Source organism: Cervus canadensis, chromosome 13 (genome assembly GCF_019320065.1).
Source record: "Cervus canadensis isolate Bull #8, Minnesota chromosome 13, ASM1932006v1, whole genome shotgun sequence".
NCBI lineage: Eukaryota > Metazoa > Chordata > Mammalia > Artiodactyla > Cervidae > Cervus > Cervus canadensis.
In genome coordinates this window covers 40,302,182-40,374,270 of record NC_057398.1, presented here as the reverse complement: position 1 = coordinate 40,374,270, position 72,089 = coordinate 40,302,182, and the positions used below count along the sequence as shown (strand labels likewise).

Genomic DNA, 72,089 nt, shown 5'->3' with positions numbered 1-72,089 from the left:
GCACTTCGAATCAGGTGAAGCATTGGAGCTTCAGCTTCAGCATCTGTCCTTTCAGTGAATATTCAGGACTGATTCTCTTTAGGACTAACTGGTTTGATCTTGCAGGCCAAGGGACTCTCAAGAATCTTCTCTAGCACCACAGTGTGAAAGCATCAATTCTTTGGAGCTCAGCTTTCTTTACAGTCCATCTTTTACATCTGTTCGTAACTACTGGAAAAACCATAGCTTTGACTAGATGGACCTCTGTTGGCAAAATGACATCTCTGATTTTAATACATTGTCTAGGTTTGTCATAGCTTTTCTTCCAAGGAGCAAGAATATTTTAATTTCATGGCTGCAGTCATCATCCGCAGTGATTTTGGAGCCCAAGAAAATAAAATCTGTCACTGCTTCCACTTTTTCCCCATCTGTTCACCATGAAGTGATGGGACCAGATGCCAAGATCTTTGTCTTCTGAATGTTGCATTTTAAGCCACCTTTTTCACTCACCTCTTTCACACTCATCAAGAGGCTCTTTAGTCCTCTTCACTTTCTGCCATAAGGGTGGCATCAAGTGCTCAATAAAATTTCAATGAATTCGTGGATGGGTACATCATTCAAGCAGAAATAGAAAACAAGAAAGCCCTCAGAGCAAACCCTCAGGTGATGCCGTCTTCTGGGCTGCTCCGGACCCTCTGGGCGCCACCCTGGAGTCTGCGTGCAAGTCTCTCCCAGCTGGAGAGGAAGTGTTTGCTGGGGGCACACTCCTCTCCCCTAAACGGACACACATAGCCTTAATTGGGATTATTTTTTGCGCCTTTATTTCACTACAGTTAAGGAGGCTTACTACAAAACACAGTGAACTAAAATTGTAACTTACTAGCATGAGACGGAGGCCCAGGGAAGTGACTGATGAGAAGCAGTCTTGACTGGCCAGCTCAAGGCACCTTTCTCCACCCAACAGTTTTCATCTGTTTCCCCAGGGGTTCATCATTCAAATGACTCATTATTAAGCACCTACTATGTATTAAAGGCTGTGTCGCACACAGAACTGTGTGAGAAACAGCCCCCACCCTCCAGGATCTCTTAGGCTGTGACACTGTAAGGCTAGTGGAGTAACCTAAATGCTGGAGAAGCCTAGGGCCGCCCATGTCCCTCTGAATGGAAGGGCTTCACAGGGGAGATGCATTTGTAATGGGACTTAATGAGATGGCATGTAAACAATGGCTCAGGCACTCCGGTTTGGCTTGGTTACAGATCAGCCTTGAGTTCTTCACGTGTACGTTGTGTCTAATGATGAGGCAGGCAGAATCACTTTCAGATTAAGCATGTCTATTTTCTTTGGTGCTGCCTCCCACCATCCTTTGGCCCAAAGTACAAAAGAAGGGGAGGTCTTAAGCCAGTGAACCTTGCACATTCTCTTTCATCCAGTGCTTGTCCAGGGGGGTCTAGTGCTGTCCAGGTGGGCTGGTCCTGGGCACTGGGGATGCTCATCCTATTGGGAAAGAGAGAGACTTCCAAAGGCAGCCACAAAGTATAGCCCAGGAGCTTGCCCCTCCCTGCAGAGGAAGGCTGTTATGAGGGCTGAATGTGTGTGGGGACAGTCCTTTGGCAGTTCTGAGAGCTTCAGATGTCATGCTAGCGTCTTATAGTGTCAAATCACAGTTAAATGATTGCAGTAACACTGTTGGCAATTTTCAGCCTATAGATTCTAAACCACTAGTGCCATGAACATCCCATTAAGCCTTATTATATGGGCTGTTATGCTGATTTTCTTCCAGCAATTAATGCATAGGATTTCTACAGGGTATTGGGTATTGAAGTGGGGGTGGAATATGGATATATGAAAGCAAACACAGAAAGAAAAAAAATGAGACTCTTTCAAAAGACCAAACAATAGCCCAGTTTAAAAAAAGCATCAGGCTTGTGTTACAAAGACCATGATAGATCAGGGTGGGAGGACTAGGCTTGGGAGGACAGTGATTTCTAACCAATCAGAAGCTGGGATATGCCATTCATGTATGCCTGACTTTACAAAACTGTTAGCCTTGTCCTAATTGATTGTGTATCACATGTTTGTAATAAAACTACTAAAATTATTAAAATTACTAAAATTAGCTCTCTTTCAAGAGTTTCTTGAGATTCCTTAAGAAAACTGGACTTTTAAAAGGATTTAGGGTCCCTGCCAGCAGACCCTCGCTGATTTGAATACATCCAGCGTTGTCAGTACTTTTGAACAGTCTATGTTTTACTCTCTTCTCTTTCATCTTTCCTTTAAAACCCGGTCAATTGTTTGTGTCTCCTGATACAAGGAGATATTATGAACAAATTTAACCACCTTCTGTTATTAAAATCTCCCCATCCCTATTTGCTTTCTGCATTTGGAGAATGTTGGTGTTACTGTTATGTTTATGTCCTTCACTTGCCTTACATTCCTGAGCATGCCTCCGCACTGGAACACTGTCTGTTTTTGTTTTGTTTTTTAAATAAGGATCCACTGCATGAGACAAGTGCTCAGGGCTGGTGCACTGGGAAGACCCAGAGGGGTGGGATGGAGAGGGAGGCGGGAGGGGGGATCGGGATGGGGAACACATGTAAATCTATGGCTGATTCATGTCAATGTATGGCAAAAACCACTACAATATTGTAAAGTAATTAGCCTCCAACTAATAAAAATAAATGGAAAAAAAAATAGGCTTTGAAAAAAATAATAAAATTAAATTTTAAAAATAAGCTGAAAAAAATAAATAAGGATCCACTTTGGGATCTGATCAGATCATGTTTTTTATGTTTTTCTCATTTTCCTTTAAGTTTCCATGGAAGTCCCTTCCTAAGGAACAGGTACTTAATTATCAGTTTGGAAATGTCTTTTTCTGAGCTGTTTTCCTTATTCACCAACCTTCGGTTCTCATCATTTTTTCCTGAAATTAAAAACAAGGGAAAAGTTTATTTTCCATTATTATTTGCTCTCTTGGAATTTTCACATGGACAAGTGCCTTAAGGCAGTTGTGTTTGGTTTCTTAGCTCTCCCCTGATGGGCTTACCTTATGGGCCCTCACGCTTCCTGAAGGTCAGCTTCTATCAGGAGGAGCATCAGACACTAAAAAACAAGAGCAGACACAGCCCAAGCACTTCCCTGGAGCGGACACTCCTTGTTCAGTTCTTTATTGTTCAGCCAAAGACGTATATCTGAATAAGGGCCAAAGAGTTCATGGGACACTTTCACATCCTCATCTTATCTAACTTGTTACAATAACCCTGAAGTAAGTTGGACAAAAGCCATTATTCCTCTTTTACAAATGAAGAAACTGTGGATCAGAGTTAAACTGTGTATTAACTGATTCATTCAAGATCGTAGAGTTGGCAGATGAGACTAGGACCTGGATACCAGCCTTCCTATTCCATCCAATTTTTTAAATTTAATGGTGTTGCAGGGAAGCCCTCAAAAATGAACTTGGCAAATGTGCTTCAGATATTGCCCCTCCACACTTTCTATCGACTGGCAACTTGAAGACTAGATTTGCCCAAACGTATATGGGATAGCTGCTCTGGGCTCACTCCGTAGAGTGGGCCTATGTGTCCTCCACCACGTGGGCCGAAGCAGAAACATGAGCAGCTGTTCTGTGGCCTGTGATGTTCCTGGGGGGGGTCCTGGACTAACCCTGAGGGCAATCCAAGTTTCCTCCTGAGCCTATGTGAAAGCTGCAGATGTAAGTCATCCTTTGGTTGAGCACAGAAATTCTCCTATTTCAGTTTCAAGGTGCAGATTCCCATTCAAGTTTCCTCAGGGTCGGGGCTGGGGGGCTGAAAGAAGGAAAAGGATGTGTGCACAACCAAATTCTGTATAGCAATTATCCTTCAATTAAAAAATAAAAGTTAAAAGGAAGAATCCAAGAAAAAGAAAGGATGTGTGCAATGGGAGTAGTGGGTAGAGAAGCAAAATAGAGTGTGTTCTCCTAAACTGAAACTGACCCTGATCTTTTTTTTTTTTTTTGACCCTGATCTTTTGAAACATGATCAGGTGCACTGTTCTCCCTGCTTCTCAGGACCTGCATGATCTCATTCATGGCAGCTCTGCTTCTCTTTCTGTCAGCTCTGTTCTCTGCTTCACCAGCATCTTCCTGCTGACTTCAGCTTTCATCCGGGCCCCCAGGGTCAGCCCAGGCCTGAGCCCACCTCCTACATAGTGCCTTTCAGCTCTGCTTTCTGACTCAGCCTCTGTTTCCTAGACCACGTTCTTGAGAGATTTGACTGGTTGATCTGTTTCTCTCAAGCCAACCATACCAGTCAGAGTTTGTCCAGTAGCCTATTGAAGTTCTGCCCTTGAGACAGAAACTCAAATTTAATCCATTTAATTATGTTTTGTAGAGGGGAATGAGGGGACTATTTAGAATAGAAAAGCCTACTGGCCAAAAAGATTTCCTTAGAAGGAGACGTGTGTTATCAAGAGATAGCTAGCAGTTCTTGTTCGTTAATACCTTTCTCACTGTGTTTAGATGATATTTATTACCATGGAAGTAATCTTGGAGAGATGGGGGCTATGTCCCCACTTAGCATGGAGGTCTTGACCCCTAAGGAGCCTCGCTGCACATGCGCAGACAGGGAAGTTTTTCTTGACCTCAGGAGTGGTTATCTTATCTCTACTTCAGCAGAGCTTGGCTTCTGCCTCTAGCTTTGTCCTTAGAGCGTCTGGATGAGAACAGAGCTTCGATTTTACTCAGCTTGACAAACACCAGCTGGGGCCCATCTCCCTCCTACTTCAGAAGGAAAAATGGTGGGACATTCATCTAATAAATATTCTAGGGCCTTCTGTGTGCCCAGCACTGTATTAGACATGGTACAGATATTTCAAATTTAGGGGTTAAGGAGAAGACAGAGACAATTTCCTGATGACTTTGACTTTCCTTCTCACTCACAAAGAGGGGGAAAAAATCGGGTACCCAATAGCCAATAGAAAGAGCATTGGTAAAACAGACTTTTATGAGTTTGGGGGGACTCTACTTATTATTTACATTTTTCTGTAGGAAAATGCTGAATTCTCCTGGCTCACATCAAAGACAAAAACATGCTTCTTTTTTGTTTTACGTTTATTTTTTTATTTTATTGAAGTATAGTTGATTTACAATGTTGTCTTAATTTTAGGTGTGTAACACAGTGATTCAGTTATATATGCTAAAAGTTTATAAACTACTAATGGTGCATAATCCACTTGTGATCTTTGGGGTAGAGTCAAGGTGGTTCTTGGGTCTATTATTAATGAAATAAACAGTCAGTACTCAGTGGAGGGGGGATGAGAGTCTCAGAGAGCCCCATGCTGCAAGAGCAACACATCAGACTGAGCTTCGTGTGTAAAAACACATGAACAAAATCTGTGGGCTTTTGAGAACATTTACAAATAGATAAAATGTTGCCATTTCTCTCTAAACAGTACCTTTGTACATAAATATATTTTTACATGTACCAGCTCATTTTTGTCTTGAACCTTATGATCATCCTGGTAAGTGCCATTAACCTCATCTTACAAAGGAGGAAACTAGTCAATCCATGAATGGGTTACAAAGTCTAGCACCAGCTTTGCGCAGTGGCAGTATCATAGCCAATGAGGTTTATCTGAGGCGCGATTATTGCTAATTGAAAACTTTTCTCAATACCCCGCCGTGACGACTTGAAATATAGTCGGCATTGGCAATTTTTGACAGTCTCTACGGAGACTGGAAAAAAAAAAAAAAAAGTCTAGCACCACTGCCCACCCCCCCACACCCCACTAGGGCATCTTCCGTGCTCTCCTATGTTACTGCTCACCCCCTGTTCCACTTCATCAAAATCATATTAAAATTAAACAATTTTAGCCCTGATCTATATTAAGTTTATACTGATTTTTCCTGACAGGTAATTAATACATATAAACTTTGTTTTCACAGAAAAGCGGAACATTTTCAATAGACAATGATAAAATGTTATTAAAATATTCCTATTGTATTACTTTTAGTCTAAGAGTGGAAGACTAATCATCAGCCTGAACTGGTTTTAAGTGATTACTAAGTAACTTAAAATTTTATTTAACGTCTTCTAATCTTTTTATTATTCCTTATATTTCTGCTCTTCAGGAGTCAGTGCATACATGCTCAGTTGTGTCTGATTCTTTGTGACCCATGGATTGTACTCCCCCAGGCTCTTCTATTAATGGAATTTCCTATGCAGTAATACTGGAGTGGGTTGCCATTTCCTTTTCCAAGGAATCTTCTTGACCCAGAGGTCAAATCTGCATCTCCTGCATCTCTGGCAATGGCAGGGAGATTCTTTACCACTGCACTACCAGGGAAGCCTTAGGAGTCAGTATATTACAGCAAAAGGAGGATGAGACCTAGATATCTCCACACTGCCTGTTCACTCCTGTGTCCCTGGGACACTGGTGAATTGACGGTGCCTCAGTTTCTCCAGACTTAAAATGCTTCAGAAAGTCTTTTTGAAGATCATATGCCAAATTAGACTGAAAGCCTTTAGAGCATATTATTAGGATCTTTAATGCTGGTTATTATTCATTTGTACCTCTAGTGGAGCAAGGAGACCCCATAAGGATGGAAGTTTCTCTTGAATTCTTTTCATGAGACATTGCTGGATGATACAGGAGAAAAGAATCATTTCCTACTAAAATGGCCCTGGTCACATACTAGGTACAATCATCTTTCAACCACCTTATTAGATGCTTAGTAATTTCCCCACATGACTTTTGAATAAATTCAGTTTCTGAGTCTCAAATGAAAACACATTTGGAGCAAAAGGGAGTTGGTATGTGCACCCAACTCTTCCCCAGGGTCTGGGCTCCCTGAGTGACTGGTTTACTCCTCATTTGAGTGAAGTTAAGTAAATCTACCAGTCAATAATTCATCAGTGTACTAAATGTACTAAAGAGGGGGATTTCATTACTGGAATATTTTCAGCCATTTGTTTCCTTTCTGAATTCTTTTAGTCCACAGAGAACAGAAAATCTCTTTCCTGCCCATCAGTTAAATCCATGGAACAGATTTCAGTAATGATTCAAAGGGTTTTTAATTAAGAAATTATTGCAATCTATTTTGTTTTTAAAGAGGGAACTATGATCTCCCACCAGCAAAACTGAGAGATGAGAGAATGCCACCATTCAGGCAGGCACCACATTCAGTTACAGTAGGCAGTCTGGGTTTAAGTGAGGACAGTTTGTCCTCTAAAAGCTCAGTGCTGGTAGGGTATATCCAAAGTTTGGGTGGAGGGGGAGGGAGCTCAAAAGAAAGAGCTATCTTCTTTGTGGCTTTTTGTCCTTTATGAAAGTGAACAAGCGTCCAGTATGGAAAATTAGGAAATGATAGTATGTCAGTGACCCCTAAGCATCCTTCTGGGAATGCTGTGCCTTGCAGATTATCTGTGGATGTATTTCATATCCAGCGAGCTTCCTAAACAAGCTCCCAATCTCTCAGGAGTCTTTTCCACAAAATCGAGCTAGCCTATGGTCAGGGAACTCAGAATGATTTTGCTATTAGTACCAGCAAGACTGAATAAAAAGGTAAATCTGCTAAAACAAAACTAAACATGAAAACCAAGAACATAGTGCCATCCAAGTTAAATGTAACTTTGCTTTCTTTCTTTTTAAGAGCTTATAATCTTTTCTATCATTGCAGCATTTGATATTGATTCTGCAGTCTTTCTGAAATATTGCTTCTCTCTTGTTGCACTAATACTGACCTTCCCTGGGTCTCCGATGACCCTCTGATTGCTCCTCCTCTGCCTTAGCTGGGTTCTTGCCTTCCTTTGTTCCATATCTGTGGGTATAGACTGCAAGTTATCACGCACTTTACATTTTAAGTAGTAACTATATCTCACCTGCATTGAGTTTCTGCAATGTTTCAGACATTGTGCTGTGTACCTTACACGCATTGTCCATTTTAACCTCACTGATGCTATCCAGCAAGGCAGCTCTTCTCACTCCCAGCTTATTGGTGAGGAAGCTGAGGTTCAGAGATGACAAGAAATTTGCCCAAGGTAAACAAAGGATTTGAAGCTGTGGAGCCAGGATTTGAAAAGATGACCTTCTGGCTCTTAACCTCCTGCTCATCCTCTGCGTCGTGTGCTTGCCCTGCCCCTGGGCTGTGGTCAGGCGGTGGGATTGACTCCACAGGCCATTGACCTAGGCGCTGTGTATGCAGCTATGGGCTCCCCAGGTGGTGCAGTGGTACAGAATCTGCCTGCCAATGCAGGAGACACAGGAGACATGGGTTCAATCCCTGAGAGGGGAGGAGCCCCTGGAAGAGGAAATGGCAACCCATTCCAGTATTCTTGCCTGGAGAATCCCAGGGACAGAGGAACCTGGTGGGCTACAGTCTGTGGGGTTGCAAAGAGACTACAGAGCTACTGAGCACCGCACCGTGTGTGTGGCTAGGGGCAAGGGAGAGGGTGTGAGCATGGACTTAACTGAACAGACGAAAAAATTAAGAGGCAGTATCTAAGGTCTATTATCTTTTTTAAGATGGAAAAACACTTGATGTGTTTATATGCTAATGGGAAAGCGCCAACAGGGCAGAAGGGCAAGTACTGACGATAATAACAGCTGGCCCTTATTAAAAACAGCCGTGTTCCAGGGGCCAGGTTAAGTGCTTTAGCAGGATTACATCACTAATCTTTCATAACATACTTATAAAGTAGGTACTGTTATTATGATATTTTACAGATGAGAAGAGTGAGATTTTGTCCTAGATCACCCAAAGAGGGTGATTTAAACAGAGGGGGATCTGATCCACGAGGCTCAGGAATGCAGAGGTAGATACCTTCCCTGGTACCGGAGGCAAGCTTCTGTTTAAGAAGCACTCAGTAAATGCCAAGACATTATTTACATTACTTTGACACTTAATGATACCCCTCAGGGTAGGCAGATAAATACCTCCATCCCAATCCTCATATTAAAGTGAGAAAATTGAACCTCTGCGGCTAGTGACTTGTTCCAAGTCTTCATCTCTTCTCTTTAAACACACTGTCATGAGTGATGATAAATGTAGGGCTCTGCATCCTCACTTCATTATCAGTATTTGTTTCCAACACTTCTCATCCGGGGAAGGGGAATGAGAATTCCTAGCTCAGGAACTGATGTTCTTGGAGCAATAGTTTAGGATAGTTTGGCTGCACTACCCTCTTAAGAAGGTTTGACTCAACTGTTGGAATTGAGATGCTCCTGGCAATTGTATCTTCGCTTTTGACAGTGGAATTCTTTATTTGAAACTTATTTTATTGAGATAGCAATGTTGTGTTAATTTTCAAAGTGATTCTGTTATATATAGATATATATGCTTTAATATTCTTTCTATGTGGTTTATCACAGGGTATTGAATATAGTTTGCTGTGCTAATCAGAAGGACCTTGTCGTTTATCCATTCTATATATAATAGTTTGCTTCTGCTAATCCCAAACTCCCACTCCACCCCTCCTCCTCTCACCTCTGGCAATCACAGTCTGTTCTCTATGCCTGTAAGTCTGTTTCTGTTTCATAGATAAGTTCATTTGTGTCATATTTTAGATTCCACATATAAGTGATTCTAAGATATTTGTCTTTCTCTTTCTGACTTACTTCACTTAGTATGATAATCTGTACATCCCTCCATCTAGGTTGCTGCAAATGACATTATTTCATTCTCTTCTATGGCTGAGCAATATTCCATTGTTTATATATACCACATCTTCTTTATCTATTCATCTGTAGATGGAATTCATAATCTACTTTTAATGATATAGGTATGGTGCTGTTTATAGCACTCATTTCACTCGATAAGGCAACTGATTTTATTTTTTTCTAAAAATTGCAATGCACAGTATATTTCAGTTTAATCATAAGAAGTTTCTGGGAATAATCAAGAGGTACTAAATAACCGAAAAAATGTTGAAAGAGTATAAGAAATGTAACATAAACTTTTGATGAATGAGAAGCTTAGAGAAAGAAAAAGGATCCAGAGTAAAATAGCCTGCATGCTCTTAATTTTATATTTAGTTGACCAGCAACTAATATCTGAAATGTTTATATTGGTTCCCATTTTCCAAAGCACAATCCCATATATACCTCATTTGCCCTTCACAACAACTGACCTATCAGTTAGGAATACTTTCATCTACAAATAACAGGGAACTTGGCTTGAATAGATGGAGCTTGTTTTTCTCATTTAACAAGAATCTGGGAAGTGGCATTCTGGAACTGGTGTGGAGCCCAACAAGGATCCATGTTTCTTCTACCTCCCACTTTACCAGCCTGAGAAAAATGTTCGCCTCTCACCCTTACAATGTGACAGTTGTTCCAGGCGTCACATTGTAGTTCAAGGCTGGAAGAAGGAGGGAGGGAAGGAGCAGGTACCAAGTGCATCTTTGCTTTCATTAGAAAAGCATAAACTTTCCCACTGGCCTTTCATTGGCCAGAACTGTGTCACTCAGCTGTCCTAGCTGCAAAGTGAAAGTGAAAGTCGCTTAGTCATGTCCAACTCTCTGCTACCCCATGGACATGTATAGTTCATGGAATTCTCCAGGCCAGAATACTGGAGTGGGTAGCCTTTCCCTTCTCCAGGGGATCTTCCCAAACCAGGATTGAACCCACGTCACCCACATTGCAGGCGGATTCTCTACCAGCTGAGCCTCAGGGGAAGCCCAAGAATACTGAAGTGGGTAACCTATCCCTTCTCCAGGGGATCTTCCCGACCCAGGAATCAAACCGGTGTGTCCAGCATTGCAGGCGGATTCTTTACCAATTGAGCTACTAGTGAAGCCCTAGCTGCAAAAGAGAGTGGGAAATCAATTATTTAGCTTTTCCAGCTCATTTCTAGTGAAGGTGAGCAAGAGTGAAGCATTTTGACAAGAAAGTCTGGGTAACCAACCATAGTGTGGGCCACATAGTATTCTGTACAGATGGGAAAGCTAGCATCCATGCTTATCACTCAAGCTGGGGCACAAATTAGGTGGCCTGGTCTCAGCACCTAATTTCCACTCTACTCCTCAGTCTCTCTAAATTCCTCTTAGGAAGAAGACAATACTTAAAAGTGCAGAGCAGCGGGAATATATTCTAAACCGATCAAATTCAAACCAGTAGCTTTATATCAATGTAGTAAATGATACATTTATCATTGTTACTTAATAGACATCATTATTATTCTCTTTTCATAAATGTGTGTAACAACTAAGGTTTAAGGATATTGATTGAAGCATTGATTAAAATGGCAAAACACTGGGGGGGGAATCCTTAATTTTCTTTTTAAAAATTTGTATTTAATTACTTTTTTAAATGTTTAATTGAAGGATAATTACAATATCGTGTTGGTTTCTGCCGTACAACAACGCAAATAAGCCGTAAGTAGATACATCCCCTCCTTCTTGAGGCTCCTTCCCACCTCCCCCAGCTCCCCTCTAGGTCATCAGAGAGTGCCAGCCTGAGCTCCCTATGTTATATAGCAGCTTCCCACTAGTTATCTACTTTACACATGGTAGTGTATATACTGTCAATGCTATTCTCTCAATTTGTCCCACCTTCTCCTTCCCTCACAGTGATCACAAGTCCATTTTCTATGTCTGCATCTTAATTTTCAATGAGGGCATTGATTGAAAAAAGCATATACCATAAAGTAGAACAGTCAGGAATAAAGTTTCAGAAGAATATTAATATTTACAATATTTTATCATATGAAAATTGAATTATAACATTGTATATTTAATGTGATGCTAAGTTTATAAACCTATGTTTTATATATAAAAGCTAGACATATAGCAAAATGTTCATAGTGATTATATTTAGGTGATGAGATTATATGATACTTTGGTTTTTATTTTTAATTCTTTTGTAATATAATTTAATTTTTAAAAGCCAGGCTATTGAATGTGAATCACTATGTTGTACACCTGAAACTTATATAATATTGTAAATCAAGTATTCCTCAATTTTTTTTTCATTATCCTCAATTTTAAAAATATTCTAGACTTAAAAAAATAAAAGCCAGCCTATTGAAGTATAATTGACACACAGAAAAATTTACCCTTTTTATGTGCGTGAGTTTTAACAAGTCAATTGGCATGTGTGCTTTTGAGATCACCCATGTTGCTTCATGTATCAGAAGTTCATTCCTTTTTATTATTGAGTAATATTCCACAGTACAGATGCACCATTATATGTTTATCCTTTTACCACCTGGTAGACACTTGAGTTGTTTTCAATCTTGAACTAATAGTAATGTATTAATTTACAAATACTGCCATAACAAAAGTACCATGGACTGTGTGGCTTGAACAACAAAAGTATATTGTTTAGCACTGAAAGAATGACAAGAGAAAAAGAAATTCGCCAACTCAAGGAAATGAAAGGAAGCTTGTTTCCTGAGAAGACTTCTGAGGAATTGAAACTGTCTTTCACCTTGTACAGATTTGAGGGTTGAATTGATACTACCTGAGTGGTCCAGACGGAGAAGGCAATGGCACCCCACTCCAGTACTCTTGCCTGGAAAATCCCATGGACCGAGGAGCCTGGTAGGCTGCAGTCCATGGGGTTGCTAAGAGTGGACACGACTAAGCGACTTCACTTTCACTTCTCACTTTCATGCATGGGAGAAGGAAATGGCAACCCACTCCAGTGCTCTTGCCTGGAGAATCCCAGGGATGGGGGAGCCTGGTGGGCTGCCGTTTACGGGGTCGCAGAGAGTCGGACACGACTAAAGTGACTTAGCAGCAGCAGCAGGGTGGTCCAGAAACCCCACAAGGGGAGAAATAGTGTAAAAATGGATTCCTCATAATATTCTTAGAATGCTTGGCAGAAATGTTGTAAAACCAGAAAGCAGTTTCTATGGGGTTCCCGCAAGAAAAAATATCCCTCCTAAAGATAATTTACCAGTCAGTTCTCAGTTCAGTCGCTCAGTTGCGTCCAACTCTTGGCGACCCCATGGACCGCAGCACGCCAGGCTCCCCCGTCCATCACCAACTCCCAGAGCCTGCTCAAACTCACGTAGGCAGAACCCTAGGTCCACTGCAGATGCCCAGGTTGTGTGCTGCACACAGCAGGGGCACATGCACATTGATGAGAACGAAGCTCCTGGGGCTGTGTGTTGTGGTGGCCCGAGAAATCATCTATCATCAGCAAGAACCAGCAGGCACTGCAACAGGGGGAAGAAAGCCCAAGAACTTCATACTATTGTTTTAATAAATTATGACTTAACTAAAAATATGTCTTAAAAAAACAAGTATTGTAAAAATAATTGAAAACTCAAAAGACTGGAGATCTTAAGAAAATACCAAGTTATTACTTTTTCAAAAAAGGAGAGGCAGATTTGAAAAATAAACATAACCTCTAAAAAATGACAAATATGGTCAAACTAAAACCTGAAATATATAGGTTAAATAGCAATCAGATATAGATGAAGAGAAAGCTGATGAGCTGGAAAGCAAATTGGAAGATATTCCAAGGTGGGCACCACAGAGAAATAAAGAGATAGAAAATAAAAGTGAAAGTCTGTCAGATGTCTGACTCTTTGCGACCCCACGGACTATATAGCCCATGAAATTCTCCAGGCCAGAATATTGGAGTGGGTAGTCTTTCCTTTCTCCAGGAGATCTTCCCAACCCAGGGATCAAACCCAGGTCTCCTGCATTGCAGGCAGATTCTTTACCAGGAGCCACAAGGGAAGCCCAAAAATACTGGAGTGGACAGCCTGTCCCTTCTCTAGTGGATCTTCCCAACCCAGAAATCAAACTGGGATCTCCAGATGTGGCTTCTTAGCAGTTTTTTCACGATAGAATAGAGACTATTATAAGGCAATAATTTCCTTAGTTTTCTTTATTTGGGGAACTAAAAAAAGAAAATAAGCTAGAAAAAATGTCTCCCAAAGAAATATGGACTAAGAATATCAGATTGCAACCCCATGAAATGGCCTTTTATTAGAGAATTAGAATTAATAGCACTACAATATTGGAAAGTAATTAGCCTCCAACTAATAAAAATAAATGGGAAAAAAAAAGAGTTAATAGCATGGTGGTTTTTCTTTACATGTAGTCCCTGCATCTTAATTTTTTATTTATTAAACTTTTTATTTTGTATTGGAGTATAGCTGATGAATGGGCTTCCCAGGTAGCTGAGCTATAAAAAATCTGCCTGAAATGCAGGAGACCTGGGTTGGGAAGATCCCCTGGAGGAGGGCATGGCAACCTACTCCAGTATTCTTGACTAGAGAATCCCCATGGACAGAGGAGCCTGGTGGGCTTCAGTCCGTGAGGTCGCAAAGGGTTGGACATGACTGAACGACTAAGCACAGCACATAGCTGGTGAACAATGTTGTGATGGTTTCAGGTAGACAGCAAAGAAACCCAGCCATACATACACAGGTGATTAAGTGAAGAACATAGTTGCTGTGAATATAGTTGCTATAATTAGGACAGACAGAATTTATATTTAGGCATTTGATATCCAAACTCTAAATGGAAAAAGTTAAAAAAATTTTATGGGAGAATGGGAGAAATGGTAGTTAAGTGATGATCTTTAATGCTTGGGTTTAATGTGAGAAGAGAGCCTAAGTTGTACCTTGGTGAATAAACTTCATCTTACTCCAAATATTTATTTATATTAAGCAAAATAGTTACAGGGAAATGGGAAAGTTATGCTCATATTTGTACTTTTTGTTATTAAATCACCCTGATTATTACAGTCACATCTGGAGCAAGTTTACGATCAGGGACTCCTGCCAAACACTGGGATCCAATGTTTACTTGGCAATATCAACTATAATCACAAGCAGAATGCCAAGAAGGAAGTCATCAATCTTTTCAGAACTGACTTGTATTTTCAGTTATTACAGTACAACAAGTATCTGATCACAATTTCCTTCATACATAATATAAACTATTGATGGTTGGACCAAGGCAGGAGATACTTAGGATGAAGGCTTTTTGTAAGAAACAACATATTTACAGACATAGGACTGGGCTGCTTTTGGAAGTCATCAAGCAAAAATGGCCTTCAACCAAGCTTTCTTGGAAACTAAGGAAGGAAGAAATCATTCCAAATCTTAAAAGTAGATTGGTAAAAATGTTAGCAACGTGCTTCTGGAAAAGCTATTTTCTCTCCCCATCACCTCCCCTCTTAAAGTAGGGCATACTGTTCAGAATTCGAATCTGCTGGCCAAGTTTCTAGGATAAACAAGACTTTGTGGTGCTAGAATGAGCCCTGTCTCGAAAGCTGACTTAGTTTGAAAACAGGGGTAAAGGAGAGGAAGAGGAGCTCTTAAATGAAAAGGGATATGGAATTTAAAATTAATAATACCTGGATTTCATTCCTGGCACCAGTATTTCTCCAGGCGCTTTTGGACATGTGTTATAAAATCTGAGTCAAGTTGGCTAAGCCCAGACCTGGCTGTAGATCTGAAGAAATCTCAAGTTGAAAGCCATCAAGAAGTGGGATTAGGGCTGAGGGTATAGAGATGAGTTTTAGACAAGAACATAATCTTTTGGGGCAAGTAGGATAATATATACTTTGGGGAAAGCAGGATAATATATTCTTTTGGGGAAATGTAATCTCTTTAGGAAAGGCATAGGAAAACTTATACTACTTAAGATACAGAATAAGAAAAATGTTCCATTGAATAAATCAGATAGAAGAGTAGGATATTAAGTACCAGCAATGAAAGAGAAGAAAGAAAACAACTGGCATTTTTCGGTGTTGTTGTTGTTGGCTAATATTTGCTTGAAATAGAGGATTTTAAAACTTTTCTTTTAGTTCTGCCTTTACAATGATGAAAAGGCCCCTTGATTCCATGGAAGATAAGCAAAAAGCATTTCATCTTAAAAAAAGTTGACAGGTTCAGTTTAGCACTTGTCAGTAAAATTGAAGGTTAAAAGGAAAAAGTTACAAAACCATATTTCCCCTAGCTTTTTAAAATAAGCCATTGTTCATTGAGCTACTGTTTTTTAATTAACAAAATTCTATTTTTTATAATGCAGAAAAATATACTTTTTGTCAGCCTCAGGTCCATCCATGATGCTGCAAATGGCATTATTTCTTTCTTTTTAATGGCTGAATAATGTTCCATTGTATATATGAACCACAACTTCTTTATCTATTCCTCTGTGGATGAACATTTAGTTTGCTTCCATATTTTGGTTGTTGTAAACAGTACTGCAAAGAACATTGGGGTGCATGTATCCTTTTGTATCATGTTTTTCTCGGGATATATGCCAGGAATGGGATTACAAGATCATATGGTAGCTCTGTTTTTAGTTTCTTAAGGAACCTCCATACTGTTCTCCATAGTGACTACCAATTTAAATTCCCATCAACAGTGTAGGAAGGTTCCAGAAGGTGAAGTCTTAACCACTGGACCGTCAAGAAGGTCCTTAAGATTTGCCTTCTAATTACAGTAGAAATACAGGTAAGCTTATTTTCTTAGCTGACATTCTCAAGAATAGAATGTTTGTGACAAAGTGACGGGTATTGAAATGTTGCATATAAAGCACCTGGACTGTGCCTGGCATGGCTTGAGTACTTAAAAAATATTAGTGATGATAACGATGGCCCTGAAGATGACAGAAAGAGAGAAGGGATGGGAAGAGGGTGAGAGGGAAGGAGGGAGAAAAGAGTGAGAGGATGATGAAGACAGAGCATGTGCTGTATTTCTCATGCTCAGAAATGTGTGACACTTGAGTAACCCTGGGTCAGAGCCCGTGACCAGGAAGAAGACAGTGGAAAATAGGGCAGTCAGGTGGGCATAAAAGAGTTTGATGGGTATTTCTTCAAAATATTGGTGTTCTTCGTTACAATGATCTCTAAGGTTTAATTCCTTTACACACAGGGCATTTTCTAGTCCCAATTAATATTGACTTGGCTTTGTAGGGGGAAAGAAAAACAGCTATCAGACATGTTGGATTTATTTCCCGGGCAGATTGAAAGTAGATCTAATTATTCACTGACTCAGTTAATGCTTTACACTTCCTCTTAGTGTATTTAGATTCTCTTGATGTCCACACTCATTTTGCATATAGATTCAAAAAATATTTATTGGATGTAAGGCACTCACTTAAAAGTAGTGCCATTTTTAAGAATTCCATTTTATTGGTGAGGACACTGAGGCACAGAGCAGTTAAATAATTTGTAAAGATCAGAAAGTTATTAAGTATTGAGTTGAGATTTAACCCTAAGTCAGATCTGTCTGCCTACAGAGCCAGTATATTGAACCACTATATTACAGTTTCTGCATAGGCTATCTTTCCATGTTATTATAATATTTTAGTATTCTTTGAAAATGCCAGTGATCATATAAAGTTTTTGATGACTGCAAAGTAAAACCAAATTAATATGACACACATATGTCATGAATCAAATGCAAAATACATTCAGAAAATAAACTAGACTCTGCACTGAATAGTGTGTATGCAGTTTAGTGGACTAAAGAATGAGATTAAAAATGACAACATTAAAAAAAAAAAAATGACAACATTTTGATAGCCTTATAGATAAAGCTATTTTTTTACTTTGTTGCAAAATAATAGACTTAACTGGTAACCCAGTTGGTTTCATAAATATATGGAAGACACAGGGTTTGGGCGGAGAAAATGAATAACTCGTAACAAATCTGTTGTTTTGACTAAAAAGGAAAGCAAAGTTTATGTACCACTGAGGAGGTGACAGTAGTTGCACGCAGTTTATGAACTTTACTGCAATGAAGAGTCTTCTGATGCGAATGTTGTCCTGTGCATTTAAAGAAGAGGTAGGAGACTCAGAAAATGTAACCAACTGATTAAGCTAGTTGGGCTTCCCTGGCGGCTCAGACAGTAAAGAATCTGCCTGGAATGCAGGATACCCGGGTTCAATCCCTAGGTTGGGAAGCTCCCCTGGAGAAGGAAATGGAAACCCATTCCAGTATTCTTGTCTGGGAAATCCCATACACAGAGGAGCCTGGCTGGCTACAATCCAGGGGGTTGCCAAGAATCGGACGCGACTAAGCGACTGAGACGCACGCACAAGTTCAGCTAGTTAAATGAGTAGGTGAGTCTGGGATTATCCGCACATGTGAGCACAGGTCTTCCTGCCATCCCGCAGCTGCTCCTCATGAACTGTGTGCTTAAAACTCAGCACAGGCGAACCACAGCTCCTGAGAGACGGCAGACAGCAAAATTTCTCCTCACACCTCTCTGGTCTCTTTTCCTCTATCCCTCCTTTTCAGTCCCTGAAGCCTCTCAGCAGCATCCTGCTGCTGGCTTATCAGAGGTCAAGAGTTCTCGTGGACTTCCACTTGAGTCACCGAGGTTCTGAGGTACAACCCTTCAGAGAGGTCTCAGCAAGGTGACGCCATCTTGGTTTTGCATCATCCGAAGAGAAGAAAAGGGGCTCACAGCGTGGCAGCAGGACCTTGCCATCTCGTCAGGCTGTAGATGTGGGTACCGCTCTATTGATTTGAAATTGTTGACGTATTTTCTTCTCTTTGGTGAATAGCTGTTGCCCTGAACCTTTGAGGGTCCCGCCCTGATCCTGGGCCCAGTCCTCTCAATTATTTTTCAACATTTTGAATTTTTTGAATATATTGTTCAGGCTAGTATGTTTAATTCTTTTAGCTAATGACCAAATTCTAATAAAATAAATATAATGAGCTTTGCAGGTCACACCAAGGTGAGTGGAATATTAAGACAAACTTGCCAGTCCCATAGGATAAATGGCTCGTAACTAATGGGTATTGATTTCAGAGGAGTGGGGTAGAAATAGGGCAGTAAATTCTCTGCACTTTGACATTGATGATGATCATTCCCACTCCTTATCCGTGCTCCAAAGGGCAAGGTGAGTGGAAAAATGAGAAAGAGAGTGCCTGGCTACACAGGGTAGTGTTCAATACATATCTGTGACTGAATACTGAACTGCATGACAAGTAGAAGAACCACCTCAGGATATTTGTTTTTATGAGGGTTAAACAAGATAATTAATCAATTATCATACAACAAATGTGAAGCAATTGCTCTATGCCAGAACTAAAATCAAACTGTAATTTTGGTGATTCTGCACACAAGAGAAAAGCTCTTATAATTTGCATTTAAAACTGGCAATGCACATAGAGAATAGACTTGCGGAGATAGTGGGGGAAAGAGAGGGAGGGACGAATTGAAAGATTAACATTGAAACATAGACATTACTATATGTAAAATGGATAGCCAGTGGTTTATGAGTACCACTCAATTGATTTGAAATTGTTGATATATTTTCTTGGCTGCACCAATTTACATTCCAACCAGCATTGTACAATGATTCTTTTTCTCCACATCCTTGCCAATACTTCTTACTTGTGGTCATTTTAATAGCCATTCTGACAGATGCAAGGTAATGTATCATTTGGTTTTGATTTACATATCTCTGATTAGAGATATTGAGCATCTGTTTATGTGCCTGTTGGTCATCTGTATGTCTTCTTTGGAAAAATGTCTCTTCAGGTCTTCTGCTCATTGTTTAGTCAGGTTGTTTGGTCTGCTATGCAAAATCTTTTAAATTTAATTAGGTCCTACTTGCTTGTCTTGCTTCTGTTTCCTTTGCCTTAGCAGACAAATCTAAAAAAATGTTGCTATGATTTATCCAAGGAGTGTTCTACTTATATTTTCTCCTAGAAGTTTTATGGTTTCTGGTATTACATTTAGGTCTTTAATTCATATTAAGTTTAGCTTTGTATATGGTGTGAGAAAATGTTCTAATTTCACTCTTTTACATGTAGCTGTCCAGTTTTCCCAGCACCACTTATTGAAGAAACGGTCTTTTCTCCATTGTATACTCTTGCCTCCTTTGTCATAGATTGATTGACCATAAGTGCATGGATTTATTTCTGGACTTTCTATTCTGTTCCATTGTTCTGTATCTGTTTTGATTACTGTAACTTTGTACTATAATCCGAAGTCAGGGAACATGATATCTCCCTCCAGCTCTGTTCTTCTTTCTCAGAATTGCTTTGGCTATCAAGAGTCTTTTGTGTTTCTGTACAAATTAAAAACTTTTGTTCTTGTTTTGTGAAAATGCCACTGGTATTTTGATAGGGATTTCATTGAATCTGTAGATTGACTTGGGAAGTATGGTTATTTTAACAATATTAATTCTTCCAATATAAGAACAGTGCATCTTTCCATCTATTTGTGTCATCTTCAATTTCTTTCATCAGTATTTTATTGTTTTCCAAGAAGGTCTTTCACCTCCTCAGACTTATTCCTAGATATTTTACTCTTTTTGATGTGATGGTAAATGCCATTGTTTCCTTACTTTCTTCTTTCTGATAGTCTGTTGTTAGTGTATGGAAATGTGACAGATTTCTGTGCATTAATTTTGTATCCTGCAACTCTATCAAATTCATTGAACTCTAGTAGGTTATTGGTGGCATCTTTAGGATTATATATGTATACAAACAGTGACAGTTTTCCTTCTTCCATTTTAATTTGGATTCCTTTTCTTCTCTGCTGTGACTAGAATTTCCAGGACTATGTTGAATAAAAGTGGTAAGAGTGGGCATCCTTGTCTTGTTCCTGACCTTAGAGGAAGTCCTTTCAGCTTTTTACCACTGAGTATAATGTTAGCTCTAGGATTAACATATATGGCTTCTTATTATGTTGAGGTACATTCCCCTGTGCCCACTTGTTGAGAGTTTTTTTTTTTATCACAAATGGATGTTGAATTTTGTCAAAAGTCTTTCTGCATCTACTGAGATGACCATATGGTTTTGATTCAATTTGTCAATGTGGTTTATCACATTGCTTGATTTGTGAATATTAAAAAAAATCTTTACATCCTTGGGATAAATCCCACTTGATTACGATTATGATCCTTTTAATGTATTGTTGAATTTGACTTGCTGATATTTTGTTCAGGATTCTTATGTCTATGTTCATCAGAGATACTGGCCTGTGAGAGAGAGAGAGAGAGAGAGAGAGAGAGAGAGTGTGTGTGTGACCTTTGTCTCCTTTCAGTATCAGGGTGATTCTGGCCTTATAGAGTGAGTATGGAAATGTTCCTTCCTCTGCAACTTTTTGAAATGGTTTGAGAAGAACTGATATTGATGCCTCGCTAAACATTTCATAGAATTCAGCTGTGAAGCTCTCTGGCCCTGTACTTTGCTTGTTGGGAGAGTTTAAATTACTAATTTAGTTTTATTAATGGTAATTGTTTTGTTCACATTACCTATTTCTTCCTGGCTCAGTCTTGGGAGATTGTACCTTTCTAAGAATTTGCCCATTTCTTTCAGGTTGCTCATTTTACTGGCATATAATTGTTCATAGTAATCTTATGATCCCTTGTATTTCTGAAGTATCTGTAACTTTTTAATTTCTGATTTCATTTATTTTTTAAAATTTTTATTTCTATTTTTTGGCAGCACTGGATAGTTCTTCATTACTGCACACGGGCTTTCTCTAATTGTGGTGAGTGGGCACCTACTCTTTGTTGGGGTGTGCAGTCTCCTCATTGTGGCGGCTTCTCTCATTTAAGAGCATGGGCCCTAGGCACATGGGCTCAGTAGTTGTGACTCACAGGCTTAGTTGTTCCACAGCATGTGAGATCTTTCTGGATCAGGGATCAAACCTGGGTTTCCTACATTGGCAGGCAGATTCTTAATCACTGGACCACCAGGGAAGTCCCTAGTTTCTAGTTTTATTGATTTGGGTCCTCTCACCTTTTTTCTTAATGAGTATGGCTAAAGGTTTATCAACTTTATCTTTTCAAAGGACCAGCTCTTAGTTTCATTGATCTTTCCTATTGCTTTTAAAAATTTCTAATTTTTTTCTGCTCTGCTCTTTATGATTTTTTTTTCCTTCTACTAATTTTGGGTTTCATTTATCCTATTCCTAGTTCATTTAGGTATAAGATTAGGTTGTTGTCTTCAGAATTTTGTTTCCTGAAGTAGGAGTATATTCTTACAAAATTCCCTCTTAAAACTGCTTTTGCTGAGTCCCATAGGTTTTGGACCTTTGTGTTAATTCTTTTTGTCTCTGGTATTTTTTGATTTGGTTTCTTCAGTGATCCATTGGTTGTTTAGTTGAATATTGTTTAGCCTACGTGTGTTTATGCTTTTGGCATTCCTTTCCTTGTAGTTGATTTCTAGTCTCATTGTGTTGTGGTTGGTAAAGATGAATGATATGATTTCTATTTTCAGAAAGTTACTGAAACTTGTTTTGTGGCCTAACATAAGATTCATCCTGCAAAATGTTCCATGTGCTTTGCAAAGAATGTGTATTCTGCAGCTTTTGGATGCAATATTATATATATATATTAAGTCCATTTGGTGTAATGTCTCATTTAAGACTACTGTTTCCTTATTCTTTTATTTTTGTCTGGGTGATCCAGTCATTGATGTGCACTCTGCTCTGCTGTGGTCACCAGAGCTATATGCTCTAAAGGTGCCCGCTATGTGGGCTGCATGGATCCTTCTCTTGGGGCAAGCTGACTACTGTGGGTGATCTGGTAGGCATGGTTGGCTCCCAGACCAGTTGGTCGCAGGCCCTGTCTTGTGCAGAGGGTGCAGCTACTGACTGGCAGGGCCAGGTCACAAGGTGGCTGGCTGTGGAATCTTGCGTGGGTGCAGGGCTAGTGCTGCCCTACTGGTGGAGAGAACTGGGTTCTGAAGTATGTAGGTGCGGGGCCAGTGTTCCTGGATCTAGTGTCATCCTGCTAATGGTTGAGGCTGGTTCCTGACATGGCTAGCTGTGGGGTTTGGGGGGTCTCAAAGCTGGTGCTGGCCCACAAATGAGTAGGGTGGGATCCTGCGGCAGCTGGCTGAGGGATCCAAGTTGTCTTACAGCTGGGTTGACCTGATAGTGGGTGGGCCTGCAGCCTGGGGAGCCCTCAGGTGGGTGCTGACCCACTGGTGTGAGCTGGGCCCTGCCATGCCAGGCTGCAGGGCTATGGTGGTCTTGGGGCTGGTGTTCACTGGTTGGTGGGTGGGCTAGGGCCCAGGGTGTCTGGTTCCTGCCCACTGGTGTGTGACGTTCCTGAGGCTAATGCTGGCTCGCTGGTGGGCAGAGCCATGTCTTGTGGTCCTGCCAGTATATTTTGGGTGGGGGACTAGGTCCTGGGCCCTGTGCCCTCTGGTGGCCAGCACTGTGTCCTAGACAGGCTGTGGGCTCAGGGAGTCTTAAGGTACTTTCCTGCTGGTAGGTGGAGGTGTGTCCCCACCTGGCTGATTGCTTGGCCTGAGGTCTCCCAGTACTGGCGCCAGCAGGCTGGTGGGCAAGGCCAGGTCCCAGTGCCAATAGGCTAGAGGGAAGACTCCAAAATGGTGCTTGCCAGCACTAGTGTCCTGTTAGAGCCAGCTGCCAAAAATGGATATTTCCAGTGTCTGTGTCCCCAAGGAGAGCTCCGGTAGTGTCTCCCACCTCTCCAGAAGGCTCTCCCAGATAAGCAGGGAGGTCTGACCCAGGTTCCTTTCAAACAACTTCTGCCCCAGATCCCAAAGCATGTGAGATTTCTGTGTGTGCTCTTTAAGGCTTGTTTCCCACAGCCTTCTGGTTCTCCCAAATGTCAACCCTACTGGCCTTCAAAGCCAAGCATCTGGAGGCTCATCTTCTTGGTGCAGAACTCATGGACTGAGGAGCACAGTATGGGGCTCAGACCCATCACTCCTTGGGGGGAACCTCTGCGGCTGTAATTATCCTCTTATTTGTGGGTCGCCTACACAGGGCTGTGGGTCTCAACTTACTGAAATTCTTCCCTTCCTACCCATCTTGTTGTGGTTCCTTCTTTATAACTTTTCTTGGAGATGGTCTTTTCTGCTAGATCAATAGTTCCTCTGTAAATACTTGTGGTTTTGGTGTGCCTATGAGTGGAGGTGAGCTCGGGATTTTCCTACTCTGCCATCTCAGCCGAGGTCCTCTAGAATATTGGATAAAGTCTGTATTCAGAAGTCAAGCAGGAGACATAAACTTGGGATTCATCAGCACATAAATGTTATCCAAATTATGAGATTAGATAAGATTACCAAAGGGCATATGTGTGGTTCAGACCAAGAGTGAATCCTGGAGCAGTCCAATGTTAAAAGTCCAATGTTAAAAGCAATCAGTGAGATAAGAACAAACCAAGCCTAGGTAGCAAGCATAAATGAGAAAAGAGCAATCAGCTGCATCAAACGCTGTTGACATGCAGGGAAGGGGCTGAGAGTGGACCTTCAACTTTAGCAATGCAGAGGTCAGTGGTGACTCTGACAAGAGCTTAAGTTAGGAGGCAAAAACTCTACTGAAGTATTTAAGAGAGTGAGTGAAAAAGAACTAGAAATCATAAGCACAGGTATTTTTTCAAGGACTATTGCTATAAAGAGGAGCAAAGACAGGCGGTGGAGGCTACCTGGGGAGGAGAGGCGTATGTTACAGGGGATTCCAGGAGGATGTGCTCATAGGCTCCATGTGCATCTTTTTACACATCCTTAGACAAGACCCAGTCTTTTTACTCAATACACATGGTGAGTGCACTGCGCCTGGCCCTGCTCAATTATGCATCTGGTTACTAGTCAAACCTCTTCTTACACCTGCAGCTGAAAAGCAAAGTGCTGTTCACTGCCTCACAGAAGTTTCCAGCATTGGATAGGTATTCATAAAGTGTGACTGTTGGATTCAGGGAGGATCTGACCTCCCTGCCTGGTTCTCTCATACAATGACTGGTTGGATTACATTAAATACCATCATTCTCAGAATGCACAAACCCAAGTCCTTCCCATCTCCATTCCTGACCACAGTCCTCTATTTGTAGAGACTATACATTTCTGGGTACAACGTGCCCCCAATATCACCCCCTCCCACACCTTTCTGGAGTATGAAAGAAACAAACTTTAGTTTCTGGGTGGAGGGAGGTTGAAGAGAATAAACACTGCTCTGCTGCTGCTAAGTTGCTTCAGTCGTGTCTGACTCTGTGCGACCCCACAGACGGCAGCCCACCAGGCTCCCCCATTCCTGGGATTCTCCAGGCAAGAACACTGGAGTGGGTTCCATTTCCTTCTCCAATGCATGAAAGTGAAAAATGAAAGTGAAGTCGCTCAGTCATGTCCGACTCTTAGCGACCCCATGGACTGCAGCCTACCAGGCTCCGCCATCCATGGGATTTTCCAGGCAAGAGTACTGGAGGAACACTGCTCTAGTTGCCTCTAAAAGCAGCTCATGCAGCTGAGGGGTGGGTGCCAGGTTTTCTGATTGGAACACCTAAGTGTAAGTGCAAGAGAAATTTGTCCCCCCTTACTCTCTTTCAAAAGCATGAGTATTCCAATTGTTTTTTTCTGCAGTTGAGACTCAGTAATTTTACACTGAGACATTCTTAGCAGATTCTGTCAATAGGTTGAGCACTGCACATGGTTTTTGGTGACAGGACATCTTCTATTTATTTTTCCTCCATGTACCTTATTGGAAAACTGGGATGGACTAAACCAGGGTGAAAGTGAAAGTCACTCAGTCGTGTCTGACTCTTTGCGACCCCATGGACTATACAGTCCATGGAGCTCTCCAGACCAGGATACTGGGGTGGGTAGCCATTCCCTTCTCCAGGGGATCTTCCCAACCCAGGGGTTGAACCCAAGCCTCCTGCATTGTAGGTAGATTATTTACCAGCTGAGCCACCAGGGAAGCCCGAATCAGGTTAGCCAGATGGTATTTCAAGTAAGTTACACTATGAAGTTAAGGCAACAGGTAACACATACTGAATAAGCCAAAAAGTGCTTAATTTTGTTTTCTATGAAATAGTTTATTTTACTGTTTACTATGGAGGGGCTACAAATACGTATCTGACAGGAACACCGAGGACTAACATTTGCAACACTGGTGAAAATGGATATGAAGACTTGAGAGTCTACAGCAAAGGGTGCACGCCATTTACATTGCTCATCTCCCACCATACATCTGAAAACATCAAAGGCACTTATCAAAATGATTAAATAAAGGAGTGTGGAATTTAAAACAATGACATACCCCAGGCATAAGATCAAGTGCTTGAGTTTTCTTAAGAGTTTGAGTTCTGACATTTGACTGATTTATGCAATTTACTTTGTAGCCCTAAAATATTTAATAGACGGTCTGATTTCAAGACCTTTTCAAATGAAAAGAACCTAATAATGTAAAAATAAAAATTTTTCTTTACCCATTATAAAACAGCACTACAATCTCCTGGTAAAGGCAAAAGACCCACAGTTATGGCAGTCATGTCACCTCTGCAGGGAGGACCATGGGCGTTGACGCTTTATCAACGGGCACACCGGTGTGTCTGTGATTTCCTAGGCACACTCATCTAGCCAGGTGCACGGCACTGGGCTGGGTGCTGTGGGGACACAAGCACGATGTGATCTGTGTTTTCCCAAGCTTGTGTTTATCCCCTTCAATTGGGTTGGTCATGCTTTCCCTTCAATTCCTACTGACCTGTTCCAAGCAGCTTCTTAAAACAGAGGAGCCAGAATAAAAAGATTGTGTCCCCTATGGCTCCATTTGTCTACAGTATGGGAAGAACAGTGGATGAATTGAGAAGAAGGGCACCTTCCAGCTCCTTCTGACTCAGTATCTTCACACAGCCTTGTGGCAACTTCCTACACAAATATGAGTACTCTACTGCATTCTAAAACAAAAGTGTATAAATGCATTTGGACTGATTTATGTTCTAACTCCTCTCTCACAGAAAAATAAAACTGACTTCAATGAGTCCAATCACATTTCCACATGAAAACACACAATCAGACTGAGAGTTGGTTTTCCTAGACTTAGGAATACTGACTCAATAGTTAGCTTCTAATGGCACTCATTCTCAACATGAGAAAACAATTTCTAGCATATTTTTTAATCTTAGTATGCATACACGTAAGTGTAGAGAGTGTGGATAAAAAGGCTGACAGGCCATCTAGCATGTTTAAGAGTGTACTGATAATGAGAAATTTCAATTTTTTTCCTTCTCAGTTTGTACATGTATAATCATTTCCAGGATACCCACGTGTCATACAAAATTGAAAGATGCCCAATTCTGCTATAAAAAAAATGCTAAAGCTATAATTTTTTAATGCAGAGTGACTGCACATAAAGACTATATAGAAGCCACCCACAGGAGTGCTAACAGAAGGTATTTCTGAATTTGACGTGTACTATTACCCATCCTCCATTTTATAATGTTCCATTCTCACTACTGAACTTCTCTTTAGTCAAGAAATCCCCAAGTTGATAAAAACCTGAGGGTGATTTCCAGTGAGATTTATCAGGATAGAGGAGCAAAAAGACCACAGGTATTACTGGATCATATCTGTAGGAAAAACTAATTAATTAGCATTATCACAAAACTACTGTAGGGCAACAGGTTTCAGTAGTCAAACATAAATCACAAGGGTTTGTTTCCAGCATTATAAAAGGGGTGACCTGATTTCACTGGGTTATCAACTAGTATTTACAAAGCTACTTGGAATTTTTCTCTTGCTCTTCATTGTTGTTAAGTAATGAGAATTTTGATGATGGGGAAACTTCATTTTTCAAGTGTAGGATGATCTGAGCTGAATGAGAAAAAGAATGATTAAAGGAGGGAAGGAAGGCAAGCCTGGCATCAATTTGAACACATTTTTCTTTTTCCTAAGGCGTGTGTCTCCAAGGTTATGATAATAATGTCATAAACATGTCAGTCACTTTAAGGGTCTTAGTACTAATGAAGACTGAGAAGGATGAAATGATAAACTGAGCTACCACTAAACAGGCTACCACTAGTACAAATCCCTAAGAGTAACATATCCACCACCAGTATTCTCAGCAGCAATATATTTAAATACAAAGAGAACTACATATATATGATATTATCATATAAATATTTCCTTTTATTTTTTCATTGTTAAAATTTTTAAAAATTTTGTTTTTATTTCTTTAAAAGCATACTTTATTAAAGAAACACTGGAAATGTGGATTCTTTTTGAGAAATAATCATCTTCACTGATAGATGATATGAAGAAACCAGATTTCTATACTAACCAATAGAAAATTAACCACTGGTGAGTTTAGTTCCAATTCCAAATGAAGGACACACAAAATAAACATGTTAGGACTGATTCTGTACACTCAGTTAAAACAGTTCCACTCCTGAACTATATTAGCTACTGAAATTCTAAAAATGCTCATTTTCCTGGGTATCCTCTTTTGTCAAAGGGTTTAGTATTTACTATGTTATTTACAGTAACTGACATTTACAAAGGATGGAGAAACCAGAGCACACACTCCATAGTATGTAAGACCTTTACCTCTTTTTAAATGTTCTTAGTGGACTATAATGCTAAGCAAATATATTTAGACCTTCTAACTTGCAGGTGTATTGAATATCTCTTAATCTGCTTTCTCCCTTCAAATGTCTTTTCATTCTAAAGAGAACATTTTTGTATCTTAGTACTAATCCTGTAGAATTAAAAAAAAAAAGATCCTATGTTTCATACATTTTGAATGAAAACAACCAAAGAAATAAACCCTGTATGGACTATTTTTTTTCCTATTTAAATACTGCTACTTTCTATTAACACTATTTCAAATTTAGAGTTACATATACATTGTGAAGACGTCCATGTACACAAGTCTCTATAGAACCTCCAATTTTATTATAAAACTTCCTCACACACACTAGAGAACTATATTTTCACTTTCACATGTTTAAACAACCCAAGAAGGTTGGCATATTTTAAAGTTAACACTTTTTATCATTATAAAAACAGACTGAGATTAATGGTGACCCTAGCATTTGGTTACTGACTGACTGATTAACTAGGCTCCTGACTTCTTCTTATTACTGGCTAATTTCACATTTGATTTTATGTATAACCTGTATTTCCCAGGAGATAATCAGGGAATGCAAAAATCAAAAATCCTAAGCAGGTAATTTTGCTACTTTAAGCATTTCTGGTAAAATAGCTAGTTGAAGTTAAAGAGGAAAGCTACTAATAAACAGAAAATTAAGGGGACAAGTTACCTGTGGATTTCATTCCTCACATTAGGACTGGTCCTCCTTATTGGAGGCTAACTGAAAACAGACTGGACCATGACTTTTAGCTGTATGTTTGGCATTTTCAAATACTCCAATGATGCTCTTCAATAATTTTATTACCTCCAATTTATGACGCCATACTACGCTTTTCACACTTTAAATTTCCCATTTCCATAATCCAAATGTCAAAAAATTACTACACATTCCCTTATACAATCAAAAATAGGTTTACTGGAATGTTTTCAGTTATAGCTGAAGGCAGCAACATTTATAACATTTAGCTTTTGTTACATCTATAAACATGTGAACATTGCTTGCAAAGCAATTATTAATATGAAAAGAATCTTGCAAATATCGATGGAATGGTTACACACATCTTTCAGCATAATGATCTGGTACTCTGCAGAGGCTCCCTGACCACCAGCCTGATCCCTACCTCAGTGCAATAAATTCAGTCCTTATGCCATTAAAATAACAGTATGGAATACCCTTATCAGTGTTTAACTATATATATACAACAGTGAATTGGCAAGTATCTAGTTTCAAATTAGACCCTTGGAATATGGCAAAATCAAGGCTGGTTATCTTTGCCTCAAACATAATTATTAAAAGCAACATTTTGTTGGAAGGGAGGGAGATAATTGGACATTCTCAATGCTCCAATTTGAAGTGATACTTGCCTCTTAATTTCTTGAAAAAGAAGCTTTGAAAGTTATATACATGGGTTTCATTTAAATTATGCAGCAACCTTTTATTATTATTGTCCCAGATTTTGTTTAATGAAGATCTGTCGTCAAATCAAGTACGGTATTTCACAACTATAAGAACTGCAAGAGAAAAAAATGGAAAAGAAACATCAAAATCGGATTCATACGCTACTGTGAGAAACAATATTCCTAAATGTAGTTTCCATTGTGAAAAGAAGTAAGTAACAGGGACAATTTTTATCTGAAATGATAGATAACACATGGGAATGGAGAAGCAAAAATGAGACAACCTAAATGTCTAATATTAGCATTTTGATCAAATAGATTAATACAAAATCATAGTATAAAGAGGCTAAAACATTTACTAACATGGGAAAATATTTTGAAAGTATTTACTAGAAAGTATACATATGATTTTAGTTTTTGAAAACATGTTTATATATTATTAATAGGAAAAGACTTGAAGTATATACAATAGTTATATTAATAGTAGCTATCTCTGTGTGCTAAGAGAATGGCTGGATTGTATTTTCTTCTTTATGCCAGTCAACATACCACTGGTTGTTGGTACTGGCAGTAGTTATGTTCTATAAAGTCACCACAAACACTGAAAGAGTGGATACTGAACCACTGTTCTGACGGCAAATAGAGGCTTAAATTCCTGCCAGCCTCTGTCTACAATGTTTCTGACAACCAGTGAGTACATAACCTTGTTTTATACGTTTCTGGGTAGAGACACCTTATTTACTATACAGTGCTGACTCATTAGCCCTGAACTCATGGCCAACAGGACTGTCATGTATGCCTGAACGAAGCTTATCTAATACACATATTTCCTCCACAAGGCACAGTACAGCCTTGTACTCAGCAACACTAGACGGCACCAGAGCACCAGTACCCCTGGGGGCCACTTGAAACAGCAAAACCATTAACAAGATTGACAGAAATGTGAGCAGCGTGGCACTGAACAGACTCTGAAGGGCACCTGTTTACTTCATGAGGTGGGACTGAGGCAGAGCATGACATCAGACATCAGCTGGGAATATGCACATCAAGAGATCCAAAGTTTTCACCTTTCTGACTGCAACTGCCAATGACTCCAAAAGCACTGGGGTAAATGATCAATGCTAACTAGTAGATGAATTCACAAACACAGAATCCACAAATTATGAGGACTGACTGTCTTTCAAACAAAAAATTTTTTTTTTCTGTTTAAAAGTAGTATCACCATGGAATTTTTCAAATGGTTATTCTGAGATACTTTCCGGATCTTTATAAAATCCCTGTAAACACAGAGCAAGAATCTTGGGGGAAAAGGAGATATTAAAAATGATCTGACCAGAAAAGGACAAATATATGATGTAACTTATATGTGGAATCTAAAAAGTAATACAAATGAATCTACATCCAAGACAGAACCAGACTTACAGTCATAGAAAACAAACTTCTGGTTACCAGAGGGGGAAGAGAGGGGGAAAGGACAGATTAGGAAGTGAGAGTAACAGATACAAACTACTAAAAACAGATAAGCAACAAGGACCTACTATACAGCATGGGGAACTATGTTTAATATCTTTTAATAACCTACAGTGGAAAATAATCTGAAAAAATATATAACTGAATCACTTTGTCATACACCCGAAATTAACACAACCAACTATACGAAAAAATTTTTTTAATGATCTGACTTTAAAAAGGATATTAAGGGGGTAAAAAGGAAGGGCAAGAGTTATGCTTCAATGATGGAAATGAAGCTCAAATCCAAAACAAAAATTATCATCTAGAGAATTTATCTGTATTTTCTTCAAACACAGTATTATGAAATGAAGCTGCCATACCTAAAAGTTAATAATAAATAGACAATGAGTGTTATGGTCTTGAGTGTAACAGTAGCCATATATGGCCTCAAACAAATCATGCAGCCCTGTCATTTTTGTTGAGAATCTGATGAAAGATAAAGACTCTCACTATAAAAACGTACATATGCATACTCATGTAAAATTTTATATACAATTTATATGCATTTTCAGAGTTACAGATTCTAGGTTAAGAGCTCCTGTCTGGGGCCATAAATCATTACTCAACCCTGACATCAATAATACTAGTCAACTGAAAATACATTAAAAAGAAAATTTTTTAAAACTTCAAATCAAATAATACTCCTCCAAATTAATAATCCAGTAAATACTTACTGATAATCACTAACAAAAGGATAACAGCAACCAAAGCCATGATAGCTTTTATCTACAACACACAAAAAACAGAAAAGATTAATGTTTCACTTCTTAATAAAGAGTATCTGTCATTCTATTTACCACATTACACTAACTCGTCAACAATCTCCTTCTAAGAAAGGTTTCCAAATTTTTTTTCATATAAACTTGATTATTTGCATCTTTCTGAAATAATCAGAGTTCCCCAAATTTGAGGAGTTATGCTTGTGTAGATTTTACTGTTCAAGGCTACAGAGTAAACAGTAATAATCAAAGCCTTCATGGGCCTGGTCTTTTTGTCTCTGATTTCACACATATCTCTAATGTAAGGCTAGGAAAAGAACAATCTTTTAGCAACTCTGTCCAAAAATGTCAGGATATTATGAATACCATTGGCATCCAATAGAGATGGTTCAATATACATAGTATAAAGCATTTCTTACAGAAATTATTCTCAAAGTATTAATATATTGGAATTCTGTTAGTTTGTGCTCCCCTTATTTTCTTAGCATTTTTATCTCCATTTTGAGGAATATAATTTAAACTTTTCATGAATAAACCTCATTTAATAAATAACTTGCCTAAGAGCATTCTGTGCATCAGTTTCACAGATAGGAGAAATCTTAAGATTAGTCCTTAGGTACTTAATATTTTAGGTCCACATTATCTCTCTCTATAAAATTGTCACATTCCTCATCTAATCCTACAATGCATAAATTATAAATTGACTAGATTTGAATTCAAACAAAAGTGTTGTTATCATCAACAATTTTCACAGATAATAGATTAAAGATGGTTCATTCAGAAAAAAGGTACCCAGTTGTTATAAACACATGAAACATTCCAGTGGATATTACAACTAGCAACTAGAAGTACCTAATGAAATGTTTCTAAGATAAAAATACTGCTGACATTTTAGTGGCATTATATTCATGACAAGAACAAAGTGACCAAGACAATACATGGAAGATTTGCAATTTGAATAGCAGGGACCTATCACATGATAACCAAAAAATGTATACACAGACTCAGATCAAATGAATACGGGTACATTTTCAATAGGTGTCTGGGTCCACATTACACTATAAAGTACTTTAGTGACAAAAGTGATCCAGAGAATATATGGAAGCTTTGCATTTTTTTTAAACCTGAAAATATTTCTAAAATAATTTCGAATTTTACAGTAGCTTTTCAAATTTACTAAAAATACATATTAATTTGCCCTATTAATTTGTGCTAGGCTTAACATTTAGAAGGTTTAAATGGAAATATTAATAACAATTTAAAAACACCTAAATAAACAGTTTCTAACACTGGCCAGGAAATGTTTACAACCAAAAATGGCAGTATTCACACATGTTCAAAGTGCACTTCTTCCAAGCGACATGGACAAAAATCTGTTTCTCATTAAACATGTTTACTTATTTATGTTAAAAGTCAGGTTTATTGAGAGATACTTTACATACAATAAAACTCACCCTTTTAAAGTTCATTTTGATGCATTTTGACATCTAGTTGTCAGCCATCACCATCGCAGTTGAACGTAAGACACTTTCATCACTCAGAAAGTGCCCTCATACCCTGCTGTAGTCAATCTCTACTCCTCGACCCTTAGCCAGTGGCAACCTCTTATCTCTTTTCCATTTCTATAGCCCTTTACTTAGTCCTTCCTAAATAATAAGTTAAACCAGAAAATGGCAATGATGTAGAGACTATTAAAAAATATAAATTAAAAATATACTCTAATTTTCCCACTTAAAAGCATGCTATTTATTTGATCTGGACCCCATAAAGTACAAAATGAAAATCTTTAGCCATGGTTAAAAAAAGCTACACAAAATGTACATTATCATTTTATTAATGGCCACGTGAATGAGTCATGTGTATGTATGGGGAGAGGAGGTTAATGGCTTGTCAACCTTTTGTTCCACCAAACTAATTTCCAGAACAGAACATTTGTATAGAAATAAAAAATTTACTCTTTAAAAAAACCTAGAAAATTTAAATTCTGGACAAGAGGAGCAATGAAACTTGTATCTTCCCCTAAGTTCTATTTCTGAAAATAAGAGGATTCAACAGGTACACAGACAAAAAGAAGTAAATCTACCGAAACTCTTGGAAGAAATCCTTAGCATATGTCAACATCATGTTTTGAAAGTTATTCCTAAACTGGAAAATGAGAGACTTTAAAATGATACGAAGTATCAGGAGGAAGAAGATGAGATATGCTCATGACATGAAATTTTCTAAAAAATCTTAAGAGAAACATTTTTCTGCTTGATAAGCAGTAGCCATACTTGATTTAAGAAGTAAATTCATTTCCATAAAATGTTTTGCAGGAATATATCAGCATATAATGATTCCTAATTTTCTTCTTGTTAAAATGTTTTACTTCTTATTCCTCTTATCCCAGTACTAACCATGCCTGACCTTGCCAAGCTTCTGAGATCAGGCAGATTGGTTCAGGGTCGTATGGCAGAAGACTCTCTAGAATAATGAGGGACAGTGGGACTTTTTTAAGCCCCCCCATTTGCCATATGAATTCTGACACATTCAACTGCTTTTATTTTTTTCCTCCTTTCCAAAAGAAAATTATATTTTTCTCTAGCTTGCATTCTATCTTTTAAACATCTGTATGTAATGGTATAGGTTGCTCCAAAAAGGTACTAATAATAAATTATAAGTTAATATTTCTTATAAGTCTAGAGGAAGCTAAATTATTAATAAAATGTGGGTTACTCTCTACGAAGAAACCCATGAAAACAACCTTTCAGGCACTGCTTGATTCCTTGAGTTATTTCTAACCCAAAAGATATTAATTCGACAAATATTCAGAGTTCCACCGTGTCTCAGGCTCAGAATATATAATAATGAGCAACAGAGTTGTAGCCCCTGTCCTTACAGAGCTTATAATCTAGAGTCCCTTTTTCCTTCATGTCTTTGACCACCACTGGATATGCTGATCAACCTATCCAACATCTTCTGATTTACTTACTTTGCATCCACGCCACCACATTTGCCTTCGAAGTTGTTTGGATCTGTTGCTGAAAGCAGTTGCATTATCCGATAAGCTTTCTATATCACATAGAGGATGGAGAGAAGGATTAAACGACATAACAGGATTCTTTTATCTAGTCACACAAAGACAAGAAAATATTAATTTCTACTTCTGCAAATTTATTCCCCTTTAAGCATGAAAACAACATCTTTCCTTTCCTCCACCCACAAACTCTGGCATTCTGTATTCTTTAAAAAAAAAAAAAAAAAGGAAAAAGTGGCTGCACATCAGTTTGCTCAATCCACTTTTATGATAAGAGTAAGATAAGACTTCTAGGCCCTCAGTGCTTTCAATAAACATGAATTCTGTTAGAAAATGCTCCTTAAAAACTCAAATACTTGGCAGAACTATAGAAAAACTCTACAAGTGGAGAAGGCTAAATTCTTAGATTATATCAAAAGTGATTCTGAAGCAAAATAGTACAAATTTTAAAAGTGGTTAAATAATTTTTTTTGTTAAGTAAGTCTGTCAAGGATTAATCAGACAGTCATTCAGCCATTCATCATTTAAACAATACGTGAGTACCTAATAAGTGTCAGGAACTGTTATAAGAACAGAGACTAACATCTGTCAGTAAAGAAAGGTTACTAAGTCACCAGACAAAGCATAAGATAAAAACACTGGATAGAAAAAAAAAAAAAAAACCACTGGATAGGGGGGTGGGAGCTAAGAAAAAGAAAAAAAACCACACTGGATAAGTTTGAAAAGTTTGAATACAAGTGATTAGATCTATTTTCCATGAGATCAGGAGAGATACAAAGTACATCAACATAACAGGACAAAAGAAAAAAATACTCTAATTCTTTTCAATAATGAATTTTAATTTTTTCATTCTCAACCGATCAATTAAAGCAATAATACGACAATAAGATGTTTCAAAGTAAAGGGAGCTAATATATACAACTTAACAATGAAGTTTCAAACAACCCAACTGAAAAATGGAGGAAGACCTAAGTAGAAATCTGACTTGTGGTTGCCTAGGGTGGGCAGTGGGTGGGAGGCAGTGGGAAAGGATGGATTGGGAGTTTGGGATTAGCAGATGCAAAAACATTATATATAAGATGAATAAACAATAAGGTCCTAGTGTGGAGCACAGGGAACTATAATCAATATCCTGGAATAAACCATAATGGAAAAGAATATGAAAAAGTATATATATGTGTATATATATAAATGCTGTACAGTAGAAATTAACACACAAATCAACTATACTTGAATAAAATAATTTTTTTTTAAAGTAAAGGAAGCTGAAGTTAAAACATTAAAACCATAAATACCATTGTTCCTAAGACAAGATTTCTAAACTTTGGCTAGAAAAATGGGAGAAGTACACTATCAAAATACAGATTAAGAATTTCAAGAAATATATGAGGTATCTGTACCTGATTTGTCCTGTAGTTCATCTAGTCTCTCCCCTCTTTCTATTACCTTTGTAATATTTTCTTGCATGACATCAATGACTTCATCCACCTGATTCTGAACACTAGTTTAAAAAAAAAGATAAAAAAATAATGTATTCTTGAGAATTTTACAATTTTTGAAAATTTCATTAGACACTATAGAAAATAACAAGTTCTCAGAATCATTCAAGTCTAAAGTTTTTAAGTTTAAGGCTTATAGCAACATTCCTTCCATTTGTGGGCTTGAGTACTCAGGAAATTAAAAGACAACATAATATAAATAAAAGTAATATTTAACTTAAAGGTAGTTTATTCTTAGTCCTGTTTCTACAAATTAAATGCATTGTCAGAAAGCTCAGTAACTGCCTATTTGGTTCATTTTTGTAGCCCCAGTACCTGTTACACTGCTTGGGACAGAGTATGCACTTAAGACTTATCAGTTCAATAAGTGAACAATTTGGGTTTAAGTCCTGCCAAGCACATCCAGCTACTTGAGAAAGAGATATAAGGCAGTGAATGTAGAGATCTGCATTTAACTATAATGGAAGCAGAGCTATTCTTCACCAAGGACCAATCTTGAAATTTCTAGGTAGTTATCTTCCATCAGGTGCAAGAGACAATAGCCTAAATAAGGCGCAGCAGGGTGGAAATGGACAAAATGTATGGCAGCTCCTATAGCTATTCTTTATATCAATATACCTACACTACATGTGATTTTAAAACAAAACCAATGTAACTGAAGGAATCATTATGATCCCAGAATCCCTATAAGCAAAAGACTCCATGGATATAGACAGATTAATTGGTTGACAGATACCAATTAATTAATTAATTGGTATCTGTCATGCAGCCTAGATCAATCCAGCCTGGACCAGAGATGCCATCAACATCCTGGTGCTAAGTTTTAAGGGGTTAAGAGTGAATTGGCCATAGTTAAAAAAAGAAAAACGTCATGAATGGTGGGAAATTTCTAGGCTAAAGGAATAAGAGGAGGGGATATTTCAGGAACCAATGATTAACTGGATATGGGTGAAGGAGTTAGGGCAAGAAAAGGGTAGAGAACTTCTAGATTTATAAACTGAGCAATTGAGTAAATATAGATGATGGTCACTAACTGGAAAAGAAAATTAAGGACTCAAAGGAAAAGCAAGTTTTTGAAGGAAGGGGTGGAGATTTATCTTATTTCCAGTTAAAGAGTCATGCGGTAGAAGAAAGGACACAAGAGAGAACCTACCCTCGAAAATATAAAGGAACGCAGAGAGAAGACATTTTAACGTGTCAGACTCAAGAGTCTGACAGCACTTGAGCTCCCGAAATGTCTAATTATCACCACTATAGGGAAGCTGCATGGTGTAGTATAGAGAGCCCAGGCTCTGGATGCAGACAGATCTGGGTTTGCAATTCAGTGTCATCACTTACTATGTATGTGGCTTTGCAAGCCATTTTGCAAGCCTCTTTGAACCTCGTATTTTCTCACCTTTAAATACAATACAATATTGTAAAGTAAAATTTAAAAAAATAAATAAAATGATGATAATCTTTCCCTTATGAGAATTATATGTGACAGTGTTTTTTAAATACTTAGCATGGTTCCTATTGTTTAGTGTGTGTTTAATGTCAGTGTTCTTCCATTAAGAAAACAAAAAAGTTCATGCTCTGCTACACACACTCATCCCTTATTTTATTTTATTTATTTATTTATTTTTTAATTTATTTATTTGGCTGTGTAGGGTCTTGCTTGCAGCACATGGGCTCTTTTTTTGTTGCTCCTCATAGTACATGGACTTCCTTGCCCTGGGGCATGTAGGATCTTACTTCCCCAACCAGGGATTGAACCCACATCCTCTGCATTGCAAGGCAGATTCTTAACCACTGGGCCACCAGGGAAGTCCCATCCCTTATTTTATAAAGCAAATATTTATTTGCATAGGTAACACCCCATCTTGTGGCCTCTTAAGGTACTGCTGACAAAAGAAGTTTAAAAGGTATGTTGTCTTTTTGCAGTTTTATACATTTGCTGTTCATCATGGAACATTCCTTGGGGACCTTATAAAATTAAAACTGTTTAGACCAAGGCTATATATAGTTAGGAGACTTTCTACCCATGGAAGAGAATGTCTACAATTCACTAGAGTGACATTTATAATGCTATTATTTAATTTAAAAGCAAAGGAAACATTCTAAAGAGAATCATAAATTTTTATATAGGCATGTGAATATTTAAGATCTTTCCCAAAAATATTCACTAAAAAGTGACACTGGAATACTAGCAAATCCATTAAAAGGACCTACTGTATAGCATAAAGAACTCTATGCAATATCTTATAATAATTTATAGTGGAAAAGAATATGATAAAGAATATATATACTTTTTCAGATCATTTACATATATATATATAACTGAATCACTCTGCTGTACACTGTAAAACAACTATACTTCAATAAAGGAAGAAAAGGGACACTGGGCATTTTTTGTGGAATTAATGTTATCAGTATGTCAGTCAAATTTGAACAAAGCAACAATGCTGCTGATCCACACCTTGTATGGAAATGTTACATATTAAGTGGTAATAACACACCTTAAACTCACCAGTGCTAGCAATTTTACTTACTATTCATAAACAAATGCCAGGTACTTGTCCTTGGGCAAGTGATGTGGCATGTTATGCTCCATGATTTTGGGCCATTTCGGACACACGTTTGAGTCATGCCCTGGTTAGATAAGTACTCATGGGGTTGTGCCAATAAGGTTTCAATTGTGTGTTTTGATGACTGATCACCTTCTAAGTAAATCTGATAAGCCTTCAGCTCTAGAGAAAGAACTCAACCGTCCCTTACTGTTCTAAAATTCTGTGATCAAAGTTATTGTGATAATTTACTATGCACATATCCATATTCACATGTATGTGTGCTTGGCACTTACTAATACAGACACAGTCTGCAATACCCACTATTTACAACCAACACTGGCTTAGGAGTTCAGCCAGAAAGTCATACTGAGAAGATTCACTGGGCCATGCTCAGTACCAGGCTCAGTCTGGGGAAAGATGGCAGACAGGAAATGAAGCATATTGGCAGGGAAAAAACAGATGTGTCACCAGTGGAGCCCTCTTCTCCAAGGGCAGGTGAGGTATACATGTGGGTGGACAGAGAAGTCGCCCCGGCTCAAAGAAGGAAAACCTCTCTGCCATGGCATCCTCGCAACCTTGAATGTGTTGTGGTACTTCCAGAACATGAGAGGGTGAGTGACTTGTGAGGCCATCTCTTACTCACCTCTCCATCTCCCTCTGGAGACTGTCATGAGACAGTCTGATGACACATGAAGCTTTCTGCAGGATATATCTGCAGACTATAAACCCCTATAAACCTGGGCTAGAACTGGCTCCTTTGTAACAGGGTATCTCACATCTCAGACTGCAGCCTCCTATAATCATTTTTGGTGTATAGGACAAGAACCCAGGGAACTGACACCTTCAGCTTCTCTTCCTTTGACAATCTATGTGAGTAATGAACTGTCTGGATCTAAGTGGCTCACTGTATCTTGACTGTCGAAACATCCCTTGAAGCAGCAGAGACTCTCTTCTGCTGGCCTCAAAGAAGCGAGCACTGTGGGTTCTACAGCTGCAAGGAAGTGAACCCTAACAACAACTACCTGAATTTGGTCAGGAGCTTCAGATGAGATCAAAGCCCGGGCGACACCCTGACTTCAGCCTTGTGAGACCCTGCACAGAGGGCCCAGCTAAGCAGTGACTGAACCCCTGACCCATGGAAAATGTGGGTTGATAACTGTGTGTTGTTTCAGGCTGCTAGGTTCAGGGTAACTTGTTATGCAGCAAGAAAAAATGAAGACATCCCATTTAGTATACCAATTTGTTGCTACCGTGATTCTGTATTTCAGAATCCATTAACTAGGATTTGGCTAAGTGTGGGCCTATTTCTTCATTCCAACGGCTCTGTGACTAAAACCCAAGTATCTCATCAATAACTTGACACCATATTATAGCACCCTTCTCACTATGTGCCATCTACATCCAGACTTAGGGGAGCAACTACCCTTCCTCAGATCTTGAGCCTGGGCCATTCGGTTTATCTTCCAGTTTATCTTTTATAGGTGGGTAATTTTCCAGGGCTGTTTCACTTCTCCAGTTGCTCCTGCTCCCTTCTTGTCTGGACTCATATACTTCTTACATCAAATACATTCACTATAGCATTACCCACCATCTACCACCAATAATATATACAGAAAAGCTTTAAACTGAAAATTAAGGAGCCATAAAACTTAGATCAGGGCTTCCCTGGTGTCTTAGTGGTAAAGAATTCACCTGCCAATGCAGGAGACATGGGTTCTATCCCTGATCTGGGAAGATCCCACATGCCTCAGAGCAACTAAGCCCATGCACCTCGAGAGAAGCCACATGATGAGAAACCTGCACATCAAACTAGAGTGGCCCCTGCTCACCACAACTAGAGAAAAGGCCACAGAGCAACAGAGACCCAGCACAGACAAAAATAATAAAATTATTTAAAAAAAACTTAGGTCAATAAATGGGTTAGGATAAGTAATAGAAACGAATAAATTCTGGAAGTATATAAAAAAGATACTGTACTTCAGAAAACTAAATCTATTATGTTGCTTTTATTATCATGCTGAAAATGGGAATCATGTTATAGATTTAAAACCAAAATAGACCTTGAGATTATGCTAAATAAATGAATTTGATATACAGAAATAAAAATCAACAACCAGGAACTGCATTTCCTTAGCTATAATTAAGAGGTAGCTCTGTGAAAATAAAAAGAATGACTGGGTTTTTACAACCCAGAATATCAGTTTACATCAAGGCTCAGCAAATTTTTTCTGTAAAAGATAAGATAGAATAGTTTTTAGATTTTGTGGATCATAAAGTCTCTTGTCACTACTACTGAAATCTGTCATTATAGTCTGAAAGCAACTAAGATAACAGGAATGGCTGTTTCAATAAAACTTTATAAAAACTAGCTTTGGCCCATAGGCTGTAGTCTGCCAACCCCTGGTCCAGGTACAAATATGATAATCTTTTAAACAAATAAGTATCTCACAAACTTACTGCTTAATTTTATCATTTCTGGGTCCAAATCTTGGTCCAGATGGTCCTCTTCTGAAAAAAACCAAAAAACACCAAATACAATTAATAAGGAGAGCATTAAAACAAACAGCAAAGCAGAAAATACACACACACACACGTTGAATTCTAAACATGGATCATTCATCGTAAGGAACCAGATTTTACTAGTATTGATAGGACTTATCAATATATAATCATGCCTGTACTTCACTGATACTTAGTACCGGCTGTCACAACCCAATTCTTCTGAATGTTATCAGTTTCAATATAATTCTTGGTTACCACAGATATTCTAATCATTAAACTCTGAAATACCACAACAACCAAAGTGCTAGGGATTATGAATAACTTTATGATCAATTATAAAATCTGCCTGCAATGCAGGAGACCCCGGTTCCATTCTTGGATCAGGAAGAGCCCCTGGAGAAGGGATAGGCTACCCACTCCAGTATTCTTGGGCTTCCCTGGTGACTCAGATAGTAAAGAATCCACCTGGAATGCAGAGACTTGGGTTCGATTCCTGGGTGGGGAGGATCCCCTGGAGGAGGGCATGGCAACCCACTCCAGTATTCTTGCCTGGAGAATTCCAATGGACAGAGGAGCCTGGCGGGCTACAGTCCATAAGGTTGCACAGAGTTGGACACGACTGAGCGACTAAGCACACAGAACACTCTTAAGTCCAGTTACCTTGAATTTAGGCTCTAGTGAAATGCTAATTTTCAGGGATGAATATAGAGAAAAATCCATTCAAAGCAAAGTTGTTTTTTTTTTTTTTTTCAAAACAAAGTTTTTTAAAGTATGTTTTTTGATTACTCATCTTAAACTTAGCAACATAACTAAAGGGAAATGTAGGAGTCTATGAAAATATTAACATTTCTCAAATTATCTCTCCATTAGAGTCAAGTGTTGTATCATTTAAACCAATCCATTTTAACACACTGGAAATAAAAATTGGGGGATATTTTAAGTACTTTTCCTTCTTCTGATGATAGAAAATAAGGTATAAACCACAAAACTCAAAGAATAGGTTCTGACCAATTAAACATTAATTTACCATTTTCCTCTATGCCCAGTCCTTGGCAACCTCCATCCTACTTTGTATCTCTATGAATCTGACCACTGTAGGTATCTCAGATAAGAAGAATCATGTGAAATGTATCCTTTATGAACCGCTTCTTTCATTTAGCATAACGTCTTCAAGGTTCATTCATTTGCAGTATGTTTCAGAATTTCCTTTTTAAGACTGAGTGCTATTCCATTGTATGTGCATACCATATTTTATACATCTATCCATTGACAGACACTTGGGTTACTTACACCTTTTTGCAATTATGAATAATCCTGCTATGAAAGTAGTGTTGACTAATCTTTAAAAATTATTTCGGAATGTTACTTGCTTTGTTCCCCTTTCAGTGCACAGACAGAAGCACCGTGTGTGGGAGCTGACTTTGAACAAGTGTGCCAGCTTTGTCAGCAGGCCCTTTGGACGTTGTACACCATTGTTTGGGAGTAAACCTCCAGTGTACACAGCTGGCCTGAAAAGTTTGTTTCTTGCTTACATTCAGGTAACCACTTATTTGGCCAAAGCATCCGACCTTCTTTTCAATGAGTCCTTTGTTCACAGGTAGCTATTGCTGCAGTCTAAGGATTCTCACTGAAATTGGCACTGTTAGCAATTATCTTTGTGACTCTGGAAGTTTTGTTACCTACAGGAAATATTCTTCCCACTTCATCTGACCTTCCTGCCAAAAATGATACTATCTCCTCTTAATGGACTTGCTTTCCCTCCTGTAGGCTCTGTTTGTCCATTGCCTCATGGCTGACAACTACTTTTATAAAGTGTTTTTTATTTGGGGAGGGGGAAGTCTTTACAAAAACAACATTATAGCAGAGGGAGGTAAATGCTTCCTCCCAGGCCTACCCTGCTACATCAACCTTCAGAGAAAACTCCTGCAACAATATGTCATCCTTCCTGCCTTTGCAATTAAAACTGAGGCCCTTTCTAATTGTAACTGCAAAGGATGGATCAAGTAAATTAATTCTGACAGAGCATCAGGGCAATTCAATGGGGACAAGATAATCTTTTCATCAAATGGTGGTGGCACAAATAGCCATATGCCCCCTGGCCCCCCCTAAAATTATCCTTCACTTTACCTCAATTCCATATATAAAAAATTAATGTACAACAGATTATAGACCTAAATGTAAAAGCCAAAATGTTAAAACTTCTGGAAGAAATCAGAGAAGAAAATCTTAGAATCTTTGGGTTTGGCAAAGATTTCTTAAATAAGCAAAAACAATAAAAGAAAAAATTTAATAAACTGATTAAAACTCTGCTCTTCAAAAGATAGTTATGAAAATGAAAAGATTAAATTACAGACTAGGGGTAAATGTTTGTAAAAACATTTCTCTGATAAAGAATTTGTAAAACATATTAAAAAAAAACCTCCTACAACTTCATAAGACAAACTCAGAATTGGGCAAAGGATTTTAACATATACATCATGAAAGAAAACATGAAAACCGTAAATACGCACAAAAGAAGTTGTTTAGCATAATCTGTAGTTAGGAAAATGCAAATAAAAACCATAATGGCATACCACTATACACCAACAAGAGTGGCTAAAATTAAAAGACTGACTATACACAGTGGCGATGAGGATTTGGAACAACCAGAACTCCCATACAATGCTGGTGGGAACATAAAGTGGTACACACCACTTTGGGAAACAGCTGTAAACATATACCAGCCATTTAAACATAAATTTTATGTTATGTATGTTAAGTAAACATACTTACCATCCTAAGTATTTACCCAAGAGAAATGAAAGCATAAGTCCACACAAAACCTGTACACAAATGTTTACAGCAGTTTTATTTATAATAGCTAAAAACTAGAAACATCCCAAATATCCATCAATAAGTGAATGGGTAAGTGTTCATATAATGGACAACTACCCAAAAATAAACAGAGACAAACTACTGATACATGGGACAGCATGGGTGAAACTACTAATACATGTGACCGCAAGGGTGAATCTCAAAATAATTATACAGAGTGAATGAAGCCAGTAAAAAAAAAAAGGCATACTGTATGATTCTACTTATCAAAAAAATCTAGATGATACAAACTACAGTGATAGAAAGCAGACCAGTGGCTGCCCGCTGACTGGAAAAGTGACAGATTACCAAGAGGTTTGAGGAAACTTTTGAGGTGATGGCAATGTTCATTATTTGATTTTTCTGATGATTTCACAGGCATACAGTGGATATGTCAAAATGCATATTGTACCATTTATATGTATTTTACTGTATGTCAGTTACACCTCAATAAAGCTGTAAATCAAACAAAAATAACTTACAGAAAAAAGTCCTCTTCTTCGTCTGAATCATCTTCTAAAAGATTTCTCTGCCAAAAAAAGAAAAAGACTTGAGTTTTCAGATTCCCAGGGGCTTACAAATTGTCAGGGACAGCGCAGTGAAACAATTTCTATCCTGGTGAAATTTCTTAACTCCACGCTTCCAGACAGAGGGAAGGGTAATCACATGTGCTTCACCAGAAGCTAAAAGATAGGAAACTTCAGTGCAGGCTTTCTAAGAAAATGCTTGTAACACAGAATCCTCTGACTGACTGACCCCAAGGTAGAGAGAGGTCACTGAAGCTGATGTGGGAGTAAGGAACGCAGGCAATCAGGAAGGAGCAAGTCCTTTCTCCTCCCTCTGCCTTCCAGTATCTATCTATTTACAGAACCTAAGGAGTCAGGAGGCAAAGGAGAAATGTACTGCAGTTGCAGAGTCCAACTCCAGCATCAGAGAGAGGAGTATATACGGTAGGTTTTGCAGCTCAGAGACAAGGCATAACAATTGGCACCTAATAGTGACTCAGCCCATGAACAGCCCTGTACACATATTTGAACTTCCAAACAAAAACAACTTTATACTTTTACCTTATAAGATACAACTATTTTTCTTAAAATGAGGAACCTTCTCCCCCAAAAGCGAAGATATAAAGTTCCAAAAGGAGGCTAAAGAAGAGCAAAAACGAAATCTTTTCAGCATACAAGACCTCCAACAGTAAATACTTTGTAGGTAGAATAGTGCCTCCCCACAGATGTCGACGTGCTAATCACGGAAACCTTGACTATGTTCCCTTGCATGGTAAAAGGGACTTTGCAGAAGCGATAAACCAAGGATCCTGAGGTGGGAAGGTCAATATGGATTAATCATGTGAGGCCAGTCATCAGAGAGTTCTTAGAAAAGAGAGACGCAGGGACTTCCCAGGTGGCTCAGTGGTAAAGAATCCACTGGCCAATGCAGGAGACAAGGATTCGATCCCTGGTCTGGGAGGATTCCACACGCCCCTGAGCAACTAAGCCCGTGTGTCACAATTACTGAACCCATGGTCTAGAGCCCATGAGCACCAACTACTGAGCCCGCATGCTGCAGCTACTGAGGCCCATGCGTTCTAGAGCCTGTGCTCCTCAAAAAGAGAAGTCCCCACTTGCTGCAACTAGAGAAAGCTCACATGCAGCAACAAAGACTCAGCAGAGCTAAAACCAAATAAATAGATAAAAGTAAACAAACAAACTTTAAAAAAAAAAAAGGGAGGCAGAAGTGAAAGAGAGGCAGGGGACACTGGAAGATGTTACACAGCTGGATTTAAAGATATAAGAAGGGGCATGAGCCACACAGGGCAGGCAGCCTCTAAAAGCTGGGAAAAAGCAAGAAAACAGCCTCTTTCCCAGTCTCCTGAAGGAACACAGTCCTGTCAGTGCCTTGATTGTAGCCCAGTAAGATCCACTTTGGACTTCTGGTCACTAGAACTATAAGATAATAAGTTTGTGTTGTTTTAAATTTGTGGCAATTTGTTACAGCAGCCATAGGAAGCAAATACACCACCCGTGTACCTTTTCTGAGAAAATTACCCAAGGAATTACATTGGCTAAGAAGAAAATTCTATCAGAACAAAGATGGAGATTGATATACTCAGTATGTCTAATAAAATATGTGGTCAAATCTAAAGGGAAGATGATAATGTGATTGTGAACTATAATGCACAGCTATTGAAAAAGAAAACATGTAATATAAAGAAAAACTTTAAAAGAATCTCAAACTTTTCTAACAAAACCCAAAAGCAGGAAGAGGAGAGTAAAGTGGGGAAGTAACAGCAAAGTCACATGCTTATCTTGGTGGGGAGAGAAGTGGAGGAAGGGGGAAGAGGCCTAGAATGAAAAGTAGTTCAGAGGGGCACAGTTGTGAGCATGTTGACAGAAAACACAAATTTAAACATTATTGCTAACACGTACGGGTTTCCCATGTGGTGCTATTGGTAAAGAGCCTGCCTGCCAATGCAGGAGAGATGGGTTCAATCCCTGGGATGGAAGATCCCCTAGAGAAGGAAATGGCAACCCACTCTTGCCTGGAAAATTCCATGGACAGAGGAGCCTGGTGGGCTACAATCCATAGGGTTGCAAAGAGTTGGATACAACTGAAGCAACTTAGCATGCACACATGTTAACATGTAAAGTTAGTAAAAGAGAGAGAAGGAAAAGGGGAGGAAGAGAAGAAATTTTTTAACTGTCTAGTGGTCGGGCGGGTAGGGGAAAAGTAAGGAAAAATAATCAACTGAGCAAAAGAAGTTAGGGAAACTTGGGAAAACCTAAGAAATATAATGAAGGACTTCCCTGGTGGTCCAGTGGTTAAGAATCTGCCTGCCAACGCAGGGGACGCAGGTTCGATCTTTGGTCTAAGTTAGATCCCACACGCTGTGGGGCAACTAAATCCACGAAAATCAAGGAGAAGCCCTTGCTTCTTGAAGAGAAAACCCGTGTGCCGCAACAAAGAGACCATGAACTTCAACAAAGACCCAGTACAGCCAAAAAATGAATAAAAATAATATCACGAATATCATTATCTCTATATATTATTATAAATAATACACAAAGAGCAAGAAAAATGAAAAGAGGATTGCTCAATATTCATTTAACAAATATGTTTGAGCACCTTCTGTGTACCAGGCACTGTTCTAAGGACCAAGCACCAGCTTTGAACAAGACAGACAAGGTCTGAGCTCTTAAAGAAAAATATCTGACAGTGATAAAAGTTATGCAAAGAATTAAAACAGTGATGGGATCAAAAGTGACAGGGTGACTAAATGAGATTAGGCTGTCAAGGAAAATCATTCTCAAAAGGTGAAATTTAGGCTGAGATCCAAACAATATCAAAGAGCCAACCAGAGATTAAGATGAAGAGCATTCACTGCCAGCAGAGGGACCAGCTAGTGCAGAAAATGTCCAAATAAATTAGTTTTCACAATAAATATGAATGGCCTGAATGCTCCTATTAAAAGGAAAAACTGTATGTGAAGTTCAAAAAAAATTCCAGGTAGTATCTGTTTATAAGAAATTGACCTAAAATAAATGTCAAATAAAGAATGGAAAAAAGAGAGAGATGCAGGAGATATACTAGCAAATTCTAACAAAAAGTAAATGACCGGGAAAGAAATCTGCAACATACTTTCAGACTAAAGGGTCTGATATCTCTATTAAATAAAGATCTCTGACAAACCAGTAAGAAAAAGACACAAGACAGAAAAATCATCAAAGGAGAGAAATAGACAATTCCTAACAGAAAAGAAATGGCCAATGACCACATGAAAAGATGTTCAAAATTAATAATATATAGGAAGATACATTAGTGACTTCTTTCAACAAATATTTCTAGAATGCTATTGTAGCTAATAAGTAGCAGACAATCATTACATTCATAACACAGCTTATTTGCCCTGTATACTAAAAATACAGTGTTTATTACAGTTGCCCAATGAGAAACACAATGAAAACCAATGTCTTTACACTTATCCACTGAACAGACACAAGTGCTAAGTATACATTATCACAAAAAGGGTTACGTAATACAATAAGATATCATTTCACACCTACTAGGCAGATAGTGACAAGTGTTGGTGAGCAGAGATTGGTGGTGAGGAGAAATGCGGAGAAATTATAACTGTTACACATTCCTGGGCGGGAATGTAAAAACTGTGCAGTCATTCTGGAAAACAGTTCGGCAGTTCTTCAAAAGGCTGCACACAGAGTTACTATAGTACCAGGTATTTCTACTCCTAGATACTTACCCAAAAGAAATGAAAATATATGTAATGAAATGAAAACAAAACTTGTATGTCAATGTTCATAGCAGTAGTGTTCTTCATAATGGCCAAAAAAATGTAAACAAGCCCCAATGTTCATTAACTGATGAATGAATAAAGTGTGAGACATTCATATATTGGAATGTTATTCAGCAATAAGAAAGAATGAAGTACTGATACATACTACAACATGGATGAAAACATCATGCTAGGAAGTCATTTACAAAAGACAACATAGTGTATGCTCCCATCTATATAAAATATCCAGAATTGACAAAGCTATAGATCTGTGGTTGCCTAGGGTTGAAGGGATGAGAACAGGGGTTGACTGCTAAAAAGTACAGAGTTTCTTTTTGGAAAGATGAAAGAGTCCTAAAATTGACTGTGGTGATGATTATATAATTCTGTACTAAATATTAATTACTAAAATCCACTGAATTGTATACTTTTAATGAGTGAATTGTATGGCATGTGTATTATGTCTCAATAAAGGTATTATCAAAAAAAGTGTAACAGAAAAGAGGAACACAAGTTAAAAAGTTTTATAAAAGTGATTTATAAATTCTTAGAACCAATTATCAAATGTCATGGTCTGATTAACATTCAAAAGGAGGACTCTAAACAGCCAATTTTGTTCAATTCTGGTATCTAATATCCTATTTTTACAGCAAATTGTGGTAGCAGTCAACCAACAATGCAGAAAGGAAGTGCCATTCTTTGCAGTAGAACTGATTCCGACTGCATATCTTATATTGTTGAGTATATACACAAAGTTTATTTTAAAAAGTTTACTAGCAATTTGTCTATTGGTGGATTCTATCCCCCTTCAAGCAAAACAAAAACAAAAACTGCAGAAAGAGAATAAAAGGATCACAAATGATTCCTATACTATACTTCAAGATACCTCTAAATCATAACATGTGGGACAGAAGCTCTTCGTGCGAAAAAGGAGTGTGTAAAACGAAGTCAAGTAGACTATCGGCTGTATAGAGAAGAGACATGCCCTCCAGTTTTTAGCACAATGCCTAGCATATAATAGGTAGCAATATTTATCTGTTGCATGAATCAGCAAATAAAGGAATGGCAGGAAGACAGGAAGCGAGGGAGGACTTCAGGTGGATGAATGAAAAACAACAGCTCTAATTCCTCCCTTCAATAAACCCTTATTGATTACTTATTCTAAAAGAAAGCTATCTACACTATTAGTATCAATGTGATCTTCCAAAATGCTGCATAATTTCTAGATTTATACAACTCTGCATAGAATATTCCAAAATAAACAAGAAATTGAGCATTATATAAAAGCTACTCTGGCTCTGAGGCAACTGCAGGATCAGAATTCTTTATCTGCAATTCCAAAATCTAAAAAGTTTTGAAAACCAAGAGACTTTTTAAGTTTTGGAGTCAAAACTCACTTGGGGAAAAGCTGACCTGAATTGATATTAGCTAATTTATTTATACACTTAGAATAACCAGACATTTCACTGAGAAACATTAGTATGTTTGGAGGTGCTGCTCTAGACTCCCGCAGAAGACTCTTATAAAATGTGCACTAACTACCTTTGTAAAATCTGAAAAATTCTGAGGAACTCCAACCACATTTGGCTCCAGAATCTGAAAGAAGATATTCTGTATTTATACGAAATTCCCTTTGAAAGACTAGAAAGAAGCTGGGAACAAAATATGGTCACTAATAGAAATAGAATTTGGCTGAGTCCCAATCTAAGTAACATATACTTGCGATGGCACCCCACTCCAGTTTTCTTGCCTGGAAAATCCCATGGATGGAGGAGCCTGGTGGGCTGCAGTCCATGGGGTTGCTAGGAGTCAGACACAACTGAGTAACTTCCCTTTTACTTCACTTTCATTCACTGGAGAAGGAAATGGCAACCCACTCCAGTGTTCTTGCCTGGAGAATCCCAGGGACAGGGGAGCCTGGTGGGCTTCTGTCTATGGGGTCGCACAGGGCCGCACACGACTGACGTGACTTAGCAGCAGCATTAAGAAAACATATAGAATTCAAATATAGCCATAAACATTAGATTTTTCTAAAATTATTTACAAAGGAAAACAAATTTTGAATCTTTCCTTTTTAAAGATTAAGATCCTGAACTTACCCTCTCACTTTTCACAGAACCTGTGACATCATCATCATTTAGGTGGCGCTTGAACTTGGGAGGCATCTTTTTTAATGAGGTACTCTTCTACTTCCCCGCAGGATAAATCTTTACCACCTTAAAGAGAAAATAAATTCCATCAGATTTGAAACTTTGGGGTGCAAGCTAAAGTAGTAAAATCAGCACACAAAGCCCGATGTGATGGGGCCCCCTCCACTTCTCTGACTTCAACTGCTCTCGCTCACAGGGTCTCCGTACCAGTGACCCTGGCCTCCCTCCATGCGAGGACTCAGTACACAAAAAATAGTTAAAACCCCGAGAAAAATGGAGGTAACTTTTAGAGAGCATGTGGAGAAAATCAGTGACAACATTTTTATCAAATGAAACAGAAGACTGCACAGGAGAGGAGAGAAAAACAGGAGATTGTCCCCTTGCAAGTGAGACATCAGATGCTTAAAGATTTTAATTTGGAGTCAGAAGACAGCAAATTCTCTCACTCACTTTTAGTGAGTTGCATCAACAATGATTCCATTTCCCCATCTGTAAAACAGTTATTTCTAGGCTTATGCATGGAGTTGGGAATGGTCATATCAGATTAATACATACATGCAAAAATATTCTGTAAATTATAATGCCCTGTTCCAATGCACACCACCAGATGCTCCAAGGAAAGGGATATGCTTGCTAAGTGCTGGGTTAAACAAAATCAGGTTTTCAGTTTGCTACAGAAAGTCTGTTTTTAAAATGCTTATTTGCATTGAATTTTTCCAGGAAAATGCTTGAATATGCAACATATTCAAAATTTTCTTGAGGAAAAGCTGACATATGCAAACAAGTTTTCAGTATCTTGGACAAGAAGATGGATGAATAATGAGAATAGCTAAGGTGTACTGAATATTTTACTATGTGTTAGGCACTGTGCTCAGTAACTTAGACACATTTTTTATTCTTTACAACACTTCTTTGAAGTAAGCACCAAGAAACCAAGAGAAAACTAAGGCTTGGTAAAAGATAAGTAACAGTGTTAGTCACTCTACTGATTGAAATAGCAGAAAAATAGGCCTAAATTATTAATGACTGTGCATGATCAATTTTAGTATTTACTCAATAAGTTGTCTATCAGGTTACACAATTCTGTTCTATAAAGACCATTTCCCTGTAACAACCCAGCAGCCCTCTTTCCCTTTGCACAGAACAACCTCTAAGATCTTTAAGCATAGACATCAGTTTGGTGGTTAATATCATTCACTTAAAAAAGAATAAACAAGCCCAGAGTCCAGTTTCATAAACCAGATAAAGTAAAATTTTAAGTTGACTTCCCATCCAAACAAATTGATACACTTTTCTTTGATAAGAAATAATTTTCCAAGCCAGAAACTTAATCACTTCCAACAAAAACCAAGTACTTGCTACCTAAGCAACAGCTCTAGAGTTCTTCATTCTACAATATTTCTGTCACGCACATCCGGCATCTGACCCATTTTATTCCTCATACTTTCATTTCTGAATAATTCATTCATGCAGAAATGTTACAGAAAGTATGGAGAAACAGATGACAAAAGAAGCAACCAAAGGACTCGAGCTTTTAATTATACCTGTATTTTATTTATATTTTAAACCCTACAAAAGGGCTGCTTCAACATCCAAAAGCAAATAGCAGGCAGACTTACATAACATCTTTGTGAAACGTACAGTAAAACTACAAGTTTAACGATGAGCAAACCCAAATTCAGGGCCCATAATCCAAGAATCAGCTTCATGAAGGCACAAAATCAACGACTGACAAACATAAAAGCCATCAGCAAAGCAGCAGGCAGATTATTAACTGCACTTAATAATCAGGGCAAATGATGATATTTGCACCAGACGACTAGTAGAAATAAACCATGCTCAGAAATTAGACTTATATATATTCTCCATAGATCTCTCCTGCCCAAAATACATATAAATTCAGGTGTTTGTGTCTAGGTATATATGCAAACAACAGAACCTTCAGCGATGCATTTCAACATCACCAATACATTTTTCTAAAGTCACATCACCATAAGCTTATGCCATCATCATACGTTCACAATTTCCTGTATTTTTTGAAGAGGCAGTACGTAACATACTTCTAACCTGTTGTTTAGTAAATGTTGGCTTCTTTTTTGCTTTACGCAAACAACAAGCAAACCAAAACCCCTAGTATTTCATTTTGCAAAAAGCTTGAAATCTGTAGAGAGGGCTCCCTTTTCCCAGCCTCCGTTCCCTTTCTGATTCCTCTTCCTAAACTCTCATCAGCAATCTTGGCTGGTGCAGTTTCACGGAAATAAGTGACTTGGATGGACACAGCCTGGAGATGTTCTTCACAAAAGCTGTCAAACTGTTAACGATTCACCTCACCCTTCCGGTCATTATAAACGCAACGGGATTGGCGCGCTCTCTCCCCAGTCTTTGAATAAAGAAACAAATCCATCCCTCCAGCGAGCAGCCCTGTCAGTCAGCAGCGCCCCCGCATCAGTCGCACCGGGTCACGTCCCCTGCCATCTGCTCCTGACTCTAGCCTTTTCTACCCCAAGATACGCACTCACATTCCGGGCTGCCTCCCACTCTTCTCCTGTCTTCCCTATTCCCTCCGCTGTTGTCCTCCCATCTCCCCAGAGCACCCTACAATTCCTATTCTTCTCCCCCTTAACCGCCCCTCATTGAACACCCAGGTCCTGATCGTTCTTCCTCGGGGTAACCCGCCCGTCCGACCCCAGCCTCTTCCCACTCTGCGACCCCCGAGGCCGGCCCCTCAGCCCGACGCGGACGTTGGGGGCGGTGGGGCACGGACGTTGTCTCCGTTTCCTTCGCACATCCGCCCCTCCCGTCGGGCCCAGGAGGACGGCCGTACCTGAGTCTCCCGGGGAGCTCCCGGCAGCTCTCCGGGCGGGCGGCGCAGTACGGGCGGGGGAAGGAGTGGGAATCGGAAGAAGAGAGCGGGGAGGGGGAGACAGTGGGCGCGGACCCGGCGTCGGCCGCTCAGCCGCAGCTGCGCCCCCGCTCATCGAGCCGATCGGCCCTCCGCAGCCTGGCGCCAGGCGGAGGGGGCGGGTCCAGGCCGCGGAGATCGTCGAGGGAGTCGATTTCCCCCTCAGCTTTCCTCTTGGAGGCCGCGGCGGACGCGAAGCTTAGGCCTAGATGCCCCAGGTGATTTTATCTGTTCAGGGAGGAAACACAGTCGCGGGTTCCCGGGTCCCAGCCGAGGTCGGGCGTTCCGGGGAGGTGGAGGAAGGTCTGAGAAGTCACCCGGCGCGGGGCGCTGAAGGCCTGCTCGAGACTGGGGTTGATGAGGCGTTAGTAAGGCGGTGCTTTGTGCGGGGTCCATCCCCCGAGCTAATGCAGATGTGCCGAAAAACCGGGACGGCTCGAAGCCTGAGGACTGGCCTTTTCTGAAGGAAGGAGATCTGTGTGATCCCTTGTTTATAGCATCAGAGTTAGACGTGTAGATCTTCAGTGTTACTAATCCCGTCTCCCTATTTTAGACTTTAGGAATCTCTCGTACAAAGAGATTTCCTTGAGGTTGCCCAGCTCGTTGGACATTTTTGCGTCTAGGTAGGACTCCGTGTTCTCTGCCCAGTATGCTGTAGAGTTCTATCTAACCTAAAATGCCTGGGTCCAGACACCACGCAGGCACCGGAGCCTTATAGTGGGAAATCAACCTTGCACATCCATTCTTCTGTTCTCTTGACAATGTCCACCTCCTGTCCCCCCCGAGTTAGTGGTTTATTTAAGTCGATAGTGCCTGGGCATAGTAATCCAAAACGGTTCTAGTATTGTTTTTGTTTTGTCTTGTTTATTATGCATGCCTCCCAGATACGCCCCAGCTGGATTGTTCTTAATCTCTTTTTCCATCAATTTTTTTCCTACATGTCATTTTTACCAAATATTTTTTAAGTTCTTTGTTGAATAGTGTTTTGATTTAGTGCATATTTAAGCCAAACAAACACTAAGTGAAAGATACCTTGGTTGTCACTGAGCACCGGCTGGGCTCCCTGTGTTATATATAGCAGTTTCCCACTAGCTGTCTCTTTTACACATAGTAGTATGTATATGTTAATGCTACTCTCTCAGTTCATCCCACCTTCTCCTTCCGCTCTGTGAAAAGTTTTTTATTTTTCCCCTTCTTGTGTGCACAAGCCCTTTGAGTCTGCATTAGATCTTAGGATTCCAGCACTGAGACCGGGGCTCCAGAGATGCAACTCAATCACGTCCTGAGCCAACCTCAGTTATCTGTGCACAGACGTAGTTCTACCTGCTCTTGATTTCTCAGACTGCTCTTGATTTCAGTGATTGTGTTTTTTGGTTCCAGAATTTCCATTAAAAACAGATTCTGATCCCCTGGAGAAATTCTTTTATCTTTTTGTCATTTTTTGGGAAAATTTTTAGGGGGGTGGCTGTACTGTGCAGCATGTGGGATCTTAGTTCTCCGACCATGATTGAGCCCATACCCACCCATTGAGCCCATGGAGTCTTAACCCTTGGACCACCAGGGAAGTCCCATTTTTGAGTATTTGAATCAAAGACCTTGCCTGTTAGTCTAATACATGAATTACCTGTGGGCTGATTTCTATTGTGTATTTTTTTCTTGGATTTTGGTGCTATGACTCTCATCTCTGCTGGGTAGGTAAAGATGCTAAGCAGAAAGCTTCTGAAAAACAGTGATTTTCTCATCCTAACCTCCTACACCAAGTATTACAGCTTCCTAATTCAGCAAAATTTTGAGGGGAAACCATCAGGGTCCCTCAGTTCTTCCTTCCTTTCTTTTTTCTGAAATCCTGGCTCTCCAAGATTTCAGTTTTGTCTCTTGAGTCATGTGAGAATCCAAAATATAACTGGGTTTTTTTTTCTTCCCCCCCGCCCCCCAATGATGACCCTTGACCCAGGCAAAGCCCAGGTGCTCAGCCTTCTACTGAGAATCAGTAAGCACCTCCAGCTGGCCAAGGAAAAAACTCTCCATTTTGCAGTTCCCCCTGTGGAATCTTGGCCCCTCCAGCCTTGATGCTCTAGCAGCTCTTGGATTGCTTTATAGAGATGCTGTTTGTATTTATCTGGCTTTTCCATTTATTCTTAGAGAATTGGTGTGTCTCAGTTTACTCCATCAGACCTGAAAGTAGAATTATATCCAAGCACTCTTACACTACTATAGAGAGATAAGCTTACTTGCCATGACTACACAAGAAAATGAGAAGGAGGGGTTTCCAAAAGGAAGAACTTCTTATTCTTCCTAAGGCGGGTACTTAGAACTCATTACTTATTATAGATTCTGACTCGGGGAGGCGGGAGGGGGGTGAAGGGCGGTGAGCCAGAATGAGAAGATTCTGGTTTCTTTAGGCAATGAAGGCACATTCAGTCAGCATTGTTTAATCAGAAATACTTGGGTCAGCTCCCCTTCTGCCACATATTACAGAGTTGGTAGAAAGACAAGTAGGGTATCCTTTTACTTTACATTTTTCTCTCTATATATACATGTATAGGCTGTAGTTAAATCTTTTTGTGCATAATATGTATACATTTACTATTTTCCTTTATTAGACTTCTGAATGTTTTTGTATTTTTCATTTTTAACCTTTTTTTTTTTCAGCAAAGAAAATATCACATACTCTGCTCATGCTCATTTCAAAGCCTGTAACACAATCCGTGAAGTTGGTCTGAGTCACAGTCATACTTCACTGACATCAGAAATCACAAGGGTTCCTTTATCATAGTTCCTTGCTTTAGGTGCTATTGTCACAAGTGGCATCTGAGCAGTTATTTAGAAGGAATGAAATTATGCCATCAAAATACCTCGAATAGATACATTTCAAACTTTCTTCACAGGATGAAAAGTTAAAATGAAAGAAATCTTTCCGTACCAAGTTTTTAAAAATTATAGTCAAGTTTTCTCTATGGATCAAGTTGGCCTCTCTTGTTTATTCTTTACGTAATTATAGATTTAAGGCAGTACCAAAAGGAAAAATTCTCATGACCATGAAGAATCATTCAAGGCCCTCCTATTAAATGAAAGACACTGTATATACACATATACCAAAAACCTTGGCAATCTTGTGAATAGGGACCCCTTATTATTAATAAAATCATGTCTCTAAATGCCTCAGAATAAAATATGCAGAATTACAAAGGAAGGAAATTTATAATATTACAAAACATTTTAGAAGCAAAATTTGTGATATACAAAGATACATACTTCTTTATTAACTCAAATTTTAAAAAATCTAGTGTCAGGAGTAACATCTACCATTATTTTGAATTAGTAATGAGCATAAACAGTATTTCAGGATATCTGATTGTAATGTGATATGAAAATCTTAGTGATTTCTATTGGTGACACAGTCACTAGCACTACTGAGTGGTTTTAAGGGGCTCCCTTTATAGGTGAAAGTGAAAGTCACTCAGTCGTGTCCAACTCTTTGCAACCCCATGGACTACACAGTCCATGGAATTCTCCAGGCCAGAATACTGGAGTGGGTAGCCTATCCCTTCTCCAGCAGATCTTCCCGACCCAGGAATTGAACGGGGGTCTCCTGCATTGCAGGCGGATTCTTTACCAACTGAGCTATATAGTTGAAGGAATTAACAATTTCTGTTAAGAGATTACTGAAAATAAAGATGTAATTTCTTTCCCATCCAAATTCACAGACCCCTGAATTCTATCCATGGGTCATCAAGGGTCCCCCAGTTTGGAACTCATGCTTTAAGTATTCATCCTCTCCTGCAGAGTGGATGGTACTGAGGGTAAAAAGTTTCTGAGCAAAGAATAAACAACTGTTTCTGCTCTGATACACCCAGGCACAGAACGTTCCCCCTCCTTATTAGAATACTTCTTATTAACACGCTCATAGCTCTGCCTTGCCCAAAGTCATTGCACTATTCCTGAGAATCTTAGAGTCTATAGTACAATAAAAATAGCCTGCCCTGAAAATACAGGCCGAGTTCTTATTAAGTATCAGGCCCTATGCCATATACATTATTCACCCAATTGTGCAACCCCATGAGGTAAATGTTTTATTTCCAGTTTACATAGACTCATTTGTAACTCATTTTTCATTCTGAAAAAGTATATTGAACATCTGTTGTCTCTGTTGCTAAACTAGGTGCAATGGTTTAAATACAGACACAGTTGCTGTCTTCAGACTTTATAATATAGCATGAAAGACAGGCAGAAATAAATTACATAATTACATAATGTGATGTAAAAGAACACTTGTTTTGAAAAGAATAAACAAGTGGCTGAGAATGAAGGGGACCTATTTTAAAAGTTAGGGTTGTCAAGAGAGTGGGTAACATTTAAACTGAAACCATAAGTATGAGAGAAACCAGTCATGGATAAAGCAAGAGAAAGAGTATTCCAGGCTGAGAGAATAGTAGGAGCAAAGATTATTAGGCAGGAAAATTTGGCATTTTTAAAAACAATTTTTAAATTGTGGTAGAAAATGCATGATATAAAATTCATCATCTTAACCATTTTATACTGTATAGTTCTGTAGTGTTAACTACATTTACTTTATTGTGCAACAGATCTCTAGAAATTTTTCATGTAAAACTCAAACTCTGCACCCATTGAACAACTCCCCAGTTTCCCCTCTCCCAAACTCCTGGCAGTGAAAACTCAACTTTGTTTCTATGCATTTTGACTACTTTAGATAACTCATATAAGTGGAATAATAATGATGTTTGTCTTTTCGTGACTGGCTTATTTCACTTAACACAATATCCTGAAAGTTCATCCATGTTGCAGCACATATTAGAGTTTCTTTTTTTAAAAACACTAATACTTTTTTTAAAGGTGTATATAATATCCCACATTTTCTTTATCCATTCATCCATCAGTGGATGTTTGGGTTTCTCTACCTCTTGGTTACTGTGAATAGTGCTGCTGTGAACATGGGTGTGCAAATATCATTTGGAGATCTTGCTCTCAGTTATTTTAGATATAAAACCAGAAGTGGGATAGCTGGATCATATGGTAATTCTATCTTTAAATTTTTTTTTTTTTTGAGAAACCTCCATACTATTTTCCATAGTGGCTGCACCAATTTACATTCCCACCAACAGTGCACAAGGGATCCAAATTCTCTACCTCCTCAGCAATACTTGTGAGGGCCCAGGCTGCCCAAGCCCTGCTGAAGAGGTGCATATTGCACAGGTACATGGGGTGAAGCTCAAGGTGGCCAGGGATCTGGAAGAGGGCAAGGGTCTGGAGAGAGGTCAATGTGAGCAGAATCTTAGGGATAAAGGTATATACCTAATCCCAAGCCCTAATCTACTCAATTGGGATATTCCCTCAGAAGACAGATTTCCAGGTGACTCTACTGCCTTGGGAGGGAAGGACTGGGTGGACTGGCTAGAGTATCATTCAATCAGGAGACACCTGGGAGCTCTGGTTGCTAGAGAGGCCTGGAACCCTTCAGGCACCAAAGCCAAACGGGGGCTGACTCTCACCAGTTTAAGGCCGGCACCTCATAATGCTCTTTAGGGCTTGGGCTTCTCACACCATGGAGGCTACACAGTTGGTGAGGATGGTACTGTGCAGGGCCCTGTGGGGCTCCCGGGCACAAGGCCTTTATGTGTCCCCTGTTTTTTGGATTACAGGAAACAGCCTTCATTCGCCTCCCTGACCTTCCCTGAGTTCCAATGGGCAGATTCAAGCAGTTGTTAATTAGGGAAGGGAGGGGATGAGAGACCATGGACAAACTGTCAAGAACATCCCTGGGGCAAGGTCCTCTTTCCACATCAAGGGATATACACAATATCTTTGAGCCATACTGCAGACACTGAAAACCCCTCCAGGTGGGAGAAGTTAACAATTAATGATGGCATGCTGTCCACAGGCATGTAGACCCCAGGCCAGTTGGATCTGAAGGTTGATGATGCTCCTACTTAACTCACCACCAACCCATCAAAAGAATGTCAGTGGGCTGACCACGCCCTCTTTGAGCAATTACTATAAAACTTCTCACCGTTTTCTCCAAGTTGGGACTCAGAGTTTTGAGAGAGTTAGTCTGCTGTGGCCCCCTTTGCCTGGCAAAGTAATAAAGCTATCCTTTTCTACTTCACTCAAAACCATGTCTCAGAGATTCAATTTGACACTGGCATTCAGAGAAGCTGCATTTTCAGCATCCAGGACTGGCCAGATAGAGCACCACAGACCTGGAAGCCCTGGAAGAACCCACACAAGGACTAAAAAGGAATGTTGTTCCAATTCTGAGCAAACCACTCTCCTGTTCTCAGATGAGTCATGAATATTTCTCCCTCTCTTTACTCAATTCCCTCTCTTTTACCCTGACCCACCATAAATGTGGTGTTTCAACCCAAGTTGAGTTGAGAAGTTAGTTTCTGTATTAGCTTCCCACCTCTCCATTCTCTGGCCACTGAATAAAGCTGTGCTATTTCATTCTCACCATAGGTTTTGTTATTGGCTGTTCAAATCTGAATGGAAAGAGAACCTTTCAGGCAGGGTGCTTTGACTGAGCTAGGGGCCAGGTGGAGTTCCATACAACCAACTCAGTGACAGCCAGGAATCGGAACAAGGCAGGTGTTAGGAGACACAGGTCAATGGAGTGGACTCTTAAGGATACAACTCATCTGCCTAATTCCAAGCCCTAACTTACACAAATATGCATATTCCCCTTGAAGGTAGATCTAGAGGAATCTGGTCTTAGCAGATTCTGGGCAGGCTAGCCAGAGTATCCTCCAATAGGACACACTGGGAACTATGTTTGCTGAAGAAGCCCAGGACCCCATCAGGCAGCACGTCCAAATGAGGACTGAGTGTCACCAGTTTAAATCTGCTGCATCAGAAGGGTTTTCAGGTGGTGGGCTGCCTTTACCCTTGGGGTTATGCAGGTGGTTGGGAACTGGACTGAGCTTTATGGGCCTGGAAGGCTCTGGCTGCCCGAGGCCAGGTGAAAGGGTACGTACTGGGCATGATCATTCAGCAAGATCAGCTTGGCCGGGAATCCGAAACACAGCAAGTGTTAGGCGTGGCCAGGATATTAATCCTCTTATCAGACATATGACTTGCAAGTCCCCCGTCCCCCCAATAGGTTGCCTCTTCACTCTTGTTTCCTTTGATGCACAGAAGTCTGGTGTAGTCCATTTTGTATATATTTGCTTTTGTTGCCTGTGTTTCTGGTGTCATATCTAAGAAGTCATTGACAAATCCAATGTCATGAAATTTTCCTCCTATGTCTTCCTCCAGGAGCTTTGTAGTTTTAGGTCTTAACTCAAAATGGATTAAAGCTGTAAATGTTATTTTTGTATATGGTGAGAATAGGGTCTGATTTCATTCTTTTGCATGTGCATATCCAGTTTTCCCAATACCAAGGAGTTTGGCATTTTTGTGGATGATGGAGCAGGCCACTGTGTCTGAGTGAGTGAAAGTTACTCAGTCGTGTCTGACTCTGTGACCCCATGAACTGTAGCCTGCCAGGCTCTTCTGTCCATGGAATTCTCCAGGCAAGAACACTGGAGTGGATTGCTGTTCCCTTCAGAGTTTGGTAAACAGAGAGAGTGGTAGAAAAGGAGATTGGAGATGTAGGCAGGGTCTGGGCCATGAAAGAACTTTATAGAACATTCAAAGAGTTTAGATTTCACTCTCAATGCACTGTGAATCTACTGGAGAGTAACATGAACAAATTTATACTTTTAAATGATCATTGTTTTCCTCAAGAGTTATCATATGACCCAGCAATTCTACTCCTAGATATATATCCAAGAAAAAACATACATCCATACAAAAACTTGTACATGAATGTTCATAACAACATTATTCATAATAGCCAAAATGTGTCAACAACCCAAATATTCATCTAAGGATAAGTAGAAATACCACATTTTGTTTATCCATACAATGAAATATCATTCAACCAATAAATGGAATGAAGTACTGTTACATGCTACAACATGGATGAACCTTGAAAGCATTATATTAAGTGAAAGAAACCAGTCACAAAAGACCACACACTATATGATTTCTTTTTAATGAAATATCCGGAATAGGAAATCTATAGAAAGATTAGATTAATGATTGCAAGACAGTAGAAATATTTTGGAATTAGATGGTGATGGCTGCATAGCATTGTGAGTATCGAAAACAAAAGTATACATTTTTAAATGGTGAATTTTATTATTTGAAATATATCTCACTGGGAAAATTGCTACATATTTTTAAAAAATCAGTGTGGCTGCTGTGTGGTAAATGGGTTGAGGTCGGACAAGGGCAAAGGAGGCAGAGGGGGCCGTTAGGAAAGGATCAGGAGGCTTGAGGTTTGACTGAATTTACATACTGAGAGACTGCTAGATCTTTCTGATTCTAGATCCAATGTTCTTAACCTCTATACTACACAGTTTCCTGTAACATGACAGGGGTTAAATTTAGCCAAGGGTCCCCTTTCTGCCATCTCTCTCCAAAAATGCCCACACCATATTTCCTAAGAACATTTCTCTTTGAGTTTTCAAAACTAGCACAGCTGCTTGGATGAAATTCCCACATTCTGGGGAAAACTTTTCCCTTCTTAGCATCAGAATAATGAGCATAAAGGTATACTGCTCAAAGATGAGATGGATTAAAGACAGTAAAAAGTTTTGGCACCATTGTTTGAGATGATTTTTAGGGGCAGATCTTCCTTGCATTCTCATGGTAAGAAAAGTATTTTAGTTTTAGAAAGATTACATATAACTTCTTTGTTGCCCTAGAGGGAATTTTGTTCTCCTGGTTTTCTGGAAGTTCTCTGGATCTGAATGTTTTTTTAAAATGACTTTAGGTGGAGCACTGAAGAAATCTTTATTTATTAGATGTTGTTTTAAAATCCTTTTCTTTGGTGGTAGAAAAATATTTTGTTATGGGCTGAGAACAGAGCGCATCCAATAAAATGGGATACATGAGTTGCTCATGGTAGGTGTGCTGAGTGCTAGTTTGATGCAAAAATAATTTATTTTCCAAGGCTTTTTTCTTTTCCTGCAAGATAACTGAAATTTAGGAATAAAATTATGGAGAAAACATTAAAACGTTTCATTGATTTACAATGTCGTGTTACCTTCAGGTGTGCAGCATAGTGACTCTATACATACACATTATTCATTATTTTACCATGTAGGTTATTACAGAATAGTGAGTCAAGTTCCTTGTACAATATAGTATGTCCTTGTTGGTTATCTATTTTATATACATTAGTACTCACTTGTTAGTCACTCAGACTTCTTCGACTCTGTGCAACCCCGTGGACTATAGCCCACCAGGCTCCACTATCCATGGAATTCTCCAGGCAAGAACATTGGAGTGGGTGGCCACTGCCTTCTCCAATAAATATTAGTGTGTGTATGTTAACTCCAAATGCTTAATTTATCCACCCTCCCCTCCCCACCACCCAGACACACACTTTCTGTTTGGTTACCACAGGTTTGTTTTCGAAATCTGTGAGTCTGTATGGAGAAAACATTTTAATGGTTTAACCTTGTAATCTTTCCCAGTTTCCAGATTGCAAAATACAAAGGCAGGATCCAAAGGGAGGGCTTTATGAGCCTTCTCATGTAGGGGTCCAATGCACAGAGACAGGCCATTGTCTTTGGCATCATTCCCTCATCTTTCCTGGCTTTCTAGTTTTCAAAATGTTATAGCCTGCTGGCCCTGAAGGTAAACAACTTGCCATGTACACTATGCCCTTTGCTTTCTCCCCATAAAAGTGGACATAAATACTTTGTAGTCCATGCATATCAGAAAATTAGAACACAGTGGATGCTACAGTGACAGAGTAGGAAACTGCCAAACAAATAAAATCCTGGGAATCAAGTATTGTACCCAGAGGCAGGCATGGCTGAATTCACTTGGTCACATATAATTTTTCATTTATTTTTAAACAACTGGAGTTTTGCCTTAGTTATGTGTGTATGTGTGTGCATGTATATATGTGTCCATCCCATGAATTCAAAGTAATAGATGAGAAAATTCTTGGTAAATTGCAAGTGATATACAACCTAAAAAATACTGTTATGATCATCCCAATCTTAGGAATCCAGTGTCAGCTAAAGAATGACTTCTCAGGTCAACAATACCTTCAAAAATGGTTGATGCCAGCTAATAAAATGGTACCACGTTATCCCAAGATGTCATGTGTGCCTTTAATTGTTCAAAGACATAGGAAACCATTTATTTCTTAACTTCTCAAATGTGGAAAACAAACCCATTCGCAAAGGAGATTTCCAGTGTAAAATAGTTTCCAGCATTATATGAGACACTCCCTGTACACCAAGGAGAAATTCCTTTCAAACAACTTTATATCCCACTCATGAAGCCTTTTCATGTTTTGGACCGCTAACTCCAGTTGGATACCACTGACAGAATTTGAGAAGGGTATGAGCCCTGGGATAGGCATGCAGGATGGGGAGACTGGCTTTTAGCTCTGGCTCTGGGTTTTACTAGTGTGCTGCTGCTGCTGCTGCTAAGTCGCTTCAGTCGTGTCCAACTCTGTGCGACCCCATAGACGGCAGCCCACCAGGCTCCCCCATCCCTGGGATTCTCCAGGCAAGAACACTGGAGTGGGTTGCCATTTCCTTCTCCAATGCATGAGTGTAGTGACCTCTAAATCCCTTGTAGCAACAGTTCTACACATAGAGACATGCCCTGTTTCTATAGATGACTTCCCCAGTCATCCAGAGGCCTAGGTGGAAGCCACTTTGAGTCCCTCAGTCTTTTTATCAGTTCAGTTCAGTCGCTCAGTCGTGTCCGACTCTTTGCGACCCCATGTACCGCAGCACACCAGACCTTCCTATCCATCACCAACTCCCAGAGTTTACTCAAACTCGTGTTCATTGAGTTGGTGATGCCATCCAACCATCTCATCCTCTGTTGTCCCCTTCTCCTCCTGCCCTCAATCTTCATTTTCACTACTGGAAAAACCATAGCCTTGACTAGACAGACCTTTGTTGGCAAAGTAATGTCTCTACTTTTTAATATGCTGTCTAGGTTGGTCATAACTTTCCTTCCAAGGAGTAAGCGTCTTTTAATTTCATGGCTGCAGTCACCATCTACAGTGATTCTGGAGCCCCCCAAAATAAGGTCTGTCACTGTTTCCACTGTTTCCACAGTCTTTTATACCCTATATATGTACTTAGTCATCAAAATGCTTTCGTTCTTCATAAGAACATCTCTCATATTATCACTTCTTTTCAACTGTAACAAACCTGGTTCTCCATTGGCTTCTTGCGGCAGGACAAGTTCAGTCCAAATGCTTGGAACAGAAGAATTCTATTCTTCTCAAAACCTGACCTTCACTTTAGTTTCTAGCTTTATCTTCTGCTGCTCCCCTTCCACTGTAACCTGCCCAACCACACACTTCCTCTCATGTTTATGCTCTGTTCTTTTCCTGTTGCTACTGTAGCAAATTACCAAAAACTTGGTAACTTAAACAATACAAATGTATTACCGTATAGTTCTGGAGGTCAGCAACCTGAAAGTATGGACTAAAATCAAGGCGTCCACAGGGCTGTGCTCCCTCAAAGACTCTAGAAAAGAATCCTTTTCCTTGACTTCTGCAGCTTCTAGAGGCACTTACTTTGACTCATGGTCCTCCTCCCCCATCATCAAAGCTAGCCACACTAAGCCAGTCCTTCTCTTGCTACCACCTTATCTGGTTCTGCCTCCCTGTTCCACTTCTTCCACCTTTAAAGACTCTTGTGATTACACTGGGCTTATCTGGATAAACTAGACTAGTCTCTCTATTTTAATGTGAGCTGATTAGCTTACCCTTTGCCATGTAACCTACCATATTCACATTTGGGGAATTAGAACATGAACATCTTTGGAGGGACATTATTCTGCCTACCACAAGCTCTCTCCCATCCTCTGCCCCCTAAATTGTCAGAAGTGATTTTAATTATCTATTCCTCATTTTGCAACAATCAATTAATTGAATGTTATTACCAAAAAACCTTCTGTTTCAATTAAGTAAGACTAACCGCAAATTACACATTCAGAGGTCTGGATTTATATTTTTAGGGGAAAAAACTCACAATATTGAATGTCTCTATCTAAGCTCAGTTTACATTTTTTTTTCTTTTTTTTTTTCATTTATTTTTATTAGTTGGAGGCTAATTACAATATTGTAGTGGGTTTTGTCATACATTGACATGAATCAGCCATGGTTTTACATGTATTCCCTATCCCGAGCCCCCCTCCCACCTCCCTCTCTACCCGATTCCTCTGGGTCTTCCCAGTGCACCAGGCCTGAGCACTTGTCTCATGCATCCAGCCTGGGCTGGTGATCTGTTTCACCCTAGATAATATACATGTTTCAGTGCTGTTCTCTCAAAGCTCAGTTTACATTTTAAATCATACTGGTTTGAAAAGATATATGCACCCCAATGTTCATAGCAACATTATTTACAATTGCCAAGATATGGAAGCAACCTAAGTATATATTAACAGATGAATGCATAAATAAGATGTAGTACACACACACACACACACACACACACACAATGGATGGAATACTACTCAATCATAAAAAGGGCAGTGAAATATTGCTATTCGAAGCAATGTAGATAGACTTGGAGGGCATTATGCTAGCTGAAATAAATCACAGAGAAAGACAAATGCTATATGGTATAACTTATATGTGAAATCTAAAAGGTACAACAAACTAAGACTATAATAAAAAAGTAGATTCAGAGATGTAGAGAACTAGTGGTTACCAGTGGGGAGAGGATGGCGAGAGGGAGGAAAGAGGGGCAAAATAGCAGTACAGGATTAAAAGGTACAAAATACTAGGTATAAAATAAGGTACCATGGATTTGCCTGGTAGTCCAGTGGTTAAGAATCTGCCTGCTAATGCAGGGGCCACAAGTTCAATCCCGGCTCTGGGATGATGCCACATGCCAAGGGGAATTAAGTCCGTGTACCACGACTATGGAGCCTGTGCCCTAGAGCCTGTAAGCTGCAACTACTGAGGCCCACAGGCCTTAGAGCCCATGCTCTGCAACAAGAGAAGCCACCACAAAAACTTGTGCATCACAACTAGAGAGTAGCCCCCACTCACTACAACTAGAGAAAACCCATGCACATCAATGAAGATTCAGTGCAGCCCAAATTAAAAACTAACTAAATAAGCTACAAAGATATATTGTACAATATAGCCAATATTTTACACTAACCATGAATGGAATATAACTTTAAAAAGTTGTGAATCATGGTATTTTATACCTGTAACATATAATGTTGTACATCTATACTTCAGTTTAAAGAAATCATACATACTGGTAACCACTCAGAGGATCCTAATAAAACACAAAATATTTTAATATCTAATTGGCTTAAATTAATTAATGATACTAATGACAACACACCTACTAATTACATTTCATTGGTAAAACTTGAAAGAAATGTTTTACTTATGGGTATTTAAAAAGACAGAGTTTAGTGTTATGTCTAAAGTATTTCTGCATTAGTCATCCAAACACTTTTAGGAAACTTCCCTACATGTTTTAGTTTAAAGTGCTTTGGTTGTTACTGCTTTTCTAAGCTTAAAGAAGGGAGCAGGCACACAAAGGAGATAGGTGAGTTACTTCCCCTCTGGGTCTTAGACACAGTGCAAAAATTAATTGTATTTTTAGAGCATTAAATAAGGGGCTGGAGCTTGGGCTGTGATCGAAATCACTTCTTAAGATCTTTTCCAATATCATTTCCTTATATGAAAGGACAATAGAGACAGAGGGAAAAGAAGCAGCCAAAGGTTCCTGAAGAGAATTCCAGCGGTTGAGAATACTTCTTGGTTCTTTCCTATGTCATCCTGATACTACTGGAACAAGTTTAGGTGTGCAATATTTACCGAAGCAGTAAGATTACAAAATCTTTTAAAATCTTTTTGTCCCTTCCTTAGGAAAGCCTTCTCTAGTCACCCCCTAAATCAAGACATTTCGAAAGAGATCTACTTTCGTGGACGCTTATACTTCTCCTTCACAGCACTTATCCTCAGATCCTCATTACATTTTCTTTTTTTGTAACTATTTGATGTATTCTTCCATACCGTTGTCTTGCTTACTTACTGCATCCTTAGCTTTCACCACAGTGATGGGCTCATATTACACCCTTAAAATGTTGAATCAATACTTGAGGGGAGAAGGCAGAGGCTATGTTGTTTTGTTACTTTGGTATTGGGGAAGAATTCAATAATAGTGTCCTCTGCTCTCAATAAGTGCTCTTTGAAAGAACGGACGTCACACCCCTTAGGAACCCTGCATGCTGCCGTAGCTGAAGCCTCTGAGGCTTACCTAAGACAAGCCTCCTTCCAGCTCACCTTAAGTAGAGAAGAAATAATGTGAACTCAGCAAGTAGTACATGAAAATACATGTTTTTTCAGGTTCTCACAGAGGGCTTTTAGATAGTCTCTTAAAATTGTGGAGTTGGAAACATCCATTTTGCCTCATCTCTTAACAGCAGTTCTCAAAGTGTGGTCCCTGGGTTTCACATCGTTGGTATCACCAGGGAACTGGTTAGAAATGCAAATTCTTGGGAAACAGACCTGGTGAATCGGCACAGGCCCCTTCCTTCTAAACTACACGTTTTTCCTCTCGGAGGTCCCCTCCTCCAGGGTGCGCCCCGCCAGCGGCGCTCAGCCCTTGGGTGGCTCTCGATTAGAGAGTTCAGAGACGCAACACCGACCGAGGTCAGGAGCTCCGAGCTCGGGCGGGGCTCTCTCCCAAGGCCGGAACGTCCAGAGCTGAGAAGGCTGCCCCCGGGCGGCGCTCCCTGGGACAGCCCGGCTTCCGCCCCGCCTCCGGCCCGCGGCCCCGCCCCATTCCGGCTCACGTAAATAAACGCGAGGAGCCAGCGACGAAGTCGCCGGTGTGAGGCGAGGTCGTTGCAGCCACTTAGGTGTCAGGGACGAAAATCACTAACCAATGAGCTGCTGGGATAGTCTGGGCAACCGACCAATCGCGAAGCCTCGCACCCGGATATGATAGCCGGTTCTGAAACCGAACTCTGAAAAAGTGTGAGGGGCTCCCCACGTGGGTCGGGGCACTGGGCGTGGATCAAGGGGTAAACGTTTATTAGAGTCAGTGTCTCGCGGGTGCGGTGGGCGTGTAAGGATCATCCCTGTGGATTTTGAGTTGGAAACAAATAAATGAGGCTGTTTGTCCGTGGAAAGAATTCCCGCAGCTCTGTCCCAGAGTCAACGTGTGGGGAAGCCCCTCGGATGAAAACACACAGGGAGCAGGAATCTTGAAGACGCAGCTCGGGTAGTGGGAATATGAATCTCTTACCTAAAAGCTCTAAGGAGTTTGGCTCCGTTGACTATTGGGAGAAGTTCTTCCAGCAGCGAGGAAAGAAAGCTTTCGAGTGGTATGGAACCTACCTGGAACTGTGCGGGGTGCTGCACAAATACATCAAGCCCAGGGAAAAGGTAAGCGCGGCCTGGCAGCCCGGTGTGTGCTCTGGAAAGTAGGAACTGAAAACAGAAATTCTGCATTTGGTAGACCGTGACAGGCGTGGGGGCCCTAACTGGGCCGGTATTTTCAGGATTTCATGCAACATTCCGGCTAAAAGGTAATTACAAAATATCCTTCTACAGGTTTTTCAGATAACAACTTCCACCCCCAGATCATTCTTGAATTAGTAACCTCACAGGAAGAATGAATTATTAAGTAGTGCAACCTCCTAGTGAGGTAGGTAGCTCCTCCTAGTGAAGAAAGTGTGCTTTTCTGTCACTGTGAATGCCCGGGGAACTGGTAGAATCCGTGGCTTTACTGATAAATTAATCTTTTACCAAATAGTTGTTGTGAGCCCACACTTTAAGGCGCTGTGCTCATCCCTTTAGCGGCAAATGCGTTGATATATAAACCCTGGGCACATTCCAGAAGTGATAAGTACAGTAATAGGTTGGACAGAGATGGGGTTGCACTGGAAGTAGGGAAGGAAGAGGGTAGGAAACGAACATTCAAGGAAGAAACTCTAAGAGCCAGATTTTATGTTGAGTGCTGCCTGTGTGTGTGTGTGTGTGTGTGTGTGTATGTGTATTCTGTCACTGAGTTCTCATAATAAATTTCAAGGTGAGTGATACACGAATTCTACAGATGCGGAAACTGAGGCTCTGAGAGCCAGTTTCTTGCCCAAGATCATAAATGTAGCAAATGGTCATGTGGGGATTTAGACTTAGGCCTACCTAGCTTAAAAGCTTATGCAATTGTCACAGTACTATGCTTTTCCAGAGATGAGGCAGAATTTTGAAGGATCCAAATTGGGAGATTGCTCTGTAGAGAGGGAGGCAACAATTTGTGTTTTAAGTTTGGCTTCAGGAAATAGCAGAATATCATGAGTTGGAACCCAAGACATGAGTGGAATAGGATTATGCCAGACCTAGTTTTTTTTTTTTTTAACTTTTTGTGTTGGGGTTCAGTTCAATTCAGTTCAGTCGCTCAGTTGTGCCCAGCGTTTTGCAACCCCTAGAACTGCAGCATGCCAGGCTTCCCTGTTCATCACCAACTCCCAGAGCTTGCTCAAATTCATGTTCATCGAGTCGGTGATGCCATCCAACTATCTCATCCTCTGTTGTCCCCTTCTCCGTCTGCCTTCAATCTTTCCCAGCATCAGGGTCTTTTCCAATGAGTCATTTCTTCACATCAGGTGTCCAAAGTATTGGAGTTTCAGCTTCAGCATCAGTCCTTCCAATGAATATTCAGGACTGATTTCCTTTAGGATTGACTAGTTTGATCTCCTTGCAGTCCAAGGACTCTCAAGAGTCTTCTCCAGCACCACAGTTCAAAAGCATCAATTCTTCGGCGCTCAGCTTTCTTTGTAGTGCAAGTCTCACATCCATTCATGACTACTGGAAAAAGCATAGCTTTGACTAGACAGACCTTTGTTGGTAAAGTAATGTCTCTGCTTTTTAATATGCTGTCTATGTTGGTCATAGCTTTTCTTCCAAGGAGCAAACATCTTTTAATTTCATGGCTGCAGTCATCATCTGCAGTGATTTTGGAGCCCAAAATAAAGTCTGTCACTGTCTCCATTGTTTCCCCATCTATTTACCATGAAGTGATGGGACTGGATGCCATGATCTTAGTTTTCTGAATGTTGAGCTTTAAGCCAACTTTTTCACTCTCCTCTTACACTTTGATCAAGAGGCTCTTCAGTTCCTCTTCACTTTCCGCCATAAGGGTGGTGTCATCTGCGTATCTGAGGTTATTGATATTTCTCCTGGCAATCTTGATTCCAGCTTGTGCTTCATCCAGCCCGGCATTTCTCATGATGTACTCTGCATATAAGTTGAATAAGCAGGGTGACAATATACAACTTTGACGTACTCCTTTCCCAATTTGGAACCAGTCTGTTGTTCCATGTCTGGTTCTAACTGTTGCTTCTTGACCTGCATACAGATTTCTCACAAAGTAGGTAAGGTGGTCTAGTATTCCCATCTCTTGAAGAATTTTCCATTGTTTGTTGTGATCTACACTGTCAAAGGACTTCCCTGGTGGCTCAGATGGTAAAGCGTCTGTCTACAATGTGGGAGACCCAGGTTCGATCCCTGGATCGGGAAGATGCCCTGGAGAAGGAAATGGCAGCCCACTCAGTACTCTTGCCTGGAAAATCCCATGGACGGAGGAGCCTGGTGGGCTACAGTCCATGGGGTTGCAAAGAGTTGGACACGATTGAGCGACTCTACCACCACCACACTGTCAAAGGCTTTGGTGTAGTCAATAAGACCCAAGTAGATATTTTCTGGAATGCTCTTGCTTTTTTCTGTGGTCCAATGGATATTGGGAATTTGATCTCTGATCCCTCTGCTTTTTCTAAATCCAGCTTGATCATCTGGAAGTTCATGGTTCATGTCCTGTTGAAGCTTGGCTTGGATAATTTTGAGCATTACTTTGCTAGTGTGTGAGATGAGTGCAATTGTGCGGTAGTCTGAACATTCTTTGGCATTGCCCTTCTTTGGGATTGGAATGAAAACTGACTTTTTCCAGTCCTGTGGCCACTACTTAGTTTTCCAAATTTGCTGTCATATTGAGTGCAGCACTTTCACAGCATCATCTTTTAGGATTTGAAATAGCTCAGCTCAAATTCCATCACCTCCACTAGCTTTGTGGAGTTGGTTCATCACTTAGCATCATAGTGATGCTTCCTGAGGCCCACTTGACTTCACATTCCAGGATGTCTGGCTCTAGGTGAGTGATCACACCATTGTGGTTATCTGGGTCATGAGGATCTTTTTTGTATAGTTCTGTGTATTCTTGCCACCTAGGCGATTTAACAGTTTTGCAGTAGTTTCAGGTGAATAGCAAAGAGGACTCAGCCATGCATATACATTATCCCATAATTGGGATATACAATACATATATACAATATACATACATTCCCCAAACTCCCCTGTCACCCAGGCTGCCACACAGCATTGAGAAGAGT

General features: G+C 39.6%; 2 protein-coding genes and 1 non-coding gene across 5 annotated transcripts in view; 2 read left to right on the top strand and 1 right to left on the bottom strand.

Moving 5' to 3' along the window:
• Positions 1-5,549: 5,549 nt before the first annotated feature.
• Positions 5,550-5,690, top strand: LOC122452677. The gene has a single exon (XR_006272825.1). It is a non-coding gene; the product is annotated as a U4 spliceosomal RNA (small nuclear RNA).
• Positions 5,691-25,660: 19,970 nt separating this feature from the next.
• On the bottom strand, positions 25,661-55,036 carry VAMP4 (vesicle associated membrane protein 4). 3 transcript variants are annotated; one of them, XR_006272620.1, is made up of 9 exons: positions 53,547-55,036; positions 50,672-50,788; positions 44,767-44,813; positions 41,387-41,437; positions 36,282-36,382; positions 34,837-34,916; positions 31,821-31,872; positions 29,602-29,748; positions 25,661-27,458 (listed from the first exon to the last, which is right to left on the bottom strand). XR_006272620.1 is itself a non-coding variant. In XM_043485673.1 (8 exons), the coding sequence occupies exons 2-8, from the start codon at positions 50,735-50,737 to the stop codon at positions 29,720-29,722; spliced, it is 426 nt and encodes a 141-aa protein (XP_043341608.1). In that variant the 5' UTR covers positions 50,738-50,788; positions 53,547-55,036; the 3' UTR covers positions 25,661-29,719. The 3 variants fall into 3 exon arrangements, 2 of the variants coding, with proteins under 2 accessions (XP_043341608.1, XP_043341607.1); XM_043485673.1 differs by having other exon boundaries at positions 25,661-29,748; XM_043485672.1 differs by lacking the exons at positions 25,661-27,458; positions 29,602-29,748 and adding an exon at positions 29,786-31,466.
• Positions 55,037-68,625: 13,589 nt separating this feature from the next.
• METTL13 (methyltransferase 13, eEF1A lysine and N-terminal methyltransferase) overlaps positions 68,626-72,089 on the top strand; it is a 16,178-nt gene continuing 12,714 nt past the window's right edge. The window contains exon 1 of the mRNA XM_043485801.1: positions 68,626-69,090. Within this exon, the coding sequence (XP_043341736.1) occupies positions 68,938-69,090 (153 nt within the window). The 5' untranslated portion in view covers positions 68,626-68,937. The remainder of the gene's footprint in view (positions 69,091-72,089) is intronic.

Excerpts from the sequence above, each read along its gene's own strand:
- VAMP4 (XM_043485672.1), bottom strand. The coding sequence starts at position 50,737 with ATGCCTCCCAAGTTCAAGCGCCACCTAAATGATGATGATGTCACAGGT. Across the intron at positions 44,814-50,671 it reads GTTCTGTGAAAAGTGAGAGG|AGAAATCTTTTAGAAGATGA; the intron begins GTAAGTTCAGGA and ends TTTTTTTGGCAG. Across the intron at positions 41,438-44,766 it reads GAAGAAGAGGACTTTTTTCT|AAGAGGACCATCTGGACCAA; the intron begins GTAAGTTATTTT and ends GGTTTTTTTCAG.